The sequence below is a fragment of the Apodemus sylvaticus genome, chromosome 19 (genome assembly GCF_947179515.1).
Source record: "Apodemus sylvaticus chromosome 19, mApoSyl1.1, whole genome shotgun sequence".
In the NCBI taxonomy this organism is placed as follows: domain Eukaryota; kingdom Metazoa; phylum Chordata; class Mammalia; order Rodentia; family Muridae; genus Apodemus; species Apodemus sylvaticus.
In genome coordinates, this window is record NC_067490.1 from 9,524,795 (window position 1) to 9,594,151 (window position 69,357).

General features: G+C 51.2%; 3 protein-coding genes across 14 annotated transcripts in view; 1 reads left to right on the plus strand and 2 right to left on the minus strand.

The window, feature by feature from the left end:
• Positions 1-19,229: 19,229 nt before the first annotated feature.
• On the minus strand, positions 19,230-29,982 carry Icoslg (inducible T cell costimulator ligand). Of its 5 annotated transcripts, XM_052164254.1 has the most exons (7): positions 29,750-29,982; positions 28,058-28,182; positions 27,256-27,606; positions 25,511-25,804; positions 23,329-23,508; positions 21,606-21,635; positions 19,230-20,892 (listed from the first exon to the last, which is right to left on the minus strand). In XM_052164254.1, exons 1-7 carry the CDS (start codon positions 29,758-29,760, stop codon positions 20,882-20,884), a joined length of 1,002 nt encoding a protein of 333 aa, XP_052020214.1. In that variant the 5' UTR covers positions 29,761-29,982; the 3' UTR covers positions 19,230-20,881. The 5 variants fall into 5 exon arrangements, with proteins under 5 accessions (XP_052020214.1, XP_052020213.1, XP_052020212.1 ...); XM_052164253.1 differs by having other exon boundaries at positions 19,230-21,635; positions 23,329-23,487; XM_052164252.1 differs by having other exon boundaries at positions 19,230-21,635.
• Positions 29,983-33,587: 3,605 nt separating this feature from the next.
• On the minus strand, positions 33,588-49,000 carry Dnmt3l (DNA methyltransferase 3 like). Its single transcript, XM_052164251.1, has 12 exons — positions 48,883-49,000; positions 48,389-48,478; positions 48,087-48,131; positions 46,979-47,058; positions 46,783-46,895; positions 45,660-45,831; positions 43,743-43,830; positions 42,753-42,847; positions 40,819-40,894; positions 40,125-40,261; positions 37,623-37,708; positions 33,588-33,993 (listed from the first exon to the last, which is right to left on the minus strand). The coding sequence occupies exons 1-12, from the start codon at positions 48,998-49,000 to the stop codon at positions 33,831-33,833; spliced, it is 1,263 nt and encodes a 420-aa protein (XP_052020211.1). The 3' UTR covers positions 33,588-33,830.
• Positions 49,001-56,820: 7,820 nt separating this feature from the next.
• Positions 56,821-69,357, plus strand: part of Aire (autoimmune regulator) — a 14,319-nt gene continuing 1,782 nt past the window's right edge. Inside the window, exons 1-13 of one of the 8 annotated variants that reach the window (XM_052164243.1) lie at positions 56,821-56,984; positions 57,303-57,477; positions 57,682-57,837; positions 58,238-58,312; positions 58,756-58,869; positions 60,281-60,429; positions 60,608-60,688; positions 62,544-62,659; positions 64,041-64,140; positions 64,932-65,108; positions 65,960-66,081; positions 66,179-66,287; positions 69,021-69,089. In XM_052164243.1, the coding sequence (XP_052020203.1) occupies positions 56,850-56,984; positions 57,303-57,477; positions 57,682-57,837; positions 58,238-58,312; positions 58,756-58,869; positions 60,281-60,429; positions 60,608-60,688; positions 62,544-62,659; positions 64,041-64,140; positions 64,932-65,108; positions 65,960-66,081; positions 66,179-66,287; positions 69,021-69,089 (1,578 nt within the window). In that variant the 5' untranslated portion in view covers positions 56,821-56,849. The remainder of the gene's footprint in view (positions 56,985-57,302; positions 57,478-57,681; positions 57,838-58,237; positions 58,313-58,755; positions 58,870-60,280; positions 60,430-60,607; positions 60,689-62,543; positions 62,660-64,040; positions 64,141-64,931; positions 65,109-65,959; positions 66,082-66,178; positions 66,288-69,020; positions 69,090-69,357) is intronic. The other 7 variants (XM_052164244.1, XM_052164245.1, XM_052164246.1 and 4 more) reach the window with 7 other exon arrangements.

The window sequence follows — 69,357 nt, forward strand, 5'->3', positions numbered from 1 at the left end:
CCCCAGAGTCAGCTCCCTAACGCCTTCACAGGATCTCTTCTTCCCACAGTTCTTTCCACAGTCCTCCCTGAACCCCAGCCTGATCTCTCCTCCTCCGTTATGCGTCACAGGCCTCAGCTGCTGTGAATGTAGCCTTTTCCACAAACAATTGACTTGCCTCCCGCAGAGCGATCTCGGAGACTTAGAGCCCGGCTCTCAGGCCCTCTGGCCCTTGCATAACAAGACATGCAAATGAGTCCGAGGTGATGCAAGATGTCCCTCCAGGCATCTGGGACTGCTTGTGCTGCCTTAGGAGGTGCTGGGACTTTTCCTGTTTCTGCTGGCACTGGACTTTCCTTTGGGAGTCTGGGCCACTTTGTGACCTCTCTGAACCAGAGATTATAAACACCTGCCTCTTAGTCTCCCTGCTTAGCATGTACTAGATGCTCAACAAATACCTGGAGCTGGATGGCCAAAGCAGTTAGAGTCTCCACCAGGGGAGTTTGGGGCTTGGTGGAGACCAAGCTGTGCAGGGTGGGGGAAGGGTTTTCTGTTTTCTTTATTGGGAGCCATGGACACAAGGCTTTAATAGTCGGGAAAAAAATCAAGGCTGCAAACTTGGAATGGCTTTCTCTAGGGAACAAATCCTTGGCTCTAGCACAAGGGCTTCTGAGTTTAGGGAAGAGCACTTGCTCTCACAGAGCCCACAATCCTAGGGTGTCCTCTGACTCACTACACCCCTGCAGTCCCTGATGGCTGAGCAAAGCCACCCAGCACCTCAGGTCACACCCATGCTGACCAGACTCTGCTGGGTGTGTGTGCCCTTGACCACAACCAAGAAGTAGGGCTTAAGACAGGAACCTTAGAAAAGAGACCCAGGTGTCCACTGTGCCCAGGAGAGGTTGGTTCAAAGCCATTCTTTTCTTTTTTTTTTCTTTTCTTCCCCCCCCCCCCCAAGACAGGGTTTCTCTGTGTAGCCCTGGCTGTCCCAGAACCCACTCTGTAGACCAGGCTGGCCTCCAACTCAGAGATCTGCCTGCCTCTGCCTCCTGAGTGCTGGGATTAAAGGCGTGCACCACCACCCGGCTAGGGTTCAAAGCCATTCTTATTTCTCACTTAGGTCACCTACAGTCAGGAGTTGCAGCCCCAGGAACGTCACTCACCTGCATTGCCTCCAGAGTAGCCCTGGAGAGTGGGCTGTGGTTTCCCAGCCTCTGCCAATACACACAGAGGGAGAGGTGCTTGCTGGTTGTTGGCTTGCTTGGGTTTTTTTGTTTTTTGTTTTTTTAAAAATGAAGTCCAGGATCCCCAATTATAGAATGATGCTGCCCACAGTTTGGGTCTTCTGACATCAAAAAACATAATCTCGAAAATTCTTCACAGGCATCCCCAGAGAATCATCTCCTCATGTGTCAAACAGCTGTCAGCATAGAACCCCACAGAACTCCAAACCCAGTGGACCAGTCCAGCCCAGCTGGCCACATCTGCTTGGTAGCTGCTACAGGAATGACCATTCCCCACCCCCCACCCCTATGCTGTCTCTTCTCCCAGACTTCTCTGCACCACACTGTGCTTCCTGTCTGGCCTCTTCCACTTTGAGCCGTGTAAGCCTGGGGGCTCATTCATTCCCCCCTTATCTTTATTCATTGTCTTTCATCAGATGTGAGAAGTTAGCTGGCTCTGGGCTCCAGAGCCCCTCACCCACAGGTCCACAAAAATGGGCTATCCTAGCTGGGGTGAGGCCAGTAGGTGTGCCTTCAGGGTATGGTGGGCTTCGGGGAGCGTGGCCCACCTATCAATGCATTGTGGACAGCAGTGTCTGCAGGTGGGTGAGAGGAAATGTCCCGGCTAGCACAGGGCATTGAGGTTGGGAGTGTCCCGGGAAAATCAGATACCTTTCCCAGCCAGGGAAAGTGGGATAGTGTTGCAAGATTTTCCATGTCCAATCATATTAGGGCAGTGGAAGGCCTGTGATTGGACAGGAAAGGGGACACAGAGCTAGGAGTTGGGGAGTCTCAGGGGTCACAGGAGGAGAGGGGAGGGACCCAAGATGGCTTCAGATGCGGACCTGTGTGACATCTACTAGCCAAAATTAATTAAGTTTTCATAAGGTTAGAAATATTGGGATAGCCGGGCGTGGTGACACACGCCTGTAATCCCAGCACTTGGGAGGCAGAGGCAGGCAGATTTCTGAGTTCGAGGCCAGCCTGGTCTACAGAGTGAGTTCCAGGACAACCAGGACTACACAGAGAAACCCTGTCTTGAAAAAAACAAAACAAAACAAAACAAAAAAATAGAAATATTGGGATAAAGCTTTTATCATAACCAATTGGCTCTGAAATTACTGTATTGGCACCTTGTAAACTGTGATTTTTAAAACTAATAAAATTGTGATACATAAAACTAATTGGCTAACTAATCAAGTTTTTTTTTTTAAAAAAAGATTTATTTATTATATGTAGGTACACTGTAGCTGTCTTCAGACACCAGAAGAGGGCGTCAGATCTCTTTAAGGATGGTTGTGAGCCACCATGTGGGTGCTGGGATTTGAACTCATGACCTCTGGAAGAGCGGTTAGCTGAGCCATCTCTCCAGCCCACTAATCAAGTTTTAAGAATCATGCTTCTACTGGGTAATTGGATGGTGAGCTGGCAGACCTTGGGGCATTGTGTGATAGTGAGAGGAACTCGGGGTCCCCCGCCAGAGAGATGAGTAATAAATAGAGGGATGGCCAAGTGAGATGGCTCAGCGGAGACCCTCTGGCCCCTGCAGGGTCAGAAAATTTGCAGGCCTAGAGACCAACAGCTCCAGAGAATTTGCAGGAGCACGGGAGTGTGGTCAGAACCCACGGAGAGTCGGCGGGGTTCTTTTTTAATATTTCCTGCAACAGGACAGCATCTCAGCCTAGCTCCAAGCCAGTGGTCCTCACCCTTCCTCCTACTGTGTCCCTGTCACACAGCTCCTCATGTTGTGGTGACCCCCAATCATAAAAGTATTCACTGCTATGTCATCACCATGATTTTGCTACTGTTATGAGTCGTAATGCAAATATCTGACACGCAGAATATCTGATATTTGATCCCTATGGAGGGTTACGACCCACAGGTTAAGAATCAATGCTCTAAGCAATGCCCATATTCCTTAACTCTGTGTAAACTTTTTTCACATCCCTGACCAGTTTTCTCCCTTAAAATGAACCAAATGGCATCTTTACCACATCCTTAGTCTGTCTCTTCGACAGTCACATTCTTTTTTGAAGATTACTTTTTGCTGTGAATAGCTTAGGGATGGTTAGGTGGGAGCTCCTGTGTCTACATGTGATGGTCAACACTGAATAGCAACTTGGCAGGATCTAGAAGCACTGGGAGACAAGACTCAGGGTATGTCTGTTAGGGAGTTTCTAGATTTCCTTGTAGCTAGATTTTGCTACTTTGTGAATTCTTCTTTCTCCACCCCTTTTCTTCCACCCTTTCAGTCCCTAACAGTAGATAAGAGAGAAAAAAGGATAGAGAAGAAAGGAAAGAGATCCCTGAATAAGCCAGGGCTTGTAAAGGGAGCGACATTGTCCTGGCTGGTTTTGTGTGTCAATTTGACACAGGCTGGAGTTATCACAGAAAAAGGAGCCCCCTTGAGGAAATGCCTCCCCAAGATCCAGCTTTAAGGCATTTTCTCAATTAGTGATGGGGGGAGGCATTGTGGGTGGTGCCATCCCTGGGCTGGTGGTCCTGGGTTCTATAAGAAAGCAAGCTGAGCAAGCCAGGGGAAGGAAGCGAGTAAGGAACATCCCTCCGTGGCTTCTGCATCAGCTCCTGCTTCCTGACCTGCTTGAGTTCCAATCCTGAATTCCTTCAGTGATAAACAGCAACATGGAAGTATAAGCTGAATAAACCCTTTCTTCCCCAACTTGTTTCTTGGTCATGATGTTTGTGCAGGAATAGAAACCCTGACGGAGCTGGGCGGTGGTGGTACATGCCTTTAATTCCAGCACTTGGGAGGCAGAGGCAGGCAGATTTCTGAGTTCGAGGCCAGCCTGGTCTACAGAGTGAGTTCCAGGACAGCCAGGGTTACATAGAGAAACCCTGTCTCAAAAAACCAAAAAAAAAAAAAAAAAAAAAAAAAAAAAAAAAAAAAAAACTACTTCCTGCTAATTAAGGGTGTGAGTACTTTGGGGCAAGTTTGATCTTTGCCATCAGGATATCTAATTTCTTCTTGCTGTTTTTTCTTTGCACACAACATAACAAACTGTGACCAGCAACAACCAACAACCTACCAAAACCCAGTCACTTCTCAGGGCTCTAGCGTTTATTTATATATAGAGTCTTTGAAAAGTCCTCAGAATTCCAAATGTCACATAATCAAAGAAACTATCTGCAGCTGGCAGAATCACGCCCCTGCTAGAGCCTGAGGAAGATCGTAGTCAGTTGCCATGGCAATCTAAAGCAGCCCCACATCCCACACCTGAGATAAAAATGAGAACATATTCTTATAATATTTCTGTGTTTGTTTAAGAAACCAAAACCTCCAAAATTGTCACTACATTGGTTGAGTTGAGACACAAAGATAGAAACTAAATGTGAGCCAGGCGGTGGTGGTGCACGCCTGTAATCCCAGCACTTGGGAGGCAGAGGCAGGCAGATTTCTGAGTTCGAGGCCAGCCTGGTCTACAGAGTGAGTTCCAGGACAGCCAGGGCTATACAGCGAAACCCTGTCTCAAAAAAACCAAATCCCCCCCTGCCAAAAAAAAAAAACAAAACCAAAAACTAAATGTGGGGAGCACAATTCTATGGGGTGGGGTCTTTAACTATAGTAGCACACACCTTGAATTCTAGCACTGGGGAGGCAGATAGAAGCGAAGCTCCTAGTTCAAGGCCAGCCTGGTCTACAGTGTGAGTTCCAAGGCAGCCAGGGCTTGGAAACAGAGCTGGGAACAGAGCCGGGGCTACACAGAGAAACCCTTCTCCTCCAAGAACTTGAACTGTAAACTAAAAAGCCCCTTTCTTTACGAAAAAAAAAAAAGTCCCTTAAGTTGTCCGTTACTTTGTTTTGTCCATTAAAAAAAAAAATGTAACTAATATACATCGCCCAGAGCCTGTCCTGTCCTACCCGCTCATGATATAAGGGAATGAAACCAATGTGCTCACGGAGGTGTGGCTCCCATGGGAAACATCAAATCGAAAGAGATACGGTCCTGTGAGCAAGTTGGTTCCGGTGTGGGGAAGCCCCCGGATATGCGGCCTCAGAGGAGACACGCACGAGTAATCTCAGGAAACATCGGAGACAGGCATGACCTGGTGTCAGCTTGGACAGACAGGGTCATCACTGTTAATGGTTCACTTAATGTGTCCCTACTGTTAACCTATCGGCTTGACCATACACTCACTTCTGATTGGCTGTTGGTCCTAGGCAGTGACCAGCAGAGGCTCTGACCACTATAGCCTCTCCTTAAGCCTCTGCAGTGTGCGCATAGTGATTGACAGCCGGCTGTCCTCTGATGGTCTGATGATTGACAGCCGGCTGTCCTCTGATGGCCAGAATTTGTCCCATCATCCTCTCAGGAGGCCCGCTCTTTTGCACAGCTTCTCACCACATCTCCTTGCCTCCACGGACACCGAGAGCCTTGGGCCGAAATGGACTGGCCACCTAACTGCCCTGCTGTTTGAGCTGCAAGCCTGCATCCCTTGGGAGCTTGCCAACGCCGCCGCCGTGTCTGCCTGGCCGCCCATGCACAGATGCGCCGCGGATGTTTTCTATTTCCTCTTGAGTGCTTAGTGGCACCTGTGCCACATGGACTCCATGGCCTCAAGGTGGGAGGAGGCTTCTGGGGTGACGAGCCTGAGGCAGATTCAGCCATTGTCCTCAAGGAACCTGCTGTCTGGGGTCCCCCATCTTCCTGACCTTCTCCACAAGCTCAGGTTTGCTCCAGGAGCAAAAGACCAAACTTGAGTTCATACATTGACTATGGTTTTGCCCCTATAGTCATGAAGAATTCCAGGCCTGAGTGACTCACTGGACCTGAGCCTCCAGCCAAGTGGGATCTGTCACCTCACTCTGTGAAGTCAAGCTGGAGCCAAGGAGAAGTTTTCCCAGGGGCCCTCAGGCCTGAGGGAGCTGGGCGGGTCTCTATTGCAAGAGGAATCTCAGCATTACCTGAAGGGAAGAGACACCTAGAAGGTTAGGAAGAGGCCCCTCCAACGTCACAGGAAGGAACAGTAGGTGCTGATCACCTGCACTGCCCTGACAGGTTGCCCTTGCCCTACGGAGGAGTGGGCACTGTGCATTTAGGATGGACAAAGGCAGGACATGAGGACCTCATCCAGGGGAAGTGGAGATGGCAGACAGAAAGTGCGGATCCTCAAGGCAGGGATGCCTGGGACAAGGATGGTCGCGTGGAGAAAGCCCACTTATAGACATGCCCTCCTGCAGAATACCTCCTTCCATGCCTTCAGAGAGGCCCGCCACAGGGGTGCTCACCTCACAGGGATCCACCTGCAGGATACCTGCTTATAGGCATCTATGCACAGATGTCCACCTATAAGGTAACCACTTATACGATTGTCCACCTGCACAGACACCCACCTGCAGGATGCCCACCCACACAGACACCCACCCATACAGACACCCACCTGCACAGACACACAGTCTCAGACTTAAGACAATATCAGGTAGTTTCCAAGTCTTGTCTGATCAAGAGTCAACAGATTGGAGAAAATTCCCAGGCCTCTGCTGAACCAGATGTTCAGGGTGCCACCTGTTTTCCAAGAAAACTGGTTGGCCCGGAGCCTACCACCAGTCACCATAGTGAAGTTCAGTATAGCCCTCCGGTGGGTAGACCTTACACCACAAGTAATCTGAGACTTTGGACTTTCCATCAGCTGGGTATGGTGACTTCAGAAAAGAACCCAAGGCTTGCCACCTCCCCACCCCCAGCACTTCCAGTCCCTTGCCAATATCTTTCCAGGACATGACACCTATTCCAGAATGCGTAGGAATCTGGAGCCTGTGTCAGTGGCAAAGACACAAGGAACCATCAGTCACTAAACAGATCAGGTAGGTACAGCACACCCACCACCATCAAGAATTCACACCACAGCAGGGCAGTGGTGGTGCACCCCTTTAATCCCAGCACTTGGGAGGCAGAGGCAGGCAGATTTCTGAGTTCAAGGCCAGTCTGATCTACAGAGTGAGTTCCAGGACAGCCAGGGCTATACAGAGAAATCCTGTCTCTGTTTTGAAAAAACCAAAAAAAAAAAAAAAAAAAAAATTCACACCACTATGGCTGAGGAGCTGGCAAAATAAAACTTGGTCCAAGAACATGAACAGGAAAAAAGCATTTTACAGTAACCTCATGCCAAGCCTGGGTTGTGGTTGATGGAGCAGATCAATCTGCATGGTGGAGATTCAGCCCAGGTGGCCCTGCCCCACCCCAGCTCAACCCCCAAGTCCTGCCCATCCCCCCAAGCCCCATGTAAGAACTCTTGCTCCAGCCTCTGAGTCACTCCCGGCCAGCCCTCCTGCAGTCTGTCAGCCAGTGAGGCTCTTCCCAGATCCCTAGCCAGGCATCCCTCCAAGGCAGAGGGTGTGAATGTCAGACTTCTGATGGTTCTCATCCCCAGGACCATCAGGAGCTGATGAATAAAGCAACCTCATTCATCAGATGATAAACCAACCTCATCTCTCAGAGAGCCTCCCAGAAAAGAGAAGTGCTCCATCCCCACACGTCATCTCTCCCATTCTCCGGAGCCGGTGTAACTCTCATGTCCCCTGGCTTAGCTGATGCTTTCTGACTGACCTGACATTTGTACTTGTCCTACCTCTCTAAGACCTAGAACACTGACTGACTGCATGGATGAATGAATGAATGAATGAATGAATGAATGAAGTAGACAGAAGAGTACAGATGGGCAAATGAATTGGTGTGATGAGTTGATGAATGAATGGGATCTGGATGACTGTGATATGAATGAATGACTGCCTTGATGAACTAATGACTGATTAATTAAAGAGCGTGGGATGAATGAGTGCTGGTGGAATTAATGAATGAATAGAGCCAAGAGAAATAGCCTGGATCTTGGGGATCCCAGGAATAAACCCGGGGCCCTTGGTGGAGTGTCAATTGGAACTGTCATAAACAGAAAAGGGTTGGGATTTTTGTCTGTTTCTTTTGTTTTATGTGGATGTCTGCATGTATGTATATATGTGCACCACATGTGTGCAGTGGCCATGGGGTGAGAAAAGGGTTCAAGATGCCCTGAAACTGGAGTTACAGTTGTGAGCAGCAATCTGGGAACCAAACCCAGATTCTCTGGGAGAGCAGCCAGGGCTCTTAACGATTGTGCCATGTCTCCACCCCCACAAAAAAAAGATGGGTGGGTTTGTTTTTTTAGGAGGGGTTGTTTTATTTATTCACTTATTTATTTATTATTTATTTCTTTTTATTTCATATGCATTGGTGTTTTGTCTGCATGTATATCTGTGTAAAGATGTTGGATCCACTGGAACTGGAGTTACAGACAGTTGTGAGCTGCCATGTGGGTGCTGGGAATTGAACCTGGGTCCTATGTGAGTGCTGGACATTGAACCTGGGTCCTCTGGAAGAGCAACCAGAGCTCCTAACTGCTAAGCCATCTCTCCAGCCTGTTTTTGTTTTTTTTTTTTTGGTTTTTGTTGTTCTTGTTGTTTTAACCAAACTGATGGAAATTCTCTTTATCAAGTGAGCTGCTGTCATCCAAACCACAGAGTCTGCAGAGCCAGAGCCTAAGGCTGTTTCCTGAGAAAACCATAGCTTTTGAGGCTTCACCCAAGCAAGTGGCCACTTGCAAAAGAACACAGGCTTGCCGCTCAGGGCCAAAGGGGCCTTTGAAAGGAACCATTTAAAAGTTCAGTCATGGACTTAACCTCCAACCCCACGTAGAGGGTTGTAACATAAGAAGACTTCAGGGCAGTTGGACAGGGGACATGACAGGTGAGGTTTAACAGTCAATGGGACATGCCAAGACCTAGATGCGTAGTTGGGGATGTTCTTCAGCCCTGATGGACCTCAGAGACCAGGGAGCAGGGTGAACTGGGAAATCTGCTCTCCAAAACTGAACTAGAGAGAACCTAGCCTGCTTTCCTGGGCCTACCCACTGTTGCAGTAAAATTCAGCACACTCCTGGAGGGCACCTGGGAGCTGCCAGTCAGGTTCTACGGTCCTGTAGTCAGTATTGCCATGATGTGCGTGGTGGGGGGGGGGGGAGGGGCTGGACTAAGGAGTAGGGTCAGGCAGGTGCCAGGCCATCCTGAGCATCACAGGGTCTCCATGACTCTATACACCTCTCCTCCCTTAAGGACCATCAGACTGGGAAGCAGTGTGCAGAGACTAGATCCTTGGGGATGCTTGCCAGTTGCATCGGATCAAGGTCAGGATTCCCCAAATCCAGCCCTGCTGACCTCTGCCCGGGGAACCATTATGATTATAATATTTGATCAGAGCAACTCATGCCCCTCTCTGGAACATCAAGATGAGACCACTCATGAGAAGACAGTCTGTGCTGCCATACTGTCCCGGAGGGTCCAGGAATAGAGTGGGTTCCTGGGAGGTCACTTGGCCTGGGATGCACTTACTTGCTCGGAGCTTCATTTTAAAGCCTGGCCCCTCCCAAGACCTCCTGCAACTGCCAGGGGATGGAGTGGCTATAACCTCCAAGCCTTCTGACGCTAGGCTACTGGCTCACCCACTCACGCTGGCTCAGCTAAGGCATGGTGTATTCCCTGTTCCAGAGGTCTTTGGCCCCCAGCACCTGTGTTCTGCAGGGCTCTTCCTGGGTGCTCTCCTATGACTCTTACTTTTTTGGATTTGTTTTTTTCAAGACACGGTTTCTCTGTATAGCCCTGGCTGTCCTGGAACTCTGTAGACCAGGCTTGCCTCGAACTCAGAAATCGGCCTGCCTCTGCCTCCCAAGTGCTGGGATTACACGTGTGCGCCACCACCGCCCAGCCATTGTCTCTTACTTTTAAGCTAAGCCTCTTGTCATTTTTTTTGTCACCTGAGAGTCTGAGTTCAGTGGATACAGGAAAGGCAGATGCCAAGAACCCGTTCACCCATCTCCGTGTGCCAAACGTTCGAAAAACATCGCCAAGACTCACCTTGAGCCCCGTCGGATGGAGTTGGTCCCAGCTGGCCATGGGTGCCACTGTTCTCAAGACCCTCAAGGGGATTTCTACTCTTCCCTAGGGTCCCAGAGCCCAAGATGGGGGCAGTCTCATCCCAGCCCAGGTAAAAGAACAGGAGTTCCCAAGATTCTCACCCAGGAGTGGTCCTGTGTCTGCAAACCTTTCCTCATGGCTTTCCACAGAAAATGAACATTCTGGCCCTGCCAGGCCAGTGTTAAGACACATTTGATCATTTTCTGGTCGCCCGCACAGGGATCCCCCAGCTAGGCAAATGGTACAACCTGCCTGTTCACAAAGGGTCTGTCTTCTGGGATACCCAGCCCCTTGCAGACTTTTGCAGGAAATGAAACTCCCATGCTCCAGCAATGCCCACAGGCTTTGAGACCTCAGCAGAAAGACCTTGTCCTACGCAGATCCTGGCTCTACAAAAGTACCCACTTCCTCTTTCAGGCCAGAGAAGCAGACAGGAACTCAACAACATCTACTGTGCTCACTCCTGAGTGACACACACACACACACACACTCTGCACCCTCCCCCTCTTCCCACCCTAGTAAAACCCAGTGAAGTCCTTAGTGAGGTGCCTCATAGATTGCAAGCATGCTAGTTCTGGTCCGTTGTCCTGATTTTTCTTTTTGGATTTTTGGTTTTTTCGAGACAGGGTTTCTCTGTATAGCTCTGGCTGTCCTGGAACTTACTCTGTAGACCAGGCTGGCCTCGAACTCAGAAATCCGCCTGCCTCTGCCTCCCAAGTGCTAGGATTACAGGTGTGCGCCACCACTGCCCGGCATGTCCTGATTTTTCAAAGAAAACAATTCTAGCTATTTCCTTCCACAGCGAGAAGGGACTGACTTCTGACCTGTACCCAAATCATCACCCAGACCTCGTCCTGCACACAGCAGTTCCTCAGTGTGCTTTTACTGTCTCATATTCCTCTTGTCTTTGCTAGAGACCTTAGCGTTTAATGAGTGCTAGCCAATGTTTGATTTGCCGTATCTCAGCAGGTGCTACTTGGACTATCCCAGCCTCCAAGAGCCCAGGCTATCTACTTCCTCCTGGTCACCGCAGAGCACAGATAAAAGCGGAGATTGTGACATAACCTTTTCCGGAACAGATCACACTGACAAAGGAAGCTTGTTTTTTTCCTTTTCTCCCCAAATTAGTATATGAATGGAGAAGCCTACCAGTTACGAAACAAAAGCTGAGCATCCTAATCAGGATGCCCCCACCCCCATTTAAATGGACCCCTACCCCCACCCGGCCCCGGAAGTAGGAGGTGCTCAGCTCCTATAGCAGCGCAGTGCCCCGCCATTCAACGGCTTGGAAAGTCCCTCCAGGTCTCTGATGCTGATTTTCAGGCCACAGCTCAGCAACAGTGTGACAACTATCTTTCAGAGCAGTAGCAGCTGACCTGGAGCTAGACCACCCCTGGGGTCTAGCCTCATGGTGGTGCCGCAGCTCTGGGTATGGAGTGAGGAGGAGGTGGCTCACAGTTCACTGATGCCAGTTTGGCCCTAGAAGTTCCTATCAGGGGGTCCCCAAGAAACGGCCACAGAAGCCTCCCCAACCCAGTTCCTCATACTGTGTGAGGTGTCACAAAAACAGGGGCGCTCTCATCCCTGGCTGCACCCACTTCCCTAAGAAAGACTTAGTACAGCCGGTTGAGGGTGGTGACTGGTAATCACAGCACTTGGGAGGCAGAGGCAGACAAATCTCTTTGAGTTCGAGGCCAGCCTGGTCTATGAAGTGAGTTCCAGGACAGCCAGGGCTACACAGAGAAAGCCTGTCTCAAATAACAAACAAACAAACAAACAAAACGCCTCAGTTCCAGAGACCCCCCCTCCTCCACCCCCCTGCCCCGACATCCAATGGCTACTTTCCTAGCCTGGTTCCGATACAGTTTCAGGACACCTAAGGGACTGGTTAAACTAAGGCCTCAAACGTCAAATGCGTTTTGTCATTAGGAAGTTGAAGGACAGTTAGTGGTATAGGAGGACAAGGAAAGCTAAAACCGGCCATCTCCAAGACTGCTGCTTCTCATTCCCAGAATACATTGTAAGGAGAAACAGCCGGAAGGCGTATCTAAACAACCAATAGGAGGAGGGGGAGGACCCGGCCCTATAAAAACTCCCACACCTGTTTCCCAAGCCCCGCCCATCCCAAGGGGATAAAGCTTACTAGCTTGTCCCAGGAAAGAAGGCCGGACCTCCTGGATGGCCACCAGTATTCCCACTGTATATCTCGGAGACTCTCAACTGGGATTTGAGAAGATCTCTACTCAAGTTCGTATACTTGAGAGAGACTCGGAAGTGACTGAGACCTTCAGCATTCCAAGGGCTCCTTCTCAGAGGGGGACGCCCTTCAGCCCCTGCCGTGAACACCGCCCCCCCCCAACCAGTCCCACCCTGACTCAGAGTAAGGAGGGTAGGAGCTTAAGGTCTGCTGGTGTGGGTGCTTTGGTCTCTTGAGGCTGGATGGAGATTTCTCTCGTGAGTACCAGAGGAGAGGCTTGTGCAGCCATTTCTGAGCCAAAGACATGGCAGACCGGACCAGAGGGAACCAGTCACCTCCCGAGGAGGAGGGGTGGGAGAGGACAGGCTTCCCACTCAATACACCTGGGGGAGGTCCACAGGGAAGTTCACTTTGCCCTTGATCTTCTTCAGTCTTGGGCCCTTAAACACTACCTAAGTGTGGGCACCTGGGGCGGGGCGTGGGGGGGGGCGTGTGTGTGCGGTGGCGAGGGAGACCTGCCTAGTTGTCTCATTCTGTTCCAGCACTTGGGCAAGAACCCCGCACTAGTCATGAGAGAAAAATGTCATCCTGAGCCTGAAATCCTCACTGAGGCCACCAGGAGGGAAATGTCTGTTTCCACATAAGAAAGCTTCCTTGGGTGCTTCCGTATCCCCCATCCCCACTCTCCACCGCAGGGGCTTTATCTGGACCCCATGTGGCTCCTGGAGGCTTGTCCTTGCCCTTCCTTGAATACTCAAGAGGTAAGGTAGGAAGGAGCTGAGACAAAGTGAATTCATGTGCGAACTCTGGTGGGGCTGGGTGGCAGGAACAGAAGTCTCCAGATGTGTTGTCAGGGAGACAGCCCTGGACGGTGGCCCGCTATCTCTTTCGTCTTACAGAAGGGCCATCATAAGCTGGAGGATTTCATAAATGGCCTTGAGTAAGAAATATCAGTATGTAAAAACCAACAGGATAGACTGCCCCCTAACCCTCAGCTGTGAGCAGACCCTGGTGTGGGCCAAGACCTAGATGGACTGGTTTCTGACTGGGTGAGACTTAAGGGTCATTTTCAAGTCCCCTGCGTTTCCTAAGCCCCTCACGATGCGTGCAAAGTGCTGGCAATAAAGGAGCATCCTCAGGGAAGCAACAGAGTAGTACATTAGGTATGGCTGAAACCACTCACCCCAAAGTCAGGAGAACCAGAAGGGATTGCACACCCGGGCTCTGAAGTCAGACTACCATGTTTGCAGCACCAGTGGGTGGGTCTCTAGATTCTAGAGTATAGTTCTGCTGCCACCCAGTTTTCGATGCAGCCTCTTGACCTGCTCCTGGCCTGCCCCTGGCTTGGCCGTTATGGCCAGGGGACCTGCAGAGGTCAGAGGACATGGTTACGCTAATGGCCAAGAGAGTCCTTGTGGAGGTGCCGTGAACCCTTCTATCCTGATGATCCCTGTATAGGAAGAGTGAGGCAGATAAGACAGAAACTGGATCCCAGCAGGCTAAGACCAGTTGCTGGAACAGCAGGGGGCCACAGCCTTCCCACTGGATGAGGGTTGAGCACATTTAGCAGTCTGGAAGGCAGCTGGGTTGCAGCAGACCCAGGGCCAAGACACAGGCGTGAAGCTTGTGTAACCAGCTGTCTGCCCAGAAGGCGGAGGGCCGATGCTGCCCTTCAGCCTTGATGATAAAGGGCTGATCATTCTAAATTCTAATTGTTTCTCTGGGATTTCTGCAAGTAAGTGACTTAACACTAGAAGAATTTCTGAATTGGTAGGTGGATAGAGTCCCAGGGTGAGGCAGAACCTAAATTCTTAGAAGCTATTTAATAGGTTATTCCTCCATCATCGGTGAAACGAACTGATTTGAGCCAGATTATATTAAAAGCAGGTTTATTGGGAAGATGTTCTTGGGTGAGTGAGTTCTCGGGGCCCCAAGGACCAAGGCCTGGAAAGTCGCCTTGGGGAAAGGAGGGGGAGGGGAGGGAGAAAGAGAGCAAAGGGCTGCACACTCACAGAGAGAAGGAGAAGGGGGGGGGAGAGACAAAAATGTCTGGATTAGATAGCAAAGGGCCTCTGGGGAAGGGCTGCTCAGCCCCTGGACTGGAAAGTTCAGGGATGGGGGTGGGGCATGCCAGGTAGGGCCTGAGGGATGCTGGGAGAACCTGGAAGCCAGGTTTGTTTGGTATGTAAAATGTACGCCTCCTCGGTCCTGTGTCTCTGAAACCAAACACTTGTCATGGTGATTTGGGCTCTGGGGTCTCTCCGGAGGAGCCTCAGAGGTCCGTGCAGTGGTCTGATGGGCTGGAACGTGCCTGGGTTTCTGCATCGGTCTCTGTCTCCAGCTCTGTGGATGTGGTTGGGTTAGTGCGCACTGGAAATGTCTTAACCTGGGGTTTGGGGGTTCTGTGCTGTTGGAGCAAAGTAGAACCATTCCATGTGCTCAGTAGACTCAGGAAGTGGGACTTCCGGCACCTGTCTGAGCCCGCCGGGCAAACCCAGTGTTTTGAGGCATGGCTGCATCAAATATCTTGGATACAAATAGTCCCTGTAGGGGACCTGGGCCCAGTGTTTACAGGGAGAGACAAAAGGATAACACTGCCCAAACAAAGACTAAAGAAATAGAAGTGGCAGGGGCAGAGCCATGGGCAAAACTTCTGCTACTTAGCCCGGCCTCTCCCCACAGCGGAGGTCACTCGCTGAGCCCAGATGGATTAGGGATTGTGGGTAGAGAAAGAGCAGTCCTGACCCAAGACCTCTCTCTCTTTGTCTCCTTCATTGTCGATGGGACAGACTGGTTCCAAGGTTCCTCCAAAATCACCATTCAAATGGTTGGTTTCTTTTCTTTTTTTTTAATTTAAAGATTTTATTTAATTTAAGGATATTAGTACACGGTCATGTCTTCAGACACACCAGAAGAGGGTGTCAGATTCCATTACAGATGGTTGTGAGCCACCATGTGGTTGCTGAGAATTGAACTCAGGACCTATAGAAGAGCAGTCAGTGCTCCTAACCCCTCAGCCATTTCTCCAGTCCCCTCAGATGGTTTCTTAAACACCACACAGAAGTAGACTTTTAGTCATTTAAATAAAAACCCCTGATTTTCCTTTAGTCAGGAAGCATGGCTGCAGGATTCCCTGGGAGGTTTCATTGGAGGAGGTGGCGGGAGAATTCTGATCTACCTACATCCACATAGCCTTCTTGCTAGAGGAGCCTAAAGAAACACAGAGGGGCTAAACAGTGGGGGATTAAAGAATCCCAGCATTTAGGAGGCAGGTGGATCTTTGTTCTAGGACAGCCAGGGCTACACAGAGAAACCATGTCTTAAACAACAACCACAGCAAAAACTAAACCTACAAACTTGATTGTGGCTACAGGCTTCCAAGCAGCTGGTCACCCCCAGTGTCATTAGGGAAGATCTCAGGAGAGACATCCAGTCAGCTTGAGCCTCTCTGATCATGGGCGCCCACTGCGGCTCACCCATGAACTTAAAGACTCTAAAGAAAAACTTGTCAATCCCTTTTCCCAATACATTATCCAATAGATCAATGGTTCTTGACTTCCCTAAAGCTGTGACCCTTTAATACAGTTCCTCATGCTGTGGTCACCCCCAACCATAAAATTACCTTCCTTGCTACTTCAGAACTGTAGTGCTGCTAGTATTGTGATATAAATATCTGATATGCAGGGCATCAGATATTCAATCCCTATGAAAGGGTTGTTCAGCCCCCAAAGGGGCCAGGACCCTGAGTGGAGATGATAAGGCTTCTCTGGACAGATCTACAGTGTTTACTAGGAGAACGGGTGGCTTTGGGTTCAGTCAGTGGTTGATGAACTCAATAGCAAATCTCCTGTCCTATGTAAAGCACTGGATTCTGGTTTACAGAAGAACAAATAGCTTGTGTGTGTGTGTATCTCACTATATAAATATAACTATATGTGTATATATGTCACTATACAAATAGATACATATATATACATATATATATGTATATATATATGTGTGTGTGTATGTATGTATGTATGTATGTATGTACATGCTACATGCTGTTTAAGTACACTGACTGGAGATGGGATTTGGCCAACCCACTTCAAAACCAAGTACGATTGTTAACAGATGGTCTCCAAAGTCCCTGCGGAGTCAGGCCACCTGATTCTGTGACAGGGAGAAAGGAGAAGAGGGAAATGGCTAAAGAATAAAGACATTGTGACTGTTACTTCTACACTGGATCTTAGCCAAAAGGCCGAGAAGTAATGTGACTGTTACTTCTATCAAGATACAAAGCAAAAGAGGTAACAAGGTAAAAATCCCAGCACCAGAGTATTCTACATCATTTAAACCCTGAAGCATGCTGGGCAACGGTGGCGCACGCCTGTAATCCCAGCACTCTGGGAGGCAGAGGCAGGTGGATTTCTGAGTTCAAGGCCAGCCTGGTCTACAGAGTGAGTTCCAGGACAGCCATGGCTGGTTCCAGTAGTGCTCTGAGGTCTACCTAGCAACTTACCAGGCCCTATCATTGAACAGTATGTACACATTATTATTATTATTATTAATTTCCCCCTTCCCTTCTCCCTCTTGCTCTGGCTCCACTCACTCCAGCCCTAAGGATTTTTTTTTTTTGTTGTTTGTTTCTCATTATGAATGGTTGTGAGCCACCATGTGGTTGCTGGGATTTGAACTCATGACCTCTGGAAGAGCAGTCAGTACTCTTACCCGCTGAGCCATTTCACCAGCCCCATATGCAGTATTAATTTATTATGTGTGTAGTTTGGATTCAACATTCTTTATTAAGGTGACATCACATAACACTCTCTTCTAGGCAAACAACCTCAGTGGCGCCAACTTGCACAGAGTGTCAAAGCGAGGCTTGCTGACTGCTGATGTTTTCCACGGCGTCTGGATGTTTTTCAGGAATGAAAAAGGAAAAGCCAGAAAACTTCAGTAAGTTACAAAGGTCTGAGCCAGGTTTTTTGTTTGTTTGTTTTGTTTTTGTGTTTCAAGACAGGGTTTCTCAGTGTATCCTGGCTGCCCTGGAACTGGATCTATAGACCAGGCTGGCCTTGAACTCAGAGGTCTGACTGCCTGTCTCCTGAGTGCTGGGACCAAAGGCGTGTGCCACCTTAAAGAACTGCCTAGCTGTTCTTTAAGAAGACATCTGTTCCAGACAGCTGTGTTGCACACCTTTGATGCCAGAGCTCAGGAGACAGAGGCAAGTGGCTCTGAGTTCAAGGTTAGCCTGACCTATAGAGTGAGTTCCAGGATAGCCAGGGTTACACAGAGAAACCTGTCTTGAAAACAAACAAACAAGGAAGAGGAGGAGAGTAGAGAAAGGAAAGAAGAAAGACAAAAAAGAAGCTATCTGGAAGGGACCTCACAGTGTGATTTTATATATATATATATGTGTGTGTGTGTGTGTGCATATATATATAACTATATATAGCTATAACTATATACATATATAACTATATATATAATGTGTGTGTGCAAGACAGGGTGTCCTGTGTAGTCCTGGCTATCCTAGAACTCACTTGGTAGCCCAGGCTTGGAGGGATAGTATAATGAAGTCTGCATGCGTAAGTGACCCCATTGCTAAAAGTGGAGATTTCTTATGACCTTACCCAAGTCTGCAATTCCCAACTCAATAGCTGCCCCAAGTTTGGCACGGTGCATATGTGTGTGCCTGCATGTGCATGCGTGCACACTAGTTCTTTGGGAAATCAGTTCCCAGAGCCTGCTTCCTACCCACCGCAGCTCATGCAACAGGCTCTCCAACTATTCAAACTGTCAGAGGTTGGGTGGAGCCCTTGGAAAGAGCTTCATGGTCTGGGACCTAGAAAGGGACATCAGGAGAGGGGGTGGGGGATTGTTTAGCTCCTATTTGTCAAGGGGAGGTGGGGACAAGCAGTGCGTGGTGGCCACATGTGACTAAAGGCCTGCTGGGAGGGGAAGGGGAGGGAGATGGTGAAATCAGAAGCCCACTCTGTTCTGGGCTTGGACTGTGCTGTTGGAAGCCAACAATCCACCAGTTCCCAGGAGGACTTTGTGGGAATGTCTGAAGGGAGTGTCAGGGATCTTGGGGAGAGGACGATCTAAAAGGGGTCAGTGTGAAAGCCTCATCTCTGCTTGCTGGGATAGGAGGGACTCCCTACCAGTGATCAGAGGTGGGGTGGGGGCTTTGGGAATTTCTAATTTAGGGAGCCTCAGGGTGGGCGAGGAGGCTTTAGCCAGAGCTTCCACAAGTCTACGCCGCCTTGGACTCCTGGCACCCTCTGTCTGATCTGCGGGTGGGACGGACAAAGGCCTGCAAAGGATGAAATCATTCCCAGATTGGCTGTCACCGAGGCTGCCGCATTAGATGCATGATGGGCTGCTTGGACTGGGAGGGAGGTCCAGCAGCCAAGCCGGTGTTGGACCCTGGCAGGGATGGCTGCCCTGTGAGAGCAAGCCGAAACATCCTCAGACCCACTCCAGAGCAGGCCCCAGCAGTGAAGAGCCATCTTCTCTTGAGCCTGGCCATTCCAGAGCCACGACTGTCGTCCCAGGCCAGGGTCTCTATCAGGAATGTCTGTACTGAACAGACCAGGTGCCTCATTTCACAGAGAGGAAACTGAGGCACAGAACGCAACGATGAGTTCCAGCAGGAGGCCACTGGCCCTGTTCTACCAGGTGACCACTGAGGTCAGTGCCTTCCCCCTTTGGGACATTTGGGGGCGGTTCTATGGGATGCTGGGAGAAACATCTGGCTTCTGAGTCACGGCTGTAACAAACTGCAAGGGTGATGATGGCCCACGTCCCCAGAGGAATAGAGCCACCTATAGTGGTAGCAACATCTGGGCTGATGGAGCCAGACACACCACACTGACACAAAACAGAAAGCACAGCTTATATTTATTCCCTTGTCGAGTTTCTGGAAGTCACTATGCCCCCATCTCCAACCCAGATAAAGAGCGGCCACAAGGTCCTGGGCTGAAGGAGCCAGAGGTAACAGGACAAGTCTCATGAATGCTGTTGTGCTGGGGGGTGGGGGAGGGTATAGGGAGAGTGTGCTCCCAGAATTCCACAGGAAGGTAGCATGCTGGAATCAGCAGGTGACAGTGACTGTACAGCCGGTGGTCTGGGAAGGGTTCCCAATGCCTACGTAAGCAGGGGTGGGGTGAGGGGCAGTGTGTCTGGTGTCCCAAGACAGGTAGCTGGCTCACCGGGTTGACCTCTTTCTGACCCAAAACTACCTCTGACAAGAAAAGTTAAAGTAGGTGGGATACCCCTACTGGGCTGCCACGGACCCACCTGAGTTCCTGGAACTGTGGGCTTTGGGGAGGCCACTAATTCCCAAACATCTGTCCACATCTGTCCTGGGGAGCACTGCACCCCCAACTGCTCCTTGTGCTTGTTAGCTGTAGCTGCCAACTCAAGACCCACAATGACAGTTGCTCATCTACAGGTAAGTAATGCCTTTTTTTGCAGGAAGAACTTAGGTGGTTCTCTCAATACTCATTGAATAAGTCAATGTGAAGAATAAGTCCATGTGAGCATTAAAAAAAAAAAAAAAGGACAAGTCTTCCTAAGACTGGTTCCCCTTGAGCCTGAGCCCAGGGTTCTCACACATCTGTCATCACAGAGCCCCAGCCACATGGCAGGCAGGCCCTGACTGTCCAGAATTTCCAGGCCTCTGGGTGGGAAGGAGCTTGCCTTCCACCAGGGAGTCCACGCCCCCTAGGCCATCAATCTGGAGTTTGTACATACATACCTAGGTTTCCAAACAGCCAACTTTGTAGAACCATCTAGAAACAAGAGTCGACAACATGGAGGAGACCCAGGAAGCCAGAGTTGAAGTCTTCATGGTGGAGCTGCCCTCCCCGTTTCCTGTTCAGTCTGAAAGAGCTCAAGGCTTTCGAGAAGCTTCTGTATCCACAGGAAGTCAGGCTTGGGGGCCTTCAGTGTTGAGGGAGAAGCTCCCATGTGTGTGTGGCCCATGGGCCATATTTTGCTTTGAGGCATGTCTCATTGATGTTGTGATGCCAACTGCCCCAAACCTCTGAGCCCAGCCATTGTCAGCCAGCAGCAGGTTTTCTGTAGACAAAACACCACATATCCTCTAGGAGGCCCAAGTAGCTTGAGACTTAAATAAAGTCAGGCTTCCTCCCCCACTGAAGGTCCTGCAGGAAAGTCTCCAGTAGATTTTGTAGGTGCTTTCAGAGTGGCTCAAATGCCCTTTTTCAAAGCTCCTGGGACTGAGTCACATGCCAGGGACAGATCTCCTCTCACGCTGCTCCTCTCTGCTGAGAGCTCACTGGAACCTCCATATTCCGGTGATGTTGCTGCTGCCCACTGGAGAGATCTCTGGGAGCAAGCCTCTGTGCCTTGTAAAGCTAAAAAGGTTCCTGTTCTCCACCACAGCTCATAAGCAGACAGCTCATTGTCCTCCAATCTCCCCGGGCCTGTGGGAGTCCACTCTGAAGCTGTATCTTGACATCCACCCGGTGAGGTCTCACAGAACCCCTGCCCACATCCTGGGCAGTCCTGTCAGGCATTGTCTTGGAGGGAAGAGAGGAAGGTAAAGGCATGCCTCATGCCTGTGAGGCAAGCTCACACTACTAAACCATGCTCAGTGTTTTCATTTTGGAGTCATGAAGTGATTCTTCTGGGGATTCAGACTGGTGAGGGAAAGGAGCACAAAACTAGAAGCAGCTGGCTGTCGCAGTCACGTGATCGGGTTAGGACCAGGTGACCCAGAACTGTTTGTTCCAAAGTGGCCTGACTGACATTAGCTTGTCTAGCCTGGAGTGGAGGGGTGGGTGTCAGCAAACAGGCCCCGCTGCACCCAGGGGACCACACATACTACCATATCTAACGTGGAAAAGCCTGGTTCGGGAAGGCACGAGTCCCTTTGAGGTAGTAAAAATACTTAAAGCCAGGGATATCTCCCGGTGGTCAACCAAAACCTTTGGATGTTTTTTCCAAAATCGGGATATGAATTCACACCTCTACAGATTACAGAATCCACCTGCAACTGTTCTTGAAAATATAGAGTATACACCTCCACCAAGGGACACTGGCCTGCCAGAGTCAGAGTCTATGGGGTCCTGCAGAGCAAAGGCAGGAAGGGACCTATGACAGGCTGTGCAAGGTCCAGAAGTTTCCACCACAGGACAGGGTTTCTGCATCTCGGGTATGGAAAACTAGCAACCGAAGGTGTGAAAGATCGGGACAGCTCAGCCAACCGGTTTCTCCCCACAGGCAGACTCACCTGTAAGTTCAAGCTGTACAGTCCTGGGTCCTGTGGGTCAAAGCAGAGAGGTTCAGGCTTTGTTGGAGGGTGGCACACACCCTCACTCACAGTAGCATCACCCCTTCTGTCCACCATCTTCCCCAGGCGCTCCCCAGCAAGCCTTGCTTTTAAAAGGGAAGATGGATTTCAAGGAATAAGTGTGCAGGGAGCTTTTAAGATACTTGGTGTCAGGGATGGAGAGTTGGTTCTGTGTGTCAACCTGACACAAGCTGGAGTTAGCACGGAGAAAGGAGCCTCCCTTGAGGAGATGCCTCCATGAGATCCAGCTTTAAGGCATTTTCTCAATTAGTGATCAATGGGGAAGGGCCCTGCCCATTGTAGGATGGGTGGTACCATCCCTGGGCTGGTAATCCTGGGTTCTATAAGAGAGCAAGCCAGTAAGCAGCACCCCTCTATGGCCTCTGCATCAGCTCCTGTCCTGACTTCTTTGGTGATGAACAGCAATGTGGAAGTGTAAGCTGAATAAACCCTTTCCTCCCCAGCTTCTTGGTCATGATGTTTTGTGCAGGAATACAAACCCTAAGACAGCAGTGAAGAACACTTGCTGCTCTTGCAAGAGGGACCTGGGTTCAGTTCCCAGCACCCACATAGCTCACAGATACCTATAACTCTAGGCCAAGTGCATCCAATGCTCTTTTCAGCCCTCTATGGGCTTCTACACATATATACAAACAAGTAAAAATATTTTAAAAAATGAAGGTGCTATGTGTGCCCAGCTCAGGAGCCCTGGCACAGCCTGGCTGAGGAATGCTGTTCAGACGCCACAAACTGGAAACACCAGGGTGCCTCATGGGAAAGGGAAGAAGGGTCTGTCAGAAGCTAAGCCAGCCTGGGGGTTGGCACAGAGCTCTATTTAGCTTCTTCCACTTCTCAAGCCCTTCTGGCATCTCTAGACTTTCTGGCCGTAGAGCCTGTACTGTGTGGCCCATGTGTAGGATGGGCTACTTTCTGGGCCTGTCCTTGGAGTGCAGAAGATTTCAGGCCATATACTTGCCCATAGTGGAGAACAGAATCCATAGAAATGAACTATATCCTATCTCTGGAACTAGTCTTTTGGGGTTTAAGTGTGAACTTGTGCCTTTAAAGGCTCAGTGCTCCCTAGCTCATCCGCCCCACCTCTGGATCTAGGCTTCATCATCCCCTTGAGCCTGGACTGTGAGCTTCTCACCACTAGCTTGGCTCTATTAAAAATGGAGGGTCAAACCCTCTCCTGGGAGGATTCAGGCTGTGTTGCTAAGTATGCTAATACTTTTTTTTTTTTTTTTTTTTTTTTTTTTTGGTTTTTCGAGACAGGGTTTCTCTGTGTAGCCCTGGCTGTCCTGGAACTCACTCTGTAGACCAGGCTGGCCTCGAACTCAGAAATCCGCCTGCCTCTGCCTCCCAAGTGCTGGGATTACAGGTGTGCGCCACCACACCCAGCTAGTATGCTAATACTTTTAAAATTGGATTTTTGTTTTCATGACAGGGTTTCTCTGTGTAGTCCTAGCACTCACTCTATTGACCAGGCTAGCCTTGAACTCAAAGAGATCCACCTGCCTCTGCCTCCCAAGTGCTGGGATTAAAGGCATATACCACCACTGGCCTACTCTAAAAGTGGATCCTAAATGAAATCTCGAAAAGTGTAGGAAGCTGCAGAAACCAATGCGTTCATGGGTAAATGGTCAGTGAGTCTCACACAAACCTGTATAGCTTCGGTGGGGACACCTGCATCTGTACATGATGAGAATGACAGCCACTGCCGCCACCACCAGCAGTACAGCGAGGACAGAGAAAAGGACCACTTTCCCCTCGTTGTGGGTTTCCGGTGGGTTCTCTGGGTTCTTGTTCCCAGTGAAACTTTCTGCAGGAAAGAGAAACTGGGCTGGGGGAGCGTGGCACAGTAAGCACAGTGCTTGCTTAGCATATATTAAGCCTCAGGTTCACAGGCACATACACTGAGCACAGCTGAACACTTGTAATTCCAGCACTTCAGAGGTGGAGGTAGAGAGAGGATCAGGAGTTCGAGGTCACCTTGTCTATACAGTGAGTTTGAGGCCAGCCTAGGCTACATGAGACCCTGTCTAAAGAAAGGAAATGGGGCCTGGGGGGTGGTGGCCTTTAACCCCAGCATTGGGGTGACAGAAGCCAGCCTGGTCTACAGAGAAATCCTGTCTACCCAAATCACACCCCCAAAAACGTAAAAGGGAAAATGCTCAAGACTTAAGGGTCTTGATGGGGAGGTCTTCTCCGTGGAAAGAAAGGGACAGTAGTTTTTAAAATGCTTCCTATCAGCTGGGCGGTGGTGGCGCATGCCTGTAATCCCTGCCTCTGGGAGGCAGAGGCAGGCGGATTTCTGAGTTCGAGGCCAGCCTGGTCGACAGAGTGAGTTTCAGGACAGCCAGGGCTATACAGAGAAACACTGTCTAGAAAAAACAAAATTCAAAAAAAACCAAAAAAATAAATTAATTAAAAAAAATAAAAATAAAAGGCTTCCTATTATCACCGTGTGCGCTGTGAAATCTCAGGCTGGTATATGGATGCGCTTTCGGGCAAAGATCCCCTATCCTACTTTGAGACGGAACCACTGTCCCCAGGCTTATGAGGGAGGGGTATATCAGAAATACAGGCTCTTCTGGGGGTGACACTCTTTGAGGTTTGTACAACACACTGGTGCCCACTAGGAATGCCAGTACCAGTACCAACCCCAAAGAAGACTATTTATGGAAAAAGCTATTTACCACCCCACTGCACGCCATCCCCTGGCCTCCTCTTCCCAGCATTCTTCCTTTGTGGGTCACCTAATATTTTTTTCTCTTTTTAAAGATTTATTATTATATGTAAGTACACTGTAGCTGTCTCCAGACACACCAGAAGAGGGCGTCAGTATTACTACGGTGGTTGTGAGTCACCATGTGGTTGCTGAGATTTGAACTAAGGACCTTCGGAAGAGCAGTCAGTGCTCTTAACCGCTGAGCCATCTTTCCAGCCCCACCTAATACTTCTTATAAATATGATCATTCTTCTAATATCTGGTGACAGGCTTGGTCCCTTACCTGGACTTGGACAGCTATGGCCTCTTTGTGGTCCATAGAAGACCCAGCCAGCAGCCAAGGCCATCTGAATCCATTGGGGTGGGGTGGGGTGAATGTGGGGAAGTGTCCTGGTATGCTCTCCTCCAGCCCCCTCCCCCACACCCCTCCCATCCTGGTCAAGTTCTGGGGCCCTGGAGATCCTCAGTCCTCGCTGGCTAAAGAACCCAAGAGTGGGCTGCTGTGGGTGACAGGCATGCTAGTCATTTGCCTGGGCCATGAGAGACAGGCCCAAGAAGCAATCACTGTCCCGGCCTTCAGAAATCAAGAGTCTCCTCCCTCATAGCCTCTCTGAGAAAGGGATCTGTTGCTACTTTGTTTCCAACCCAATTCCCCCATAAAAGAAATCTCAACTCAATCAGTAACAAGTTATAAGCCTAGATTGGGCAGAGCTCCCACTACACTACTCTGTTTCCATCTATACTATCCCATATAACTTGCTGTTTCTCCAGGCCACAAGCTAGCTTCTCTGCAGCCTTCAGATCCATCCCTCCTAGACCTGTAGATCCTCCCTGGCTCCTCCTCCTTCCCAGTGATCCTTTTCTCCTCCCCTAAACTCTCAGCTCCTCCCCCTTCCTCCTGCCCAATCATTGGCTTAAGCCTTTATTTGAAAAGTTAAGGTAGGGAGAAGGTTCACAAGGCAACTCCTCATCTGCAGCCCCTCTGAGGACTGGAATTAGCATCAAAATACAAGCCCAGAGCTATCCACAACAGGGATCAACTATAAGGACTCTGTTTATGACTCTGGACCTCCAGGGTGCTCCCAAAGTCCCTATGCCCTGGCCTGGGCCTCACCTGCCTGGCTGATGCTGGTGATGTTTTGGTGGAGAACCACATTCTCTACACAGCAGATAACATCCCCATGGGGTGCCCAAGGGATCCTTAATATGCTGAATACATCGTACAGGCCCCACTCGTTCAAGTAGACAGTGTTATTCTGCAGAGCCTTGTCTATCAGGCTATTGTCTGTCTTGTTGATCCAATACAAGTTGGGCTCTGGGTAGCCATTCTTGGACATGCAGGTGTAGGTGCGTTCCTGGCCGGGGTCGGAGCTGCCAGAGGTGCTGATGACAGGTGTGCTGAAGTTCGCTGCAGGGAAAGGAGGCATTGGTGAAGGAAGGCTTGACCAGTGGGGAAAGTCTGACCAAAACAAACCCAGAGGGGCCCATGCTGCCTGCGGGGCGGAAATGCTTCACAGATAGAGACAGCTGCATCTTCACTGCCGATTTGACTGGACTGAAACCCATCTGTTCCAGATGCTTGTCTGTAAGGAAGTCTATTGGACTAACTGAATGAACTCCTATCATGCACTTGGAGAATGGATAAGGAGAGAAAATGGAGGGGGGAGGGTTAGAGGGGATGGTTCCGAGCGCTGGCTGTTCTTCCAGAGGTCTTGGGTTTGATTCCTAGCACCCATACATGGAAGCACACAACCATCTGTTAACTCCAGTCCCACGAGATTAGACTCGCTGTGGCCGCCGGGCATGTGCGTAGTATGCAGATATGCATATAGACAAAACACCCGTACACATGTTTTAAATGTAGAGAAAAGAGCTAAGAGCCAGCTTGTCCTGCCCCCCCTCCCCCACGCATCCTAGTCTGCTGTGCACTGAGCAGACTCTACTACACGTTCCTGCCACCATCTGGGCTGTCCTGACATGCCTCTCTCTTCAGGTCTGAAACCTGAAACTGTGGGACATCTCTGTCTCTTTGTGGTCTACATCAGGTATCTTGGTCACGGTGCTGCAAAGGTAGTTAACACAGCTAACAGGAGTGAGGTTGGGGAGAAAGACACTGAGCCTGGTGGGTAGTGACCGGCTCCCACTCCAAATTCCTGCTCCCTCGCTTGGGGCTGGTTTTCCTCACTGGACACACATCTGCCTCCCTAGTAGGTAGCCCCAAATCCTTGGTGCATTAGAAGCATTCCTCCAATGTCCAACCTCACTGAGATTTCCAGCTTCCTTTCCTCCCTGCCGGCACACATTCTTGAGAACGTGCTGGCTGGGGAAGGCCGCATGTGCTGATGTGTAAGAGAACAACGTCTACTGTTGTTTCTCAAGAGCTGTCCACTCTGTTTTTGTGGGGGAGGGTCAGGATCTTCCACTGGCCCAAAGTTCAGTAGGCTAGGCTAACCAGTGAGCAACCCCAAGGGTCCGCCCATCTGGACCACCCTCCCTAGTGTCAGAACTAGAAATGCATGCTACTATGCCTGACTTTAGGTGAGTGGTGGGATTGAACTAAGGTCCTCACAGGTGTATGGTGAGCACTCTATCTAACGAGCTGTCACCCCACTCCCCCTGATCCCCGACTCCCCTATTAACTCAGTTCTCAGTAGCTACTTTGAGTTGAATTACCTGAAGACAAAGATGGCTAAATGCGCAGTTCCCTAAAACCAGGGGGTCTTGAGTTATGAACTCTGATAATCAGAGCCCCAAGGATGCATAGAAGCCCACCCCTGAGACAGGCCGGATTGGGGTTTCCTCAGGACTTTCCCAGGGCATCACGCTGGGCAAAGCCAATCTCAGCTTTGAGAGTCTTACCTGCCACATACAGTCTGACCACCTCTTCCAAGGCCTTGCCTAACTCTGTGGACTCCCTAAATACCCGGCACGTGAACTCCTGGGTATCCTGAGGGGTGACGTTCTTCAGGTACAGAGAGAAGTCGCCCTGCTTCATGCGGTCCAGGGACAGATGGGCCCTGTTCTTGTACGAACTGTTCACATAGATCCCTGGAGACTCGTTAGGCAGGTAGTAAGTCACCACGGCTCTTAGGTTTTCGATTTGCCAATAGACATACAGATCATTCAAGTTGAAATGGTGTCTGTCCGGGTGAACGCAGCGGAGCTCCACATCGTTGCCTACCATCGCATGGACTTCCTTCACTTTAGCCTCTGCAGAGGTTCAAAAGTGATACAGTGTATTTACTTACGATTCAAACACCCATCCTGTCCCAACCCACCAAGGCAAGAAAGGAATTTCTTACTAAGGTTCATTAAGAGGGTGCATGAGTGTCTCGTAGCAACCTCGGTGTGAAGTACTCTAGCTTCCACCTAGTGCCAAGGCTGGTTCCCTCCCTGGCTTTGGCAGGGTCCTACCCCTAGCTCTTCTCAAAGGTGGCTTTTATGATTCACTAGGCAGAGAGAGACCAGGAGGGGCATTCCCCTGACCCCAAGCAAGAAATGCAAAGAGAAGTATAGAGTTTGGAAAAGCACTTCCCTTTATGACCTCTAACCTTGCATATCAAGCCAGGTCTGGGGATCCAGCTTTCTCGGGTGGGCCTCTGGGGAGATGTAGGGGCGTGGCCAGGGACTGCTCTACACAGCCTGAAGCATCCGAACTCACCAGCACAGAGGCTGAACAGCAGCAGGAACAGACCAGGGCCGGAAAAGAACCGGGTAGAAAGACAAGTGAGATGGAGTTTCTTCCAAACAGACCGGCTGGCTCCCGAGGATACAAAATAGCGCCACCTAGGAGAAAACATGAACTCCCTTGGAGGAGGATCCTCCTGGCTGGTTTTCCACTGAGACCTCAGAGAATCCAACACACACACACACAGACAGACACTGACACACACACACAGCCTGACAGCTCCCAAACTCAGAAAAACAGTTGATTTGTATGAGTTTGATTTGTATGAAAGTCCTGAGGAAACCTCTGAGAGCCCCCGTTTTGAGGTCTGTGCCCCCTCCCTCCCTGTGATCTAACCTCCTGTAGAGGCATATAAGCTGCACCTGAAGGAGATGGAGACACCTGATGGCCCCAAAGGAGGCAGGTGAAGGCCAGGACTATCTGAAACCAAACTTCGTGGGACGCCATGTTCCAGACCCCTGGTGATACACAAAAGACTGTGTCCTGTGTATCTCAGCCTAGCCACCTCCTCTTACAAAGGAGGCCTGATTGGGGGGGAGGGGAGGGGGAGGGGAGGGGGAGGGGAGAGGGAAGGGGAGGGGAGGGAGAGGGAAGACGGAGGGGGAGGGGAAGGGGGGAGGGAAGATGGAGGGGGAGGGGAAGGGGGAGGGGAGGAGGAGGGGGAAGGGGAAAGGGTAGTGGGAAGTGGGGCACTTCACACTACTGGAAAGCAGCCTTGGATACTTAAGCCAGCGCTTGCCTAGTCTCCCAAGGCCATCTGTTGTTCTACGGAGACTCACTATAGGGGCTAAGACTCTGCAGCTAAGACCCCGCAGGAGGTCACAGATATTTCACAGTTGCCCACACACCTTTAACAAAACCTCACTCTCCCTCAAAAGCAGCCCTGAAATTCTCAGAAGACTGTCTCAAGAGAAATCCTTGGAGAGGCGACAGACGCACAGGGGCAAACGCGCGCGTACACACACACAGAGAGAGAGACAGAGACAGTGACAGTGACAGCGACAGCGAGAGCAAGAGAGCGCATCCCGCAGGAATGGTCAGTGGGCAAACCACAAAGTCAAGGCAGCCACTGGCCACTAGGCACTCCGTAGCTTGCAAGGTCTCCCCCTTTTCTCTCCCTGGGGACTCTGTGGTCAGTGGAGACCGAGTGTCCAAGGGACAAGTGCCTGAGGGAAATATTTTAGCAAAAAGCCAGAGTGCAAAACTGTCGCGCGCGCGCACACACACACACACACCTCCCACTTCCCCCTGCCCGGTCTGGATCTGTGAGGGAAGTCAAATGTGCAAGGAGGTGCCCTAACCCCATGCGCTGGGTATCAGCTGGTCTTTGAGGTAACACACATCCTCCCTTCTGGGAAATCAACTGGGAGAAGGGCGGCGGCGGCTAAGCCAGAGCCCAAGGCGGCTGAATCCTCACCTTCAGCCCCCTGCTCCTGCCCTTCCTCCTCTAACAGCCGCCCACGCGCCTGGTGCAGCAGGTTGGCCCTGCGCCGCCCCCTGCCGTCCACGCCCGCAGGTCCAGGTGTGGCCACTAGCGGTCGGCAACTGGGGAAATCTGCGCCGCGATTGGGCCGCTGCGCTACCGTCAGGCGCTCTCAGCCCTAGTTCGGGTGGGTCCCAGGCTCCCCGACCCCACTCTTGGGACAAACCCGCGAACAGACTCACTTTAGCTGCATGGTGCGAGAGCAGACTCCAGGGTGCTGGACCTCGGAGCGCGGAGAACTGCAGCCGCTGGGGTTCCGGAGCTCTCGGGGGTACGGAGAACTGGAGGGACTGGAGAACTGGTCGTCTTCCAGGACTTGAGCGCGGAAATCTGGGGTTGTCGAGGCTTCGGCGGCAAGAGACTGGCTCTAACTGCGCTCGGAGCGCTGCGCGCCTGGCCAATTGGGCAGAGCCGGGCTCCCCGCCCTCGGCTCATCCTCCCATCACTTCCTAGGGGGCGGGAGAAAGCGGGGAGCTCCGCCTCCGCTCTCGGGCTCGGCGAGCAGCCCAGTCCGCTGCTGGGCGGGGGCGGGGTCGAGGTCGGGGTCGGGGACGGGGACGTGGGCATGAGTTACCGGTGCCAGGGTGTGGGGTGGTTTGTGGATCCCGGCGAGCGCAAAAGGAGGGCCGGTTCCCGTGTGGCCGAAAGGCTGGGGACAGAGGCTTAGGGTGCGGACGGGAAGACACGATACTCGGCCGCTGGCCCCCAACGCTGCCCAGAATATTCCCGGCCTGGTCGCTGCGTCCCTCTTCTAGAGCCCGGTGTCGGGCCCTGTCATGTAGAAGATGAACTCAAGTGCAAAGTCCTGGACCTGGGGCTGACCAAATACCGTAAATGTGCGGAAAAGCTAACGACTAGGAATTAAAAAGTGAAAGCCTGGCAGGTGGGAGGAGGGAGTGGCCCCGCGGGGGGAAGAAAGGAAGGAGAAGACAGACGGGCTCCGTCAGGTCCAGCTCTCCCATCACCCAGCTTCGAAGGCTTGGCGAGGGCTAAAGTTGAACACAGGAGGAAGTTTCCATTTTCTCTTCCAAAGCCAACCAGACTTGGCGATCCCAAGCCTCCTGCTCTCTGGCACTCACTCTGGGAGAGGCCTACGGGTTCATAGGTGCGGAGTCTGTGTTTAAGCTAAGGACTGGCTCCTCACCCCAATCCATGTCCCCCACCCTCGCCCTACCTGCCAGTGAATTGCGGAGGCCAGGGGACGGCAGGCAGGCCGGTGGATCTCTTGAGTCTGAGGCCAGCCTGATCTACATACAGAGTGAGTTCTAGGACAGCTAGGGCTACACGGAGAAACGGAGGTGGAGGAGGAGGAGGAGGAGGAGGTGGAGGAGGAGGAGGAGGAGGAGGAGGAGGAGGAGGAGGAAGAGGAGGAGGAGGAAGAGGAGGAAGAGGAGGAGGAGGAAGAGGAGGAGAAAAAGAAAAAGAAAAAGAAACAGAAAAAGAAAAAAAGAAAAGGGAGGGAGAAAGCAAATAAATCTCTGGCTCTTGGCTATCAACCTCAGGGAGCAGGCCAGAGCAAACACAGGAGAACAGAAAAGACAAGTGGAGGTGCTGCCCAGAGCTGCCAAGGGAAGCAGCCTGGGAGGGGAGGTTTGGAGCCCCCCCTCCCCTGCAGGGAGAGGGGCTATCTTCTTTGCTAGGAAAAACAGAAGTTATCAGACCTTGACCCCTAGGCTCTGGCAGAGATAATCCAGGAGTGAACCCTGAGTCTTGCTGGGCACCACACAAAGAGTTGGTGGCCTCACTTGCCCTCCCCTCATCTCCCCATTAGGTTGGCAGCACCTGAGGACTCAGCAGAAGCCTGTTTGGAAATCACCTTGGCACCAATGGGCACATGGATCCGATGGGGTAGCACCATGTCCTATGTCCCCACTCCCCTGGCCACGGACTCCCCATCTCCATTCCACTCCACCCCACCCCCAACCATAATTTTATGGTTGAGAATTACCAAAACATGAGGAACTGTATTAAAGGGTTGCAGTGGTCCAGAGGTTTGAGAAACACTGCTGTAAGAGACGAAGTATTCATCATGAGTTAATGCGCTGGGCGGCGGTGGTGCACGCCTGTAATCCCAGTACTTGGGAGGCAGAGGCAGGCGGATTTCTGAGTTCGAGGCCAGCCTGGTCTACAGAGTGAGTTCCAGGACAGCCAGGACTACACAGAGAAACCCTGTCTGGAAAAAACCAAATACAAAAAACCAAGAGAGAGAGAGAGAGAGAGAGAGAGAGAGAGGGAGGGAGGAGTGGATGGGACTGCCAGGAACACATGGAGAGAGAGGGGGGAGGAGAATGGGGAGAGAAGGGACAAAGTAAGAATGAGGGACAAGCAGCCCCATTTATATGAGTCAGGCATAACTGCCTGTTGCCAGGTAACTGTGGGGCGGAGCCTGGAAGGAACTCTAACAGGATCGCTCCAGACTGGCCTCTCGGTTCCAGTCCTCCCTGCCTCTGGTCTCCCTAGTGCTGGGGTCACAGGTATACACCACCTCGCCCTGCTTGCGCAGTATTTCAAGGCAAACCACAGGATGGCAGCATCCTGGACAGCATCTGTGTGGGAAGGCCGATGGTCAGATGTAAGAACCAGTAGGGATTACATTCCTGCAGACTTGGGGCTCTAAGGTTTCCAAGTGTGACGAAACAAAATGTGGAGCTTCTAACGGATGCTTCTAGCAGGGCACCTTGGCCTTCATACACCTTGATGGTTTCTTGCTTTTGTTTGTTTTAAGAAAGCGGGGGAGGGAGGGCGGAGGGGGGAGAAGAAAAGCGGGGGATGGGGGTGGGAGGTGGGGGTGGTGGTGCTGGTGGTAGTAGTGATATATTTAATCCCAGCATTTGAGAGGCAGAGGCAGGCAGATCTGATTTTGAGGCCAGCCTGGTCTACAGAGTTCAGGGCTACACAGAGAATCCCTATTTGGGAGGAGTCCCAGCATTTGAAAGCTCAAGGACAGTCTGGTCTAAAGGGTGAGTTCTAGAATAGCCAGAGAAGTTGGAGGAGGGAAGGAGGGAGGGAGACGGAGAGGGAGGGAGGGAGGGAGGGAGAGAGAGAGAGAGAGAGAGAGAGAGAGAGAGAGAGAGAGAGAGAGAGAGCACATTAATGGATGGGAACACGTAATGTCACATTGTAGCCTGGGATGGGAGCAGCTGCCACCCCTTGCAGAGATCTGGCCACCTCTCTGGTCGGTGGTGGCATGGGCTCACGCTTGCTGCTTCTGCTGCCTCATCAGGCCAACAGGGTGGGTAGACCCTGGCCTAAGCAGGGTTCCCGATTCCCATTCCATGCCACACATGCCACAAACACATGAGGAGATCAGATGACTCACAGGAGTGGGTTCTAAGAACCCAACTCACGTCATCCGGCTTGAGAACATGTGTACACTGAGCCACCATACTGGCCCCAGATTGCTTGAGACTGAGATATCCTTATCTACTGACCTCTCATACTCGAGGGTCCAACCTTAGCCCAGCTTCCTTTCACAGAGCCCAGAGCCAACATGACCCCAGTGGGTCCTGAGCCCCAGCTATGATGCCCAGGCAGTGTGAGTCTCTTTAATGGCTGGGGTCTAGATCTGAGCTGTGTATGGGTGTGCACGCATGGGTGTGCACGCATGGGTGTTGGGGGGTGGGGAGGTTATGGTTAATCAGGATTCATTATATACTTCAAAACCACACTTCCCAATGGATTTAGCTTCATTGGAACATGACAAGGGCTGACAAGGGCTGTTGGGAACCCACTCCTGTAAGCTCCCATTGTGTTAGGACAACCCAACAGGCACATGGGCTGCTCCCTAGGCTTATGATTAGGCAACGGGGCAATGGTTTGGGGTGTTTTGTGTAGCAACAGGGAGGGTGAGTGAGTTCAAACATCAAAGCAAATAGCAGGTGGCAGGAATTCAGGGTCTATGGGAATGTCACCACATGACATACAGAAGGAAAGGTCTCAAAGGTCTCAGTCTCACACACCACGCCAGAACACTACCAGTAACAATCCTATGATATATTTGAAAAACTTCACAAACAGGTACACACAGTTTTGGAGACGCCTGGCACGTCATCCCACAGGGATTTTGACCACAGCCATGGGGACCTCCCACCCCCCACAGCGAGCTGCACAGAGGTGGCATCTTCATCTTGGGAAATCCAGCAGGAAAGAAACCCAAAGGCCAGCCAGCAAATGGGAGAAAAAGGTTCCTGAAGAGGAAAAAGGTCATAGGAAGAAGGACTGCCATTGTTCTAGGAAAGACTTTCATCGTATGGTGATTCATTTCTAAAGAGGAAGTGAGCTCTGAGAGAAATACTTGAAGTACTCTCTCAGGGGGAGAAGACAGTTCTTCACCAGGGGGTCAACTTTCGGGGCGGCCAGCTTGCTTCTGGTTCGGACGTGGCCTTGCAGAGACTCTTCTTCCTTTGGTGACAGGGCCTCGTGCTTGCTACAGAGGGAAGAATCATCTGTTACAAATGCAGCATTGCAGAAACAAATAAAACAACAATGAATAAATAAATAAATCAGCCGGGCAGTGGTGGCGCACTCCTTTAATCCCAGCACTTGGGAGGCAGAGGCAGGAAGATTTCTGAGTTCGTGGCCAGCCTGGTCTACAGAGTGAGTTCCAGGATAGCCAGGGCTACACAGAGAAACCCTGTCTCGAAAAAGAAAACAAAAAAAAGAAAGGAAGGAAGGAAGGAAGGAAGGAAGGAAGGAAGAAAGAAAGAAAGAAAGAAAAGAAAAGAAAAAGAAAGAAATGAAGAAAGGAAGAAAAAAGAAAGAAAGAAAAGAAAGGAAGGAAGGAAAAAAGAGAAAGAAAGGCAGCATTGGATGGGGTGCCAGGGGGATGATAGTTGGGGGAGGACACAGAGCCTTGAGCTCCCCACAAGGTGAAGGGGTTACCTGTGGTCTGTGGGGACCCTCAGGAGGACCTGACAGGGTCTCCACATCTTGAAGCAGAGAAAAAAGCATGGCCCTGCCTCCTTCCTGCCTCTGGACGGATTAGGGAACAGGCAGCGTACCCAAAGCCTGAACCTCTAATATGGCTTCCTACACCCCTTCTCTTTCAAGATGATGCTATCTCATTGTGTGCCTCTGGCTCGTCTCGAACCACTGAGATCCACCTTCTTCTGCTGGGATTTAAAAGCAAATGCTTGTGTGCTACCACACCCCAGGTGAGATTTTCAATTTTTTTTTCAAGACAGGGTTTCTCTGTGTAGCCCAGGCTGTCCTGGAACTCTCTGTAGACCAGGCTGGCCTCAAACTCAGAAATCTGCCTGCTTCTGCCTCCCAAATACTGGGATTAAAGGCGTGCGCCACCACCGCTCGGGTGCCCAGGAGATTTTCAACCTTTGATCCAGTCCAGTTGGTGTAAGGAGAGAGAGCCTAGAAGCTCCAGGAAGGAATGTGGGCCGTCCCAGGCAGTGACCCACACAGAGTAAGGGTAAAGGTCAGTGAGCTAGCCCGGCAGGACTACCAATGGAAGGAGCGGGACATCAACCTGCCCGCAAAATCTTCAACCCCAAATTTGTCCTGCTTACAAGATGCACAGGCACAAAGAATGAGCAGAGACGGAGAGAACGGGCACCCAGTGACTGCCACAACCTGAGACCCATGCCATGGGAGACACTCTGTTATGCTTGCAGACAGCAGCCTAGCATTAACTGTATCCCAAGAGACTTCATCCAGCAGTGGATGGAAACACATGCAGAGACCCACAGCCAAACATCAGGCGGAGCTCAGGGAGTCTTGTGGAACAGAGGGGAATAGAACCGAGCAAACCAGAAGGGTCAAGGACACCACAAGAAGGCCTAGAGAGTCAACTCACCTGGGCCCATGGGGCTCACAGAGACTGAGTCACTAACCAAAGAGCATGCAGGGGCTGAACCTTGCCCCTCTCCCAGCCCCCATTTGTAGCAGATGTGCAGTTTGGTCTTTACATAGGTCCCTGAACAATTGTAGCAGGAGCCATCTCTGACTCTGTTGCCAGCCATTAGACCCCCTTCCCCTACCTGGACTGCCTGGTTAGGTCTCAGTGGAAGAGGATGTACTTAATCCTGTTGGGATTACATGTCCCAAGGTGGGGTAGTATCCAAGCGGGGTTTGCCCCTTCTCTGAGAGAAGGGGAGTGGGTAATGGGTGGTGGTGGTAGTGGGGATTTGCAAGGGTAGAACCAGGAGGAAGGCTTCTATTGGGATATAATGTGAATTTTAAAAAAAATATGAGAAAACAAATCAGTGAGACCCTGCAAGGGCGCACTGTTTCCAGGAGGCCTGACACAACAAACTCCGCACACACTAAGTGCTCCAGTTCTTAGAATTTGTAAGCTTCATCCTGGAGTCCCTTAGCTTTGACGATGTGATACCTAGCATCCCCTTTCTGTACGCCCAGCCCCTGGTGGGGTTAAGGACCATCTCTTGGGGGGGGGCAGACAAAATGGCATGTCAGAATACGCCATCGACCACTTCCCCACAGTCCATCCTGCCTTCGTGTGCACCCATCCCCCACCGGAGGACAGTGGTTGTTTGGAGGCAGATATTGCACGAGTGCCCACGACCCTGGCAAGATGATTCCTGCTTCCATGGGCAATGTCCTTCACCACACTGTGAAGTCACCCTGAAAGCAAACAACCTTCAGTTTCCTCCAGGAGCCAGGTGACCTAAGTATTAGGTGAAGGTGCACACGGCCCTCAGCTTCCTTTGGAGGAAGCAGGTACCAGGGCTCAGTGGTTAAGAGCACTGACTGCTCTTCCAGAGGTCTGAGTTCAAATCCCAGCAACCACATGGTGGCTCACAACCATCCGTAATGAGATCAGATGCCCTCTTCTGGTGTGTCTGAAAACAGCTACAGTGTACTTACATATAATAAATAAATAAGCCTTTAAAAAAAAAAAAAAGAGCACTGGCTGCTCTTCCAGAGGTCCTGAGTTCAATTCCCAGCAACCATACGGTGGTTCACAACCATCCGTAATGAGATCAGATGCCCTCTTCTGGTGTGTCTGAAGACAGCTACTGTGTATTTACATATAATAAATAAATTTTTAAAACAGAAACAACAACAAGAAAAAAAAACACAAAACCACAACAGCAACAACAATAACAAAAACCAATGAAAGAAGGAAAGAAGAAGCTATCTCTACAAGCTCCAAACCTGGGCAGCTTTCCATGGTGGGCAGCTCAGAAGAAGAGCAGAGCAGTCACATGTACTAGGATTGGCTGCACCGTGATGATTGATTCTAAAGCGTATTTGTCATGGATGGCCTGTGTTAGACACGCCTGACAGGCTCACAGTTAGCAGGAGTGGAGCCTGGCTCCTTTTGCAGTTGGCTGAGCTCACACGCTGTCCCTTCCCTCTCCTGCTCTGTCCTATCCCACAGTATCTATCAGGAGGGACTGCAGACAGGAGATAACACCTCAGAAGCTTCCAAGAAGAATGTTTGGGAAAACCGTAGCCCCTCCACTCTACCTTGGCCCAAGTCCTGAAGCATCCGTGAAGGAACGTGGTGGTACCTGACGGACAAGAGTGGCCAGGAGCCAGGAGAATGCTGGGATGGAAGGGGTGGGTGGGAAGTTTCCAGAAACTCAGTGTAGGGCAGGAAAGGACACGACTTAGCAGTTTCAGAAGATAGAGTTCAAACTGGCTCGATCCACCCGTGCACGTCTGTAAGCAAGTGGGTGTCTGTGCGCGGGTGTGTGAATGCGTTAGGGAGCTGAGTCACCGTATATGAATGGTCATGAGCCTGAATGTTCACGGGGCAGGGCCTTCAGAAGGCTGGGGTAGGTAACTGGCCCGCACAGTTTGAGAACGAGCCCTTAGGCCCATGGCTAGGAGTCTGGACTTTCTTCTGAAAATGAGAGAGTTCTTGACCAGTCCTGAGGCAAGATCAGGAGGTAGTGGGTGTCCCTCAGTCCACAAGGAGACCCTGAGAACCACTGTGTTCAGCATCATGGTAGACAAGGGATTTCTCAGGCACAGTCAGGTGGAGCACTTGGGTCTGTGCACGCCAGGCTCTACCAGAAAGCACAGTTTCCTCTGCCTCTGAATCTTCAATATCCACCCCCTACCCTGAGGAGATACCTCTTCAGCCCTGGAATGTTGCTCCACACCCGCACAGCGTTCTGGAGGACTCTGCTACGGACATCCCGGAGGGTCACAGCCTCTGTCTGTGGGAGAAGAGGTCAGCATGATACAAATGCAATCTCCTCCCATGGGACACACATTGTCAACAGGCCGTCTAGGCTGGCCATGCTTGCATGGTCTTCATTTTTTTTTTAAGATTTATTTATTATATATGTAAGTACACTGTAGTCATCTTCAGACATCCCAGAAAGGGGCACCAGATCTCATTACGGATGGTTGTGAGCCACCATGTAGTTGTTGGGATTTGAACTCAGAACCTTCAGAAGAGCAGTCAGTGCTCTTAACTGCTGAGCCATCTCTCTAGCCCTTTCATTTTTTTTTCCCCCTTAAATAACTACAAAGAAGGAAAATCTGGAGATCACTTTGATCAACTCTATAAAATTACCTTTTCAGATGTCACTGAAATGAGTTATATTCTAGGATAATGTAACTTTCCAAAACTCTGAAATGTCAGAAAATCTTTGGTCAATGGTGGCTCATGCCTTTAATCCGAGCACTCAGAAAGCAGAACCAGGCAGATCTCTCTCCAGCCTGGTCTACAGGGTGAGTTACGAAATAGCCAGGACTACACAGAGAAACCCTGTCTTAGAAAAAAATAAAAAACAAAAAACAATAATAACAACAAAAAGACAAAATATAGGCTTCAAGAGATTTCTCTCTCTCTCTCTCTCTCTCTCTCTCTCTCTCTCTCTCTCTCTCTCTCTCTCTCTCTCTCTCTCTCTGTGTGTGTGTGTGTGTGTGTGTGTGTGTGTGTGTGAGAGAGACAAGATGTCACCATGTAGCCCCGACTGGCCTGGCACTGACTACACAGACCACATTGGCCTCAGATTCACAAAGATCCACCTGCCTCTGCTCGGATTAAAATCGAAAACACGTGCCACTATGCCCAGCTCACAGATTTTTTTTTTAAGCTTCACCAAGCAATACAATTTTGTAGAATTCTTTCACCCTGTAAAATATTTTCATGAACCAGATTCAACAAAGAAACAAAAACTTGACAAAGATCCTGAAAAAAACAAAACAAAACCACAGACCAACCTCCTTTTACCCTTGTCAATTCAACAATTCCAGCTTTAAAAGTGTTAAAAAGAATACCACACTTGGGGGGAGGGGGGCGGGGCGGGGCGGGGCTGGAGAGATGGCTCAGTGCCACACTTGGGGGGAGGGGTACGGGGCGGGGCGGGGCGGGGCTGGAGAGATGGCTCAGTGGTTAAGAGTACTGACTGCTCTTCCAGAGGTCCTGAGTTCAATTCCCAGCAACCACATGGTGGCTCACAACCATCTGTGTTGGGCTCTGATGCCCTTTTCTGAGGTGTTTGAAGAAAGTGGCAGTGTACTCATATAAAACAAACAAATAAATAAATCTTTAAAAAAAAATAGCACACTGGGGGCTGGAGAGATGGCTCAGTGGTTATGAGCACTGGCTGCTCTTCCAAAGGACCTGGGTTCTATTCCTGGAACTCACCTGGCAGCTCACAACTGTCTGTAATGCCAGCTCCAAGGGATCAGATACTCTTATAGCAATGCACATAAAATAAAATTAAATTAAAAAAATAATAGCACACCAAGGAGAAGTGGGTTTCCCTGGGAATGCAAAGACAGTTTATTCCTAGCAGATATATATCCCTTTAATGAATATATATATCCATAAATGGCTATGTCCACTAATAGATATGGCATGGCAGCATGCACGTTTAGCCCCAGCAGTTCAGGCAGAGGCTTTCATTCCTGACTGATTTTTTTTACTATGAGGTACCCACGGATATTCTCTGGTGCCTATGGGTCCCCACTTCCTCTACAACCACAGGAGGTCAAGCTCCCCAACCTTGGTTGTATGTCCTTGTCAGAGCTGAGGGGCATGACAGACTTCCTCCAGAGCCTCCCTGTCTCTCTCTCACGTCCTGCATCTAACTGTGGGTCGTACCTTCCCGCTCCACAGCTCTCCTCCACGCGGGGCCCAGTCAGCACTGGAGGAAACTGACCGCTGGACCCAGGTGGCGGCACTGAGGGCCAGCGTTCACATGAAAGGGAGGAACATAATGTTGAAGTGTGAGTGTATGGAGTGAGCGTGCGCGCGCGCGCGTGTGTGTGTGTGTGTGTGTGTGTGTGTGTGTGTGTGTGGTGTGGTGTGGTGTGTGGGACGTGTGTGGTGTGAGCAGACATGCTCCTATGTGCAGGGATGAGAGGTGCAGAGAAGGAGGGGACATTGTTGATCTGGGTGGGTGTGACTTGTACACTGTACATTGTACAGTGGTGTCCCGGGTGGGGGGGGGGGGGTTGTCCTTAAAGGCTGTGTGTCCCTGTAGGGACCAGTGCATGCCCTGAAACTCCACAATCTGTGTCTCAGGTGCCCAATGTCCTCCTTGTAGCCCTGCACACATCAGGGCAGCAGAGGCCTCCGGAGTGAGAGTCCCAGCCCCGGATATAGGCCCTACCCACCTGAAGGAAGCGGACGGTTGTCATTTGGTCATCCTCAGTCAGCAGCAGATTGTCCATAAATATCCAGAAGAAGGGCTGACTCTCTTGGCGAGGCCGGGCATACTGGAGGATCCGGTGGAATTGGAACATGTACCAGCCTGCCAAGGAACAGGGAGAGACCGGTTCAGATGGGGAGGGCCAGGACAGCCTCCGTGAATGCTGGGTACCTCTGCTCTCTCTTTATGGAGATGGGAAATCCAATATCCACCTCAGTCTAGAACTCATCCAACAGCACACTGAGCATGTGCAAGTTCATCTGGCAGTTAAGAGCCCAGGGAAGGGACTGGAGAGGTGGCTCAGCGGTTAAGAGCACTGACTACTTTTCCAGAGGTCCTGAGTTCAATTCCCAGCACCCACATGGTGGCTCACAACCATCTGTAATGGGATCTGATGCCCTCTTCTGGTGTGTATGAAGATAGCAACAGTGTACTCACATAAATAAAATATATAAATCTAAAAAAAAAAAAAAAAACCAGGGAAGCTATTTTTAAAATGCAGAGTGTGTGTGTGTGTGTGTGATTTCTGCCCCGTCTGAAGGCTGAGATGGTCTAAGGGGATGGGGATGCAGGAGAGAGGACAGACCAGAGGTGACAGGGTTGAAAACAAGATTCTCAAGTGACCAGAGATGAAAACAGTCCCATTTCTTGAAACTCACCAGGACAGCGGTCACAAGAGCCACCTAGGGGCTGGGTCGAGCCATATAGCAGGTCAAAGGGGCCCCATTTCTCCACCTAGGAAACACGCATAGTTGGCTGAAAGCCAAGTGCTCCCCCACTGGTGACCAGACCAGCATCAAGGCCTCTATACCCAATCATCCCCCCAGGGACGTGCCTTGTGGGTGACCCAGACAGACTCCCCACTTGAGCCTTGGGGCCCACATAGGCAGCGACACTCAGACAGCACTGACTCTCAGGACAAGCCCTACAGTGGTAGCCTGACAGCACTTCATATCTGAGATTCTTTCTCGGATAACTGTTGCTCTTTAGGGAGCGCATAAACTCATTTAGCCTAAGGGATTCCCACATCCTTCTGGGAAATCACTGGCCCAGGAGCCGAGCAGCTGGGAGCAGACAGCAGGGTGGACGCTGTGTGGTGGCCATAAACAATCCCCACTTAGATGAGATGGGGTCACTTCCTGGGCACGTGGGAGAATGAAAGAACCAACTTCAAGTGCAGACAAGCAAGGAGCCTTCTGTTTGTACAAGTAACCCAGGGGCCAGAGCTTCAGTAATGGCTCCTCTAGTCCTGGACCTTCCTCTCCCACTCCCCCTCTCCCTCTCCCTATCGGTTTTTCACAGGTCTTTTCTTTTTTCTTTGTAGCCCTGTCTCGCTCTATAGATCAGGCTGGCCTAGAGCTCACAGATCCGCCTGCCTCTGCCTTCTGAGTCATGGGATTAAAGGCGTGCGCTACCACTGCTTGGCTAGCCCTGGACATTCTCTTAAGAAAGTTCCTGGGGAGCCAGGCGGTGATGGTGCACACCTGTAATCCCAGCACTCTGGGAGGCAGAGGCAGGGGATTTCTGAGTTCAAGGCCAGCCTGGTCTACAGAGTGAGTTCCAGGCCAGCCACGGCTATACCGAGAAACCCTGTCTGGGGGAGGGGGGGGAAACAAATCCAAAAAAAAAAAAAAAGAAGAAGAAGAAAGAAAGAAAGTTCCTGGGGACTGGTGAGATGGCTCAGTGGTTAAGAGCACCGACTGTTCTTCCAAAGGTCCTGAGTTCAAAAAATCCCAGCAACCACATGGTGGCTCACAGCCACCTATAATGAGATCTGATGCCCTCTTCTGGTGTGTCTGAAGACAACTACAGTGTATTTAGATATAACAATAAATAAATCTTTAAAAAAAGAAAAGAAAACGTTCCTAAGATGTCCAAAGTGTTCCCTAGTATAGAGTAAGCCCCCAACTTCCTTGGACCCCTCATTTCTCTCAGAGTAATGGACTGCCACCCCATTGGCTCTTATACTCCTTCTCTGTGCACCAATCTCTTTACCTGATATCTGATGTGCACCCAGTGTCCTACAGAGCAGTGACTGGCTGGGGGTCGAGCCAGAAGTGGGCAGGATTCTGGGTTAAAGACCAACACCCCAATTGTCTGTATAACTAGGCCCCTGCCTACATGCCCACAGGAGGAGAGGAAGGGTCCCCACCACAGGATCAAGACAGCACCGGATCAGTGTTTGGAAGATGTTTTTGGACAACTGCCTTCAGTTCAGCTCAAGACTTGCAACCATGAGAGGGTGGGGTGGGGTTGAGCCCCCTCCGCCCAATCACATCCCTATCAGAGGCCGCAGAAACCAGCCACGTGGATTTCAAGATGTTTGGCTGCTTGTCCTGATCAGGGCTGAGGGCTAGGCAAAGGCCATAGAAGCATTCCAATCATTCCCACCTCCCACTGTGAGGCATGGCTGGCTCCAGGACCCCATGCTGGCTTGGTGACCTCCAGCCCTATGCTGCACCCTGCAGGCTCTACCCTGCCCCTCCAGGGCCCCCTCCCTCCCTTTTTGCCCCTTCCCCTAAGCCCCGTAGCACATCTCCAGTAGCACATCAAGAACCTGGGCAACCAACCCTCCCACTCTGCCTCGACTCACATCTCTCCTCACGACATTTGTGACATCTTCCACGTACTTCAGCGTTCCTCCCTCAGAATGTGAACCACTTTCCAAAAAGCCCAAGCTCTTTAGTTCTGCGGGGAGGGGGGTGGGAAAAGACAGACAACATGGATACAGCAGATGTGGGCTCTGTCCCCAGAGTGGGGATTTATGACAGTAATTTCCCAGCCAAGGACTAGTAGTAGCTTGGATGTTTCAGCAACAGAGCCCAAGGGCAAACTTCCAGAGCAGTACTTGATGAAAGTGAAGTAATTTGTTGCAAAACCGAGCCATGCTCGTGCCGGCTTGCTTTGACGATCAGCCAGGCTGGGGACCCACAGAGCAGGTGCGGTACCCTCAGACTTGGAGAATGAGAGCTTGGTCAAGTGGAGGAGCCCTTGCTAGGTGTCCTTAAAGCATAGTGATACAATTACATAGGGCACTTGTGACACATTGTGGGGTCATCGCTGAACACTCGGCTGGTATCCAAAGTGCGATATGATTTAGCCAGAGATCAGAGCACCTTCGGAGTCTCTGTGCTTGCTGGGCACAGAGCGGGATCAGAGCAGTCTGAGGGACAGCATCCCAGGAGAAGTGGTGGCCAGGTTGGGGGGTCTGGGGGAGCGTAAGTATGAGAGAGGCGGAGCTACCTCCTCACCTGAAGTAGTTCCCATCCACCCTGGCAGGCTTGCTCCTCCCTATCCCTGCCTCCTCCTCTTGGCGAGCTGGGTCCCTATCTTGGTCCCACTTCCCCAGCCCTTTTCGCCTTCTCTTGCTTAGGCACACAGTTGGGAGATTTTTTTTTTTCCTGGTAGTTGCATGCGTTCCTGGGATACTCTGTTCTCTCAGCTCAAGGAGTCTGAGGAGGAGGTGTTTCTACCATTAATCTCAGATGCCCAGAGATATACTAACACCGGGCAGAGGACACCGGAACACTCTGGGGTCCTCCTATCCCTTCTGGAGAGCCATTTTTGATGTGACTCTACTCACCTTTATCAATATTCCCAAAAAGGCTCAGCACCCGTATTGGCTGTCTCTTCCATGCAGACACTGTCTTGTATATCTCCACAGGACTTGTCTGGAAAGAAAGGAAGCAGAGGAAAAAGGGAGAGAGAGAAAGACAAGAGGATATATGCTGGTTACCCAGTGAGCGCTGTTATAGTTAAGCGACCCCCGAGACAGTCTTCCCCTGGATGCTCAGGACTCAACCGAGAGCCATCTGGGACTCACTTGCCAAGGCCTGGCTGGCCTTGTTGTGACCAGCGCTGTCCATCCCTCCCTGGAAGCCAAGTTCACCCACTCCCCGAGTCTAGAGCAATTGCCTGGACCCCGACATATCTACAAAAGGAGGCAAGGTTTCTCTGAAGTTAAAAGATAAAGGATTCCCCTCAGAGGACAACTCTGGAGGTCTCCCGTAGCCCAGGAGTCTGAAAGCCAGGTAACACCAGGGCTGGTAGCCTCTGAGGCTTCAGGGAACCATCCCAGGCCTCTCCCAGCAGCTGGGCTCAGCACACGGTGACTCTTTTTGGCACTGTGTTACCCAAGCTCGCGTCGCTAGCTACATGGTCTTTTCCTGTGCATCTCAAGCTCCCCCAAACTCCATCTCTCACAAGGGTATCCTCCATTTTATACAGTGTCCACAGCAATTCAACCACTCTCTAGCTCTCAAGCTCAGTTAGGGTGACACCTTAGAGACCCCCCACTTCCAAATCAGGATGTGTTTGAAGGCTTATGATCTTGGCTGACATCTAGGGAAGGGGAAGATTTCCGTTCTTCTCTCAGGAGGTTGTCTTCTGTACCTTTGAGTGGTTTGCAAGCCGGGCGGTGGTGGCGCAAGCCTGTAATCCCAGCACTCTGGGAGACAGAGGCAGGAGGATTTCTGAGTTCGAGGCCAGCCTGGTCTACAGAGTAAGCTCCAGGCCAGCCAGGGCTATACAGAGAAACCCTGTCTTGAAAAAACCAAATCCAAAAAACCAAAAAAAAAAAAAGAAAGAAAAAGAAAAAAAAAAGAGTGGTTTGCCACCTCTGGGCTTCACCCAGGGGACTGCAGTCATGGCTGCACACAAGGGGATGTTGTGTTGGTTAAACATTTAAGTCAGCACGATGAGCTTGTGTCTATGGAGAGGGAGATCCTGTCCTACTTGTGACCAGGAAGGCTTTTAGGAAAGCTTTTAGGAAAGATTAATGACTAAGGATGTAATTCAGTTGGTAATGCGTTTGTGGAGCCGGGGCAGTGGGGGCAGCGGTGGTGGTGGCACAGGCCTTTATCCCTAGCACTTGGGGAGGCAGAGACAGGTGGATCTCTGTGAGTTCAAAGCCAGCCTGGTCTACAAAGCTAGTTGCAGGACAGCCAGGGCTATAGAAACCCTGTCTTGAAGAACTGCAAAGAAAAAAACTTAAAAAAGCTTGTGTGGAACCCACGGCTTTGGGTTCAGTCCCTATAAATATGGTGCTTGTAGTCCTAGCTCTTGGTAGAAGCAGAGGGTCAGAAGCTCAAAGTCATCCTTGGCTACATAGTGAGTTTGTGGTCAGCCTGGGCTACCTGAGATCCTGTCACTAAAAAAATCAGTGAACTGGGCTGCAGAGATGGCTCAGCGGTTAAGAGCACTGACTGCTCTTTAAAGGTCCTGAGTTCAAATCCCAGCAACCACGTGGTGGCTCACAACCATCCTTAGAGAGATCCGATGCCCTCTTTTGGAGTGTCTGAAGACAGCTACAGTGTACTTAGATATACATCTTTAAAAAAGAAAAAGAAAAGAAAAAAAATCAGTGACACCTGCTCTCCAATAGGAAAATACCGAGGTGCACTAAGACAAAGCCTCAGCCCCATCCAGTGATGGGCACACATGACTGTTAGCCTGCAGCTGGTGGCAGACCCAGCCCCTCCCCCACTCCGGTGGTCCTTACCCCCTCTCGATCTTGGAAGACCTTCAGCTGGTGTCGCCACCTCTTGCGTCGCTGCAGCAGTCCGCTCCGAGAGAAAGGCAAACACAGGAAGCAAACCCAGCAGGCCATGGCGTTGATCCGCTCTGAGGTCCCGGGACCCACCAGGATATCCACACACTCAAAACAGTAGCATCTAGAGTCAAATGGAAAAACCAAGGTGACCCAAGTCGTCATACCGCCACCACTGGGGGAAGGCAGCCAGGACAGCACGTTGATCTGGAGGGAACTATCTGTTTCTCTCTCTGGCTTTCCTCTTAGCGCTGGGTGGGTGGGGCTGGCTACAGGCTGGGGAAGAGGCTCAGCAACAGAAGATGTGAGGTGGGTGTGCTAGCCATGGCGGACTTCAAAAACTTTTAGTTGGGCTGGAGAGATGGCTCAGTAGCTAAGAGCACTGACTGCTCTTCCAGAGGTCCTGAGTGCAAATCCCAGCAACCACATGGTGGTTCACAACCATCTGTAATGGGATCCGATGCCCTCTACTGGTGTGTCTGAAGAGAGCAATGGTGTACTTATATACATAAAATAAATAAATCTTTTTTTAAAATCCTTTAGTCTTTCCACAACTCGGAAGGCTATACACACATTTTTAATGATTCTGAGAAAGGAGCAGTGGCTGGGAAGGGGACAGTTAGAAGTCAGGGCTGTATAGAGGAAGACATCCAAATTGATAGGGCAGGGGACCACCATGGATGGAGCTCAGGACCATGACTTAACAACTGAGTGTGAGCCTGGAAGTGGTGGCGCACACCTTTAGTCCCAGTATTGGGAGGCAGAGGCAGGAGGATTTCTGAGTTCAAGGTCAGCCTGGTCTACTGAGTGAGTTCCAGGACAGCCAGGGCTACACAGAGAAACCCTGTCTCGAACACCCTCCCCCCCCCCCTGAAAAAAAAGAACAACTGAGGGTATATGAGCTGCCTGTGCCCTGGATCTCACCCTATTGTGTAAGGACAGAGGGAATGGCCGTGAGTTGGCCTTTGTGCTTATGAGAAGAGATACCCCAGACGCACTGCCTTCACAGCCAGCCTCCAATGCTTGGAGCAGTGGTTCTTTTGGGGGAGCATTAGGAAGTCGGGCCCTGCCTCACCTGGTACAGTCGGGGCTCTCGCAGATGAACAGGGTACCCCCTGAGGAGCAAATGGTGCAGTAGCTCTGGTGTCCATCCTCATCATACAGGAAGAGGGTCTCCAGGAACTTGTCCTGAGCAGGGAGCAAAGGCTGTGTGTGTGATCTCCCTCTAGAGTTCCACGTCAGGACAGTCTCAGTACCTCCCCGCCGCTTACCTTACACAGGGCACATATTCCCCCCTCAAACAAGGGGTGCTGAGCGTACACCTGGAGAGTTCCACAGCCGAGGCAGATGTCTAGAGAGAACGCAGAAGGAAAAGCAGAGAGGAGGCTTAGCAGAAGCGACCTGAAGACCCTGAAGACCCTGAGGGAGACGCGGCAGACCCAGCAGGGTCATAGACCGGAAGACCAAATGGGGAAACAAGTGCAAAAGAAGTGCAGACCACTTCCAAATCCCAGGTGGCATTTTACATGGTGGGGTTAAAATACCCACAGAAGGGCTGGAGAGACTGCTCTTCTGAAGGTCCTGAGTTCACCACCGTAACGAGATCTGTCACCCTCTTCTGGTGTGCCTGAAGACAGCTACAGAATACTTACATATGTACTAATAAATAAATCTTAAAAAAAAAAAATAACCCATGGAAACCCAAGGACGCCCAAATCAGCCAATCGGGAGAAATCGATCAATGGCGTGGGTGCTCCGGAGTGCCCGTTAATGGATGCACACATTTTCCTCTTTGCTCTTGCTGACAAAGTCACGTGTATCTCAAGCTAGCTTCAACTTCACTTGGGGTGATCTGATTCTTATACCTCTACCTCCAGAATGCAGAGATTACAGAGTATGTCACCAAACCCAGTTTATAGGATACTGGGAACAGAATCCAGGGCTTCCGGTGAGATAATTGAACAAAGTGAACCATCTAGTCTTGATTAGATGGTAGTGTGGCTGATGTAAGCACAATTTGGGGAACATGGGGATTAGAGACAGTTTTTGTGTAGTCCTAGCTGTCCTGGAACTAGCTCTATAGAGCAGGCTGGTCTCAAATTCAGAGATCCTCCTGCCTCTGCCTCCTGAATTCTGGGATTCATATGTGAGCCATTGTGTTCAGCCCAGACATACAAAAAAAAAAAAAAAAAAATTACATGCCTTAAGCGAGTCTGGTGCTGGGGTGCGGGGTAGGGTGGTGTGGAGAGAGGACAGCTTGTGCATGGGTAACCAGGATTGTTCCCCACTTTCTGGGATGGGTAAATGAGGCAGAAGGCAAGTCTTTCTGGCCGGGCTGACAGCTATTTGTCTGGGTCACAGGTAAGTGTGCAAACTCACCTTCAATGTTCCGTCGGTTCACCTTGACTTCGTACCTGATGATCTCTGCAAGAGAAAAATAAGTAAGCAAGCCCTTCTCCTCTCTCCTGGCTCAACATGCACAGCGAACTGGTCTTCTGAGGTGACTGGGACACAAGGAATCTCTCTCTTCCACTGAGGCCGCCCGCCCACCAAATGCCGGCTCTAGGAGGGTGGGGGTGGGGGTGGGGTGTCATCCTGAATGATGCAGGAACATTCTATGCATGGCCTGACTCTACGGGCCATATCTAAGAGATAAATCTATTACTTGGGTAGGGTCTTACCTCTGCCTGTGGGGGGGGAGGAGAGGGACAGAGGCTCCTCAGAGTCTTCCAGTATCACATCCATGCTGTCTTCCTCCTTCAGGTCTGGGGCTGGAGATGGAGAGGCCGTCATTACAGGGAGACCTCAAAGGGACACAAGGTACATGCAGGAAAACAGCTACCAGTGGTCAATACAGGGGTCAGGGGAGCCACTAGAACTGCCCAGCCAAGCCATGGTGACATCTCTTCATTCACTAGAGATCAGGGGCTGCGACATCAGCTTTGAGGTACCTCTTAGGACAGGGTGTTCTATGAGGTCCCCTTCATTCAGTCAGTCCCAGACAACGTGTTTTCAGGTGGCCCTGCTTCCCCCCTGCCTCTGGCTGAATGAATGTCCAGGACCCATATTCCTGCTTCCTAGTGACAGTCCAGAACCCCTATGGACCGTATGGAGCAAGTGGAGGCAAAAGAGTAGAAAGGAGAGGGAAAGGAAGAGAAAGGCCTGAGGATCTCACAGGATTTCGGCCACTGCTCTTCCAGAGGACTGTCAGGGTCAGGGCTAGAGCTGTCCGAAGTCTCCAGGTTCAAGGTCTCACGGGCCTTAGGGCAAGAAGGTGTCTCCCGGGAACCCATTGCAAGAAGGATCTGTGTCCAAGGGATGGCGGGTTTATCAGCAGGGTCGTCAGAACCCTAAAACGCGAGGAGAGAGATTGAGAGGAGGGTGTGTCTGTTCTCTGAGGGCCTTGTAGGGAATTTGGGGGAGGAAGAGAAAGGGCGGGTTAAAAGGGGCCTTACGGTAGGTAGGAATGACGACGTAATGCCGGAGAGAGCCTATAAGGGCCTGGGATGGTGGGGTTGAGGGTGTGGGGGCAGGCACTCGGGGGCGGGTCTTAAGAAGCCCGGCACGTGAAGGGAGGAGCGGGGGTGGGGTGGATGGGGGTGGGGCCGAAGGGGTTTAGGAAGCCCTGTGAGTGGGAGAGGGATTTGGGAAAGGATGGAGGAGGGAGAGAGAGCTCAGAGGAGGGGTTATGGAGTTCTGTATGGCTTAGGACTGAAGTGGGGGTAAGGGGTGGGAGAAGGGAGGCTCTAGGCCTCACACATTGAGATTAGGGAGCTGGGAGGTAGGGTTCCTGATTGTGTGGAGGTGGGGGATGGGTAGTGCAAGGGAGCAAATGACAAAGGGTGGGGGAGGGGTAGGAGGAGAGCTTTGGATGGAGGCAAAATCGAGGTCAGAGTAGAACTTATAGGACCACAAAGGTACGGTTGTACCTGTGAGTAAGGTTGTACCCTTGGGTAACCGGAGGAAAGATCTGCCAACCTCTCGGGAAGTACTTAATCAATAATCCTTCCTATTCATGGCCAATAATCCCTTCCAGGGTCCCACAGTGGCTGGCCTAATCCACCGGCGGTTTTGATGGAGGGCCGAGTTGTGGGTAGACCCTGGGAGCATAGTTCCTCTGACTGGCAGGGCCGCTGACTAACACAAGGTTCGGTAAATCAGTGGAGCTTACTGTAAAAACTCCTCCGACTGCTCACCTGAGCCCAGAGTTCCAGGCCAGCGCCCGGGCCGCCAAGTCCGGTGGCGGGAAAAGCTAAAGAGAGCCTGGGCAGATTGCAGGAGACAGCCGGGTTCCTCGTCCATATCTCAGGGTTAAAGGAATAGGGACCCTGAGACATGGCGTTTGCCCAACTTTCTAGAGGACCCCCCCCCCACATCTCGCTGCACACCCGTGACCTGTATGAAGCTACACGCTTCAGTCACGTCCGCCTCGGCCTGCAGCTGAGGGTCGTGACCAGTTAAATCCCTCTCCCCTGGTTTTCTTCTCTCTCTCTCTCTCTCTCTCTCTCTCTCTCTCTCTCTCTCTCTCTCTCTCTCTCCCCTTTTGTTAAGATTTCACTCATCCTGGGCTGGAGTTCTCGCGGTAATCAAGACAGACTAGAGTTTCCCCTCTCCCCGCCCCACCTTGATAGTGATGGAGATTATTTAGAAATCAAGGGACCCAAGGGTGTGGCCCTAGGGACTGAAGACCTCTACCAATTGAGCTATAAATGTAGACTTCGGTTTATTTGTAACATTTGGATTGTTCCCATCCCCCACCCCACCCCTCACCTAATCTTTACCCCATGCCACACCCCGGAGACAAGGTTTCTTTGTGTAGCCTAGGCTATCCCGGAACTCATATTGGAGTCCCGACTGGCCCCTCAGAGATCTGCCTGCCTCTGCCTCTGATTCCGGAGTGTCGGCATTAAGAGTTTGCACCACAACTTCCGGGAGTCATTTGGGTCGGGTGGGGTTTTTTGTTTGTTTGTTTGTTTGTTTTAATGCCCTGCTAGAGGTTGGTGGCCCTCTTCCCTTGTCTCATTCTTACTGGTAGAAGGTTCTTTTTGTTAAAGATACTAATATGCTCATGCAAATGTTGGACTATTTTATTTTAATGCTTTTTTTTTTTTAATAAATTTGGGATTGGTCCCTTACTCACACTGGGCTGGGTAGCCTGGAATTCACAGAGATCCTGCCACCTTTGCTTCCTAGGGGCTGGAATTAAAGGTATGTCCTGCCACGCCCAGGCTGGTTTGTTTTTCAAGATTGAGCCTCGCTCGGTAGCCCAACCTGTCCCGTAACTCACTGTGTAGCCAGGCTGACCTTAAATTCAAAGGCAATCCTTGCTGGGCAGTGGTGGGGCTGGCCTATAATCTCAGCATTCTGGGAGGCAGAGGCAGGCCGATTTCTGAGTTGGAGGCCAGCCTGGTCTACAGAGTGAGTTCCAGGACAGCCAGGACTACACAGAGAAACCCTGTCTCAGAAAAAAAAGAACAAATCCAAAAACAAACAAACAAACAAACAAATTCGTGGCAATCCTGTCTCTGTCTACTGGGTTGTGGGATTACAGGTATAAGGTTCACACCCAATATCACTAATGCCTTTTAGTGTTTTGTTTGTTTGTTTGTTTTGATATTTTATGTGAAAACATTTTGTATTAAGACTTAAGACAGACCTATTGGGTTTTAAATTTTATTTTAAATTAAATAATTAAATTCTATTCATTTGAGTATCTATGTGTACATGTGCACTTGCCTGGCATGGTGTACATATTAGTCAAGTTTTGAAGAAGAAAAAAAAAACAAAACTAAAAAGCCCAGCAAGATGGCTCAGTGGGGCTGGGCAGTGGTGGCTCATGCCTTTAATCCCAGCACTTGGGAGGCAGAGGCAGGCAGATTTCTGAGTTCGAGGCCAGCCTGGTCTACAGAGTGAGTTCCAGGACAGCCAGGACTACACAGAGAAACCCTGTCTCGAAAAACAAAAACAAACAAACAAAAAAGATGGCTCGGTGGGGAAAGGTGCTTGCCTCTGTACCTGAGGATCTGAGTTCAGTCCATGGAACCCACTCCCACATGCTCCACATACACACTCCAAACACACACACATACACACTCCAAACACACACACACAAAACACACACACACTACATACATACACACTCCAAACACACACACACATACACACCCCAAACACACATACACTACACACATACAAACACATATACATGCTCCAAACACACACACACACTCCAAACACACATACTCCAAACACACACATGTACATTTCAAACACACATACCACACACATATACTCCAAACACACACACACACTCCAAACACATACACATACACTCCAAACACACATACTCCAAACACACACACACATACATTTCAAACACACATACCACACACATACACTCCAAACACACACACACACACACACACACACACCACACACATACACTCCAAACACACAGACACACTCCAAACACATACACATACACTCTAAACACACAGACTCCAAACACACCACACACACACATACACACGCACACTTTTAAAAATTCTGTGTTGAGGATGGAGCGATGGCTCAGCAGTTAAGAGCACTGACCCCTCTCACTGAGGGCCAGAGTTCAATGTTAATTTAACCATAACTCTTTAATTCGTCTAGGTTGAGGAACAGCTGAGGTTTTCAAGACCCTAAATCCAGGCAGTGACATGCCTTTCCATTTCTTCTTTTGTGAAAATGAGAGATCTGGTCAGATTCTGTGGTCCAGCTACTGGAAGCAGAAACAGGCCCACGGTTGGGGGCGAAGGAATCAAGACCGTCCTGGACTTCACTGTGGGATTCCATTTGAAACAACAGGACTTTGGCTACAGCTCAGCTAGAGAAGTCTGTCAGGCGTGCACAGTAGCCTTCACTCCGGAAGTCAGGGCAAGAGGATCAGAAGTTCAAGGCCATCCTTGGCTACCTAGTGATTTCCAGGCCAGCCTGGGCTATGAGACCCCAACCTCCAGTCCCCCCCAGAAATCAATCCATTAAATAACAACAACAACAAAATGAACAAGGAATTCCCTGGTTGTGAGAATTTTCCAGCTGTTTGATATTTTTGTTGGTAGTGGGAATATCTTCTATAACTTCTATAACGTTACCAGTTCTGTCTAAAGTTAACAACCTGGGTATTTGTTGGTATGCCAAGCACACAGTTGGCATACAGATCTGCCAGGTCTGTGGCAGCCCCCCAGCAGATCTCTGCCCCGAGCCACGTCACCAGCACCTGACTCCAACCCACCTCTGCTGAGGACAGTTAGGTGCTTTCCGTCTACCCTGTCTAGAACTGTCAGAGCCCCTTCCAACCCCGACCCAGGCCACCATGCTTTGCTCTCTGCAGATCTGTAGGGTGGAGTAGCTACCCTGGGCTAGCCCCCATGCTGTGGCCAACCTCTTTGGGGGTAAGGACATTGAGGATCACCGACACAGCCCATGTGCTGGGGCCTCTGAAAACCTGAGGCGTAGCCCTACTCGGGCTCCTGTGTGGGCACGGGTCCCTCAAGCCACCTCCTCTAAGGAGAGCGGCTACAGACCACCTGCAGGTGTGGACTGCCGCGGAAACCCCCACTGTGATGGAAAGTCCAAAACTCTACGGGAGTCTTTCTGTTGATCTCCTGTCAGAGGCTGGGGGACGCCTGCCTGCAACAGTCAGTACTCAGCCAACAGTGGGGAGTTCTCTGGGTTGGGCTCCGGCCTTTTTTGAAAAGTGCAGACTTTGGTCTTGCACTGCAGTTTTTTAGTTCTTCTTTATCCATTGCTTTTGGCAGAGGAAATCCCCATCTGAGGAGAACTCCCCCCCCCCCCGCCCCCCAGGCTGCAGGCATGACATTAAGGAGGATAAGAACTCTACTAAGCGAGGGGCTGACTGAGCACCACAGGATCAGCACCTGATCACCCAAAGATAACCGAAGTGCCTCCAGCATCGTGGGTACCTATCCTGGGTACCTAATGTGTGTATTCTGGAGCTGGTGGGCCCAGAGACTCCATTAGTACCCTTTGTGTTTTTAAGACCCTTGCAAGGTGTAAGCAGGGAGCGAGGACCCAGGGCCTGTGTCCACTCCGCCATGTCAGAGAGGAATCTCTGTGCTCTGGACAGCAGGAGTCATGTTCGTTAGGTGCTGGATTTACAGGGGGTTGGGGTCAACGTTTCTACAGTAACTGCATACCTGCCGGAGACAGCGCGACAGGCCAGTAAGCAGCAGCCTCCTGTGGGGGTGAGGAAGAGGTGGTGTCTCTCAGGGAGCACAAGCCCATTTTGGCATCACTCAACGCTTCCTTCTCAGTACCTGTGGGAGGCACAGTGCAGATGTCAGCAGCCCCACATCCACTTCCAAAGGCGCTATGGCTATGGCTTAGAGCCCAGTGATGGACAATGGGAGGACCCTGCTCCCCACTCACAACCTTTAGATCATTCTCCTCCATCTATGTTGCTATATGGTTACACCCCAGCTCTGAAGTGACTGACCCTTCACAATGAAGTTCTCCCTTCTTCCCCAATACCTGATCCTCATGCTGAACCCCCCTCCCTACTTTCAGTACTGATTCTTCCCCCCCAACACACACCACTAAGTAGGGCATAAGCTCAGCACACGGAGAACTCTCAGGGGGACCCTGGGGTAGGAGGTAGGAGGACCCAGCAGAGACCAAGGCCAGGACTGGCAGCATACACACACACACACACACATACACATGCATGCACATACACACATATATACATATGCACACACATACACATGCATGCACATATACACACACACATGCACACACATGTGGTTTTCTGGTGCCTGAGCTCTCCTCTCACTATACCACATAGCCCAGTGCTATGCTAACTGGTCTTACCATTGGCTTCTGTTCAAGTGTCAACCCCAGCACAGATCTGACCATACTTTGCTGTAAAAGCTTGTCACTTGCAGCTGCACCCTCTCACCTTGCTGGGGACACAATTTCCACTCCTGCCCACCCCTGCATCCTTTTCCATCTGCCTCCAGGGCGTCTCCCTGATCTGCTTGGAGGCCCTGTCTTTCAGGCTACACTACCCTCTGGTCTCTATTATGAATCCTGAGACTGCTCCTTGGACTATGAGGGCAACAAAACAGGTCTTGCATGGTCCAGGGGCATCTATCTAGGGCAGCAGTTCTTAACCTGTGGGTCCCAACTCTTTTGGGGGCTGAACAACCCTTTCCCAGGGGTCAGCTATCAGACATCCTGCTATCTAGTGTTTATATTACAATTCATAGCAGTAGCAAAATTACAGTTATTAAGTAGCAGTGAAATAATTTACGGTGGGGGGGGGGTCACCACAACATGAGGGTATTAAAGGGCCGTCCACAGCCCCAATCTATGGGCTCTCTGCCTTCTTCCCTTCCTGTCGCACACTATCTGACACACCCCTAGTTCAGTGTGAGCTCAGAGGTAGGCCATGTGTCCCTTCTACCCGCCAGTGCACAGACTGGAGCATCTCCTCTCTCCTGCTAAAATCTTCCATTCCACTCCTCCAGCCCCCGGTTTACGACAGATTGGGGCTCCCAGCCGGGTCCAATGTCCAGCCAATTGTAGAGATTTCCTATGCGGCACCTACTCAGAGGTGCTGGCACATCTGGACAGCCAGGGTGTGGCTAGAAGCACTATTTTGGCTCCTCCCTCTTCTCCTCCCCTCCCCCTCCCCCAGTTATTTTATTATTTTCTTTTATGTGCATGAGTAGTTTGCTTGCATGTATGTTTGGTCACCATATTCATGTAGTGCCAGCAGGAGCCAAAGAGGGTGTAAGATCCTCTGGAACCGCAGTTACAAAGGGTTGTGAGCCGTCGTGTGGGTGTTTGAGAATCAAGCCCGGGTCTTCTGCAAAGCAACAAGTGCTCTTTTTTTTTTTAAAATATTTATTTATTATATGTAAGTATACTATTGCTGTCTTCAGACACACCAGAAGAGGGTATCAGACCGCTGAGCCATCTCTCCAGCCCGCAACAAGTGCTCTTAACAGTGAGACATTTCTCTGGTCTCTCTCTTTTTAAGTTCATTGTGTGTGCATGTGTGTGCACGCGCACAAGAGTGTGTATATGTGTGTGTGCATGTGTATGTATGTGTGTACGTGTGCGCGCATGCGTGTGCCTGTGTGTATGTGTGTGTGTGTATACACTCTTGCTTGCATATGTACATATGTATGGAGCTAAAGGTGAGTAAAGGGTGTTTTCTTCAATTCTTCTTCACCTAACCCTTTTTGTTGTTGTTGTCTGTTTGTTTTTGTTTTTTGTTTTTTGAGACAGGGTTTCTCTGTGTAGCCCTGGCTGTCCTGGAACTCACTCTGTAGACCAGGCTGGCCTCAGACTCAGAAATCTGCCCTCCTCTGCCTCCCAAGTACTGGGATTAAAGGCGTGCGCCACCACGGCCCGGCAACCTTTTTTTTAAAAATCCTGTTTCTCTCTGTAGGGTTTCTCTGTGTAGCCCTGGCTGTCCTGGAATTCACTTTTTCGACCAAGCTAGCCTCAAACTTACAGAGATCTGCCTGCCTCTACCTCTCCTATGCTGGCACCAAAGGCGTGTGCCAGCACGCCTTTATATTTATATTTCCACGTAATATTTTGAGGCTGGTTCTACCCCTGAGCCATGAGCGTATTATTGTCCGTTCTGCTAGTTGCCTGGGCAGTGCGCTCTACAGCCGTTCCTGTCTGCCGCCCCCACAGGCAATTTGTCCACTGAGCCATCTTCCCAGCCAATCCTGGTTTTTAACCCATAAACAGAGTCTCTGTAGGGAGACTGGAGGGGCAACTTTCTTGCTTTCTCTATCCCGAACCCAGGCAGCTGCTCTGGATCGCACAGGGAAGGCGTCCCAGGGCCTCCTGAACCTAGCCGTAGGGCAGTCTCTATCCAGGCAAGCTGGGTCCTGATTGGTTCTAGGCTAAACAAGAGCCTCTGCTCTTTCCTGGTTGAAAGTATAACAGAGTCGCTGAGCAAGGCCAACGTCGCCTTTCCGCTGCTGGGGAGCAGGTATAAACGCTCGCAGGTGCCTCTCAGGAGAGCACGAAGACACCCCAGGAAGGGAGAAGGGAGAAGGGAACGGAAGCGCGCGCGGGCCGGCAGGGAGCGTCGAAGCTCAGCCCCTGTCGGGGAAGATGGCTGGTGGAGATGGGATACTGCGCCGCCTGCTGAGGCTGCACCGCACCGAGATCGCGGTGGCCATAGACAGCGCCTTTCCGCTGCTGCATGCTCTAGCCGACCACGACGTGGTCCCAGAGGACAAGTTCCAGGTGGGCTCCTGCCCCGCCCCCGGAGCCGTTCAGTCTCCCCACTCCTCTACCCACAGCCTAGGTGATCCCTCCCAACCTCTGCCAACACCCGTCCTACACCCACACCCTCCCCCACTACCAACCAAGGTGTGGTCCCAAGCCCTCCTCAGGAGACCTCTCCAGGTCAAGTTCCAGGTGAGTTTCCTAATCTCACACCCTATGCACCCCGACTCCCCAGGGCTCAGGTATTGGCAGGGATAGGCAGGTCTCCCTTCTCCCAAAGAGGCAGCAGGCGTTGGAGGAATGCTATGCACAGGTAGCGGGATGCTGTCCCTGCAGGAGACACTCCGGCTGAAGGAGAAAGAAGGCTGCCCCCAAGCCTTCCACGCCCTGCTGTCCTGGCTCCTGACCCGGGACAGTGGGGCCATCCTGGATTTCTGGAGGATTCTCTTTAAAGACTACAATCTGGAGCGGTACAGCCGCCTGCATACCGTCCTGGAAGGCTTCCCAAAAGGTGGGCCTGCGCTGATCGATGCTGGAGCTAATACTCAGCCAATCGCATCGGGCATGTGGCTATAAGTCGGGACGCATTTCCAGGGAATCGCTAGAACCCGGGCAGAGGTCTGCTCTCCCTCTTCCTCAAGAGTAACCTGTTCTAGTGCTCACCCTGAAAATAAGGCTTTAAGACAGGACCATTGTTCCTGCCCCTGGGCTACAGATGTGGACCTAAGCCAGCCCCGGAAAGGGAGGAAGCCCCTTGCTGGTCCCAAGGCCTCGATACTGCCGCCCAGACCCCCCACCAAGAGAAGAGCCCTAGAGGAGCCTCGAGCCGCCCCACCTGCAACTCTGCCCTCAAAGAGCATCTCCAGCCCAGGTACTCAAGAGGAGCTAGCCAGGTTGCTGGGCCCCACCCCGCAGCCGGCTCTCAGGAGCATCTGTCTTACTGACCACCACCCCAAGGCCAGCCTGCTAGAGTTACAGAGTCACCTCTGAGCCCTCAGACCTGAGCATTGGAGGAGGCCCACAGCCTCTCAGCGTCTTACTGTCCTGATGGCTGAGGTCCTGGGTGGTGAGGCAGGCAGGTGGTTTTGATTTCCTTTAGTTAAAGAAGGAAACAGCCCAGCACAGCTTAAGAATCCTCAGGGCGTCAGAGAACCCTTGATTTGACCTTTCCCAGGTGCACTCTCTCCCCAACCTCACTTTATACGCTGGACCCATTAACACCACCCCAGCCCAGAAAGGTGGGCGAGGCTGCCTCTACCTCCCCTTCACAGGCTCCCACCCAAAGGCCAAGCCCCCTAAGAAGCCAGAGGGCAACCTGGAGTCACAGCGCCTCCCTCTGGGAAACGGTGAGTGAGGCCAAGAGTGGAGATTGGAGGGGATCTGATCCCATTGCCCTCAGCTGGATGGCAAAGCCAGAGAAAGATAGGGAGTCCTTAAATCCAACTGTCTTGTCACTAACTCATCCACAATGCCCTGCCTGTCTCCTCCCAGACCTCTGCCCGTTCTAATGCTCCCAATCTTCCAGCCAGCCCAGAAACATAGCCACATCCTTGTGGCTCACTATCCCTGCTCCTCAGCTGGGCCCAACCTTGACCACACCCACCATACACCTGTGCTTCCTGGTCCTCACCCCCAGATGGCCTAGGAACTCCATGCCCCAGAACAGCGCAGGTCCCATGCCACCATGAGATTCTTGTCAATCTACCATTGGGTTCTACCCGACCAACGCTGCTGTCCCCGCATCCTTGTGCTCATGCACGTGCGTCTACTTGTGTTGGACCCTCTCCAGGAATACAGACCGTGGCAGCATCCGTCCAGAGAGCTGTGACCGTGGCCTCCGGGGATGTCCCAGGAACCCGAGGGGCCGTGGAAGGGATCCTTATCCAGCAGGTGTTTGAGGCAGGTAAAGGCATGGAAGCAGGCTGTCTGTCAGGGAGACCCGGGCTTTCAAAACGGAAGGAAGTGCTTCTAGAGCAGCTACGGCCGGCCGCCGCTGAGGGCAAGGCAGCCAGTGTGCTACATGCAGATCTGCTGGCTTTGGAGCCCAGTGCCGATGTGGAAGGCCCCCTGCATGGGGGGATCTTTTATCAGGCCGGTGGTTCACGGTCACATTCGGCTGTGCAATGACGCCTCTTCCACATCAGTGGGTGCTGCTAGTCACAGGGGACATCCTAAGTTTCCCTGTGTGCTCCGATTCTCTCAAGAGACCATAGTGCTCACCCAAGACAGCCCGCCACATCCTACTGCCCTGCCTCAGGGACCTCTGTCCTGTCCAGTCCCCTCACTCTTTGTCCAGGCTCCTCCCACAACTGCCTACTTACTTGGTTGGCTAGCAGGGTCTCCTTATACCGCCACCCGGATCATCTGAACAGGTCAGCACTGGGGACAGGCACACTCCTCCTTGCAGATTCTGCCCCATAGCATCTCCTCCGTCCTGGACACCGGACTTGGATACCATGGATGCCAGAATGGCTTTGGAGCTGATGCCAGCCCTGGTCAGGGCAGCCCCAAGAATCTTGTCTGCCTCTTCTGGGCTTATTAGAACAAAAAAGCCCCAGGCTTGTAACAGCAGATTCCAAAGTCAAGGTGCAGGCAGGACATGGCCCTCCGTGGGCTTTGGAGGGTCCCTTCTGTTGCCTCTAGCATGAGGTGCTGTCGGAATGCCTGCTTCTGGGAATAGCCTCTCTCCGGTCTGACTATGCCTCTCTGATGTCACCCTTCTTTGTAAAAACATTGGATTTAAGTGCTAATATGACATCTTTTTGTTGTTGTTGTTTTTAGTTTGGTTGGTTGCTTGTTTTGTTTGTTTGCTTTTGAGACAGTTTCTCTGTGTAGCTTTGGCTGTGCTGACCTGTGCTGACTCACTCTGTAGTAAATAGACCAGGCTGGCCTCAAAACTCGGAGAGATCCACCTGCTTCTGCCTCCCAAGTGCTGGGACTAAAGATGTGTACCACCACCTCCCAACTTTTTTTTTCTTGTGGTTTTTCTAGACAGGGTTTCTCGGTATAGCCCTGGCTGTTTTAGAACTCACTCTGTAGATCAGGCTGGCCTCAAACTCAACAGATCCGCCTGCCTCTGCCTCCCAAGTGCTGGGATTAAAGGCATGGGTCACCACTGCCCAACTATGACATTATCTTAACTCTATCTCCAAAGACCCTGTTTCTAATAAGGTCCCGTTCCGAGCTTGTGAGAAAGGACACTGTTTATCTTAGTACAGTCTCCAGCAAAGAATACCTAACTGTACCCAGCCCCAGTTCTGCCAGACCCCCCCCCCCCCACCGGTGTGAGCTCAGTCAGTCTGTCTCTCTCCCAGGAGGATCCAAGAAGTGCATCCAGGTTGGGGGTGAGTTTTACACACCCAGCAAGTTCGAAGACCCCAGCGGCAATTTGAAGAACAAGGCCCGAGGCGGTAGCAGCCTAAAGCCAGTGGCCCGAGCCAAAGGAGCCCAGGTCACCCTACCAGTAAGCCTTACCCAACATGTCCATTTTTGGGGGAGCCGGACCTTCCTTCCATAGCCTTCCCTCCCCCACACAATAGCCAGGAGTTCTTCCTGGAGGTTGGGATTTGCTTCCTAGAGATACTTGGTGCTACTGGTGGCCATGTGGATCTTCTACCTCATTATGACTGTGTCTCTCATAGGGTAGAGATGAGCAGAAAGCGGGCCAGCAGTGTGCGGTCCCTCCCCTTCCACCCCTCCCCAGTGAGCCCCAGGTTCACCAGGTAAGTCCCAAGAAGAGGGCATGGAGGGCGTGTCCAGGGCATGGAGGGCGGCTCCCTTGTCTTCCACTTCCTCTCTGTTTCCTCTTTCTTGGAAGTTTTCTTTCCAACGATGCGATGCATATTGGGGAATTTCAAATTAGTCACAGCAGGTGAGATGCTTTCAAAAATCACACTTTCAGCTGGGTGGCACATGCCTTTAATCCCAGCCCTTGGGAGGCAGAGGCAGGTAGATCACTGTGAATTCGAGGCTAGCCTGGTCTACAGAGTTCTGGGACATCCAGGGCTAGATTGAGAAACCCTGTCTTAAAAACAGGGCTGCTGAGAAACAGGGCTGGAGAGAAGGCTCAGGGGTTAAGAGCACTGACTGCTCTTTTGAAGGTCCTGAGTTCAAATCCCAGCAACCACAGGGTAGCTTATGACCATCCGTAATGAGATCTGATGCCCTCTTCTGGTGTATCTAAAGACAGCAACAGTGTACTTACATATAATAATAAATAAATCTTTTTTTAAAAGGGAAAACAAACAAAACAAAAAAATTACACATCCTGTTTAGACAACAAAAAGCATCTTAGCCTGGGGGTAGGGTAGGGATGTGGATAAAGCCTGAGGATGAGAATTCTCTGAGGGCAGACATCAAAGGCATCCTCTCCTCCCTAGCACCACTGATGTGGTTGTGCCTGCAATCATTGATTAGTGGGCCCAACACCTCAGAGTCAGGTACTCTGCTGGCCCCGGACATCAAGGGTTGAAAGGTCCAGTTCTGCCCTGTTCCACAAAAGTGCCCTGGTTATTGGGGGCCTGTGGAAATATTCCCATGTCTGTGGTGGTCACCGTGTGAGCCAGCACAGCCTGGCAGCTGGGAGCTTCTTGAGGAGGTGGTATCCAGACTCAGAATTCCTTCCATCCTGATGAAAGCATGAGGTAGGGAATGGGGGAAGGACAGGAGGTACCCAGGGCTAACAGGAAACCCCATGGGCCCACGCACGTGCTGCCTTATTAGGTGCGTGGTGGTCAACCTAGGGAACTGTGGGTCTCCCCACTCTAGTGGGTTGAGGGCCCAGACTGCACCGGGACCAGCTATTGGGAGGCAGATCAACTTTACTTAGGGTGATTCAAGGCTTATAATGTTTTGGGGATCTGAGGGTAGGAACATCCAGGATGCACAAAGGTCATTGCCTCGGGGCTCAGGGCGCCTGAAATGTCTCATTAGCAAGGAGAAACATTTCAGGGATCTCAGGTGCTGGGTGAACAGGAGCTTTATCAGGAGAAAGGAAGTTGGTCCTGGACTCTAACTGAGGCTACGTGACATTCCTCAGGTAGAGGTCTGGGGGGGGGGGGGCTTAGAATTCCCAGACAAGGTCAAAGAGGGAGAAATCCTGTTAATGCAGTGAGTCCCCAGATTGCGTTGAGCCCAGAGGCTATCCTGTCATGGTGGGACTTCAATCTTTTTGTTTTGTTTTGTTTTTTGGATTTTTTTTTTCTCCGAGACAGTTTCTCTGTATAGCCCTGGCTGTCTTGGAACTCACTCTGTAGACCAGGCTGGCCTCGAACTCTGCCTTTCGAGTACTGGGATCACAGGCGTGTGCCACCACCACCCGGTTTGAGACTGCAATACTAATTAGCAGAGTTTTTCCATTGGGAACTGCCTGGTGCCCAGCACTCCTTGCTGAGAAGGACAACCCCTAAGTCTGTGTGAGACATGGTACCGCAGAGACATTGCAGAGCTCGGGCAGCGGCTAAGGAGAGAGCCCAGAGGGAGCCTGGGAATCAGTCCCTAGCGGCGAGTATTGTCCCAAGTGGGTCCCTCAGGCGGGCAGGCGCTGTGTTCCACTCTGGGCCCCTCTTGCCTGGTCAGAAGAACGAGGATGAGTGTGCGGTGTGCCACGACGGAGGTGAGCTCATCTGCTGTGACGGCTGTCCCCGGGCCTTCCACCTGGCTTGCCTGTCCCCACCTCTGCAGGAGATCCCCAGGTGAGCAGACCCCCCTCCATCCCTGCTGGCTACTTATGCCCTGGACACCCTGACCCACCACCATCCTTATCCGCTGACCTTGAGGGAGCCTGACAGCCTCCACAGAGGACAGTCAGGGCCCTTCAGGAAGATCTGTGGAATGATAGGATTCTCTGGACCTACTGAAACCTATCTCTGTTCCCTGCTACATGGCCCACTCAAGGCCAACAGGCCAAAAGGCAGCCATCACATGATGTCCCCAGGAAAAAGGTGGCTACATTTGGACACAGGCCTTTTTCTACATCCCGCTGCCCCCAAATCTCACTCCCACAAAGATATGCTGCTACCCCATTACTGGCTGCACAGCCCTCTGTTCTAAGGGTATGCAACAGTCTGTGGGGGCTAGCCTGAGCTCTGACTCTCTGATCCTCTTCCACCAGGGTCCTTCTCCTCCCCCACTGACCCATCCCTACAGGACCCTTTGTGCACTGAGGATTGAAACAGTGAGGCTGAGGGAGCCCACAGTGAGGCCAGGCCTATGACAAGCAGGCACTGGTGCTGAAGGGTTCTGGGCATAGAGTGTTCTTCAGAATTAGCAGAGAGGGCTGGAGCGATGGCTCAGTGGTTAAGAGCACTGACTGCTCTTCCAGAGGTCCTGAGTTCAATTCCCAGCAACCACATGGTGGCTCACAACCATCTGTAATGGAATCTGATGCCCTTTTCTGGTGTGTCTGAAGATGGCTACAGTGTACTCATACACATAAAATAAATAAACCTTTAAGCCGGGCAGTGGTGGTGCACACCTGTAATCCCAGCACTCTGGGAGGCAGAGGCAGGTGGATTTCTGAGTTCGAGGCCAGCCTGGTCTACAGAGTGAGCTCCAGGACAGCCAGGGCTATACAGAGAAACCCTGTCTCGAAAAAAACAAATAAAAAAAAACAAAAAAACAAACAAACAAAAACCTTTTAAAAAAATTAGCAGGGCTAGAGAGATGGCTCAGAGGATAAGAGCACTGACTATTCTTCCAAAGGTCATGAGTTCAAATCCCAGCAACCACATAATGGCTCACAACTATCTGTAATAAGATCTGATGCCCTCTTCTAAGGTATATGAAGTCAGCTACAATGTCACTTATTTACTTATATACAATAAATAAATAAATCTTTAAAAATACATTAGCAGAGAAGCACTCTAGGGACCCTGACTCTGGGTAAATAACCCACATCCTACTGAACTTCCCTTGTGGTACCCAACTCTTATTGCCAGGTTTGGCTTCCCAACTGTGAATGAGCATGGTAACAGGGAGGGTTCTCAAGTCATCTCTGCTGTGCAGTTCTGGGGGGAAGGGATCTCTGGTTTCTGCTTTGTCCAGCATGCCTGTGACTAGTGGCCTCCTGTACAGTGGCCCCTGGAGATGCTCCTGCTGCCTCCAGGGCAGAGTCCAGCAGAACCTGTCCCAGCCTGAGGAGTCCAGGCCTCTGGAGCCACCTGCAGAGACCCCGGTATGTCCATATTGGGTCACCCCTTCCTTCCCTCTGCCTCTCTACAGTCCTATTTCCTGGCTTCTCCTGTGAGTCCTGCATGCCCTGGTTTTAGCGTCATGCTCTGTTCCCGCCAGAATAGCCTTTCTGGTGAATTCTCTGTGGAGTTGAGGGGCCAAGGGATTTAGGACAGCTTCCCAAGCTGGCTCTGTCCCTCCTGCTTCACCACTGCTAATATTCTCTGAAAGACTTGGTAGCTCTCCTGTTAGAAACCCAGGACTAAGACTAAGAATTGAAGCTTTTGCTGAGAGCCTTTGAACCAGTCACACACCCAGCCTTTTCTTCTTTTTTTTAAAAATTTATTGGGCTGGAGAGATGGCTCAGCGGTTAAGAGCCCTTTCTGCTCTTCCAAAGGTCCTGAGTTCAAATCCCAGCAACCACATGGTGGCTCATGACCACCTGTAATGAGATCTGATGCCCTCTTCTGGGGTATCTGAAGACAGATACAGTGCACTTACATATAAAAATAAACCTTTTAAAAATTTCATTTTTATTTTATGTTTATTGGTGTTTTGCCTGCCTGTATGCCTGTGTGAAGGTGTCACAGACAGTTGTAAGCTGCCCACGCGGGTGCTGGGACTTGAACCCGGGTCCTTTGGAAGAGCAGCCAGTGCTCTCAGCCCCCAAGCCATCTCTTAAGCCTCTATCAGGCCTTTCCAACCTCAGACCTACCACAGCAACCCAGACCCGGCTCCTAGTTGGTGCTGAGTGGTGCTCTGTGGCCCCTGAGGGCCAACCACCCTTGAATCCAGATCCTCCTGGGACTGAGGGCAGCTTCAGAGAAAACCAGGGCCCCGACCAGGGAGCTCCCAGCCAGCTCCGATGCTGCCATCACGTATGTGAACCTGCTGGCCCCACCTTCTACAGCCCCTCTGCTGGAGCCTTCAGCACTATGCCCTCTACTGAGTGCTGGGACTGAGGGGCAGCTGGTGAGTGATGGGGACCCCTGGGGCCTGGGTGCTGTCTTCTGGGAGTTTCTGGACCTACAGGACAGTTGTAAGCCCCAAACAGGACCTCTGGTGGACTCCCAGGGGCTAGGAATTAGTCCAGCATTCCTGGGCTCAGAGGAGGACTCTGGCAAAAGAAATTTATTCATATAACAGCAGGCACAGGGTCTATGGGGAGAGCATCTGGGGGAGGGGAGTGCCTCCTGCATAGGTCTCAGCCCTGCCACACAACCCTGATGTTCCCCAAATCCAGCTGGGCCTTCAAGATGGCTCAGCAGGTAAAAGGGCTTGAGGCCAAGATGGAGGACCTGAGTTGGATTCCCAAGACTCACGTGGTGGAGATACTTAGTCTGCAAGTGGTCCTCTGATCTCCATGCCCACAACCACTAATAAATAGTGAATTAGAAAGAAAGGAAGGAGGGAAGGCAGACAGACAGACAGACAGACAGACAGACAGGTTTAGCTTGGTTATCTGGGTAATAATCCACCCCACCCCCTTTAATTTATTTTTTTTTTACGTATTCACTTTACAACCTGCTCACTGCCCTCCTCCTGGTCACCCCCTCCCACAGTCCTCCCCTCCTCCCTCCTCCAAAGCTTTTCCGGGGTCCTCCAGTTGGTGGGATCCGAGCTGGATAGACTGGCCAGTGAAACGCAGCTTGAGAGGCTGCTTTTTGACATAAGGTCACCCCTGTCCCCTCCGGACATCAAGGCTTCAGAGCTTGCAGTCCCACTCGCGACTTGAAACCATGAGGTCTCCCAGTTAACCCGAGCAGGTAGGGTATAGGATGAGCAGGACACAGGCTGGGTTGCCACCCGTGTTGCTCCTGCAGGGTCCCGCACCGAGCGCCCGATGCGGTGTGTGCGGTAACGGAACCGACGTGCTGCGGTGCACACACTGTGCCGCTGCCTTCCACTGGCGCTGCCACTTCCCGACGGCCGCTGCCCGACCGGGGTGAGTAAGGGGGCACGGGTGGGAGAGTAGCCAACGACCCCACCCACCCCGAAGGTTCTCCGAACCAGTGAGCTTTCCCGACCCCCCACCCTGACAGGACCAATCTCCGCTGCAAGTCCTGCTCCGCAGACCCGACTCCCGCGCCAGGCACACCGGGCGGGGCTGTACCCACCTCTGTGCCCCGACCAGCACCTGGCCTTGCCAAGGTCAGTGTATGGTCAGTCCGGGTGAGACCCTGTGGGATTGGAAGAAAATTTAAACCCATATCCGATAACCGTGTGTCCTATTACTTTTTGTTAGGTTGGGTTTGGGGGATTTGGCGGTGGTGGGTGGTGGTTGTTAGTTGGTTTTTGATTTTTGTTTTTGTTTTGTTTTGTTTTTTGAGGTGGGGTTTCACTACAGATTTCTGGCTGTCTGGAACTCACTCTATAGACCAGGCTGACTTGAAACTCAGAGATCCACAGATCCACCTACCTCTGCCTCCCAAGCATCTGAGTCTATTCCTGGACTTTTTTTGTTTGCTTATTTTTTTAAAAGCAATCCTTTAAAAAAAATTTTTTTTTGGTCTTTTGGATTGTTTTTGGTTTTGTTGAGACAGGAATTCTCTGTGTAGCCCTGGCTGTCCTGGAACTCACTCTGTAGACCAGGCTGGCCTCAAACTCAGAAATCCGCCTGCCTCTGCCTCCCAGAGTGCTGGAATTACAGGCGTGCACCACCATCGCCCGGTTATTTTATTTTTTTAAAGATTTATTTATTTCATGTATGTGAGTACACTGTAGCTGTCTTCAGACAGCACCAGGAGAGGGCATCGGATTCCATTACAGATGGCTGTGAGCCAACATGTGGTTGCTGGGAATTGAACTCAGGACCTTTGAAAAAGCAGCCAGTGAGTGCTCTTAACAGCTGAGCCATCTCTCCAGCCCTTGTTTTAAGACTAGTGTTCAGATCAAAGGTGTGTGTCACCAATTCCAGCTCCCCAATTACTTTTATATCTTATAAGGTGTTTTTCAATAAACAGACAACTTATTCTGATAATTTGGATCTATTTAAAAGGGAAAGGCTGGATGTGATAGGGAAGGACTTTAGCCCCAGCACTCAGCAGTAAAGTCTATAAGTTAGAGTCCAGTCTGGTCTACATAGTGACTTCCAGCTCAGTTAAGGCTATGCAGTGAAACTCTGTCTAGACAAAATCAAGTATTTTAAAGGGAAACCTTCCAAAGCTATGAACTCACTGTTGGTACTGGGTTCCTGGGAGTCCATGGACTTCGGAGCTCTGATCAGGGAGCTCTGGAACTAAGGACAATTGGCTTAATTCAAAACAAGACCACTGGGAGACACCTAGGGGGCCAGATCCTCTGCTGAAATTGGAAAACAGCTATCAGAAGGGCTGGGAGCGCCGGACAGTGGTGGCGCATGCCTGTAATCCCAGCACTTGGGAGGCAGAGGCAGGTGGATTTCTGAGTTCAAGGCCAGCCTGGTCTACAGAGTGAGTTCCAGGACAGCCAGGGCTACACAGAGAAACCCTGTCTTGGAAAAAAAAAAAAAGCCAAAAAGCCAAAGAACCCACATGAGACCAGGTGTGATGGCTTGAGGCTGCAATCCCAGTGTCCCTTCTGGGTGATGGGAGGTGTAGACAGGAGACTCCCAGGTGTGTCAGATAGCCTGGAGTAGACAACAAAAAACCCTGGCCCAAACAAGGAGGAAGGAGAAAGCTGCTAGCTGAAAGTTGCCTGGGACACAGAAGCACCTACTCCACCCCAACCCCCCCCCACACACACACACACAGAGAGAGAGAGAGAGAGAGAGAGAGAGAGAGAGAGAGAGAGAGAGAGAGAGAGAGAGAGAGACACTCCAGTTAGTAATAGCAAACAAAGCGGCTGACTTTCGATGACCCTGAGAACCATCTACCCAAGTCCTTACCCAGGTGGACCTCTACTTCCCCTCCATTTTTACTCACTGGGCAGGGACTGAGCTTTGTCTGGAGATCTGAGGCCAAAGAAGGAAGGGCAGTATCCACCTCCAGTTATTTGCCACTCCACGGTAGTGCTGAGACAGGCATGGGCCCAGGCTGGGGCCCCTAGCTGTCCCCCTTGTGTTCATGGGTAGAAGGGAGAGATCTTGTGTAGATGTGTTACACAGGGCGACAGAGTGTATGCATAGCTCCGTGCTAGATCCCAGCTCTCCCTGATGAATCTGGGCCCTTAGTTGCAGGTTGACCTTAGCGGGACTGAGAACCATCTGGGAGGCTGCATCAGAACCTATTGATCCTCCTGCTGGAGGGCCCAGGAAAGCATGGGACAAACTTTGCTGATCCTTTAAAGCAGTGATCCTCAACCTTTAGTGTCAAATCATCTTTTCACAGGATGGCCCAAGACTGTGGGGAAATATCTGATATTTGGGATTCGTAACAGTAGCAAAACTGCAGTTACAAAGTAGCAATAAAAATAATTTTACTGTGGTGGTGGTGGGGGAAGTCATCCCATCCTGAGGAACTGTATTAAAGGGTGGAAGCGTTGGGAAGATTGAGAAACACTGTTCTAGAGTCTAGCCACAAACAGGGAAAATGGGCAAGTGAAAGTGGTAGAAGGAAGAAGAGGATTGAGCAATGGAGGCTTCTACTGGCTTCACTGTGAACTCCTGACGGAGCCGCCACTCCCTGACTGGAGCTCTGTCACTATGGCCAGGACAGGTCCAACTAAGTACAGTCCATGTGACCGGTGAAAGCAGAGACAGACACTGGCTGGGTCCTGGCCACTGTGTGTCTTTGGGGTCCACAGGCAGTATATAGGTCAGGGAGATTGCCCCCACCCTGCCCGTGTCCCCAGTCTGAGGAACTAGGTGTGAGTCTGCTCCATGGTGGGGTACAGGCTGCTGCCCCCCACAAACTGGAGTCCTGCTGCTGAGTTGGGTTGACTTCTGACTCTCTGCTTTGGTTCCAGGGAGGGGACGACTCTGCTAGTCATGACCCTGTGCTACACAGGGACGACCTGGAGTCCCTCCTGAATGAGGTAATATGTCACCTAGTCTAGGCTGTGCTGATTCTTTGCTGCCCCCAGTCAGGCAGCACCCAGCAAACCAGTGTTCCCCTGCCTCCATAGCTGCTCTTCCCAGAGCTGTGAGTTCATGCATTAGCATTTCCATGGAGGGTGCTGGTCCCCTCCCTGTTCCCTTCTCTCGCCAGGAGCCTCACATCTGGGAGTCCTGCTGTCCTCAGGGCCTCAGAGCCAGGGGGTTTTAAGCCGTTGACCTTTGGGAGAGGCTGGTAGGGTCTTTCAG

Bases quoted from the DNA above. Each gene is read 5' to 3' on its own strand.
- Icoslg (XM_052164252.1), bottom strand. The intron at 23,509-25,510 runs GTGAGGCCCAGG...ACGCTCCCCCAG, and splicing joins CACCAGCATCAGCCAGGCAG to CCCAGTTTCTCTTTCCTGCA. The intron at 21,636-23,328 runs GTTTGTGTGAGA...TTTGACCCACAG, and splicing joins TCCCCACCGAAGCTATACAG to GACCCAGGACTGTACAGCTT.
- Dnmt3l (XM_052164251.1), bottom strand. From the start codon at position 49,000: ATGGGTTCCCGGGAGACACCTTCTTGCCCTAAGGCCCGTGAGACCTTG. The intron at 47,059-48,086 runs GTGAGTTTGCAC...CGTTCTCTCTAG, and splicing joins GAACCGACGGAACATTGAAG to ACATCTGCCTCGGCTGTGGA. The intron at 42,848-43,742 runs GTGAGTAGAGTC...CCCTCCCCGCAG, and splicing joins TTTTGGGAATATTGATAAAG to AACTAAAGAGCTTGGGCTTT.